This window comes from Mustelus asterias, chromosome X (genome assembly GCF_964213995.1).
Source record: "Mustelus asterias chromosome X, sMusAst1.hap1.1, whole genome shotgun sequence".
Classification (NCBI taxonomy): Eukaryota; Metazoa; Chordata; class Chondrichthyes; order Carcharhiniformes; family Triakidae; genus Mustelus; species Mustelus asterias.
Genome location: NC_135834.1, coordinates 17,859,644 through 17,927,906, shown reverse-complemented (window position 1 = coordinate 17,927,906; position 68,263 = coordinate 17,859,644). Strand labels below are relative to the sequence as shown.

The 68,263-nt window shown below is 45.8% G+C and overlaps 10 non-coding genes across 10 annotated transcripts; 7 read left to right on the top strand and 3 right to left on the bottom strand.

Annotated features, from left to right (window-relative positions):
- The first annotated feature begins 15,438 nt into the window (after positions 1–15,438).
- Positions 15,439–15,510, top strand: trnaq-uug (transfer RNA glutamine (anticodon UUG)). The gene has a single exon. It is a non-coding gene; the product is annotated as a tRNA-Gln (tRNA).
- Positions 15,511–20,926: 5,416 nt separating this feature from the next.
- On the top strand, positions 20,927–21,000 carry trnai-aau (transfer RNA isoleucine (anticodon AAU)). The gene has a single exon. It is a non-coding gene; the product is annotated as a tRNA-Ile (tRNA).
- Positions 21,001–21,760: 760 nt separating this feature from the next.
- trnas-aga (transfer RNA serine (anticodon AGA)) lies at positions 21,761–21,842 on the bottom strand. The gene has a single exon. It is a non-coding gene; the product is annotated as a tRNA-Ser (tRNA).
- Positions 21,843–23,799: 1,957 nt separating this feature from the next.
- trnai-aau (transfer RNA isoleucine (anticodon AAU)) lies at positions 23,800–23,873 on the top strand. Its single transcript has one exon. It is a non-coding gene; the product is annotated as a tRNA-Ile (tRNA).
- A 2,816-nt stretch (positions 23,874–26,689) lies between these two features.
- Positions 26,690–26,763, top strand: trnai-aau (transfer RNA isoleucine (anticodon AAU)). The gene has a single exon. It is a non-coding gene; the product is annotated as a tRNA-Ile (tRNA).
- Positions 26,764–27,540: 777 nt separating this feature from the next.
- trnas-aga (transfer RNA serine (anticodon AGA)) lies at positions 27,541–27,622 on the bottom strand. The gene has a single exon. It is a non-coding gene; the product is annotated as a tRNA-Ser (tRNA).
- A 1,957-nt stretch (positions 27,623–29,579) lies between these two features.
- trnai-aau (transfer RNA isoleucine (anticodon AAU)) lies at positions 29,580–29,653 on the top strand. The gene has a single exon. It is a non-coding gene; the product is annotated as a tRNA-Ile (tRNA).
- A 777-nt stretch (positions 29,654–30,430) lies between these two features.
- On the bottom strand, positions 30,431–30,512 carry trnas-aga (transfer RNA serine (anticodon AGA)). The gene has a single exon. It is a non-coding gene; the product is annotated as a tRNA-Ser (tRNA).
- A 1,957-nt stretch (positions 30,513–32,469) lies between these two features.
- trnai-aau (transfer RNA isoleucine (anticodon AAU)) lies at positions 32,470–32,543 on the top strand. The gene has a single exon. It is a non-coding gene; the product is annotated as a tRNA-Ile (tRNA).
- A 2,788-nt stretch (positions 32,544–35,331) lies between these two features.
- Positions 35,332–35,405, top strand: trnai-aau (transfer RNA isoleucine (anticodon AAU)). Its single transcript has one exon. It is a non-coding gene; the product is annotated as a tRNA-Ile (tRNA).
- The last annotated feature ends 32,858 nt before the right edge of the window (positions 35,406–68,263 follow it).

Genomic DNA, 68,263 nt, shown 5'->3' with positions numbered 1-68,263 from the left:
AGAGAAACGCAGAGACGAGAGAGAGGAGACATACGCAGAGAGAGAGAGACCACTCACAGGCACAAGAGACACGCACAGAGACACACACACACAGAGAGAGAGACACAGACGCACACACACACACAGACACACAGGCACAGGGAGAGAGAGAGACAGAGAGAGAGACACGCATAGAGAGAGCGAAAGACAGAGCGGGAGAGAGAGACACACAGAGAGAGGAGAGAGACACACAGACGCAGACACACACACACACAGAGACACACAGGCACAGGGAGAGAGAGAGAGACAGAGAGAGATAGAGAGAAAAACATGCAGAGAGAGAGAGAGACACGCAGAGAGAGAGACACACAGAGAGAGAGAGGGACACGCAGAGAGAGAGAGACACGCAGAGAGAGAGACACACACAGAGAGAGAGAGAGAGAGAGTCACAGAGAGAGAGAGAGAGCGAGAGTCACAGAGAGAGAGAGACACACGCAGACAGAGACACGCAAAAGAGAGAGAGAGAAAGAGAGATACAGAGAGAAAGACACGCACAGAGAGAGAGAGAGACAGGCACAGAGAGAGAGACAGAGAGAGAGAGAGAGAGAGAGAGAGACACAAACGCAGAGACAGAGAGAGAGAGAGAGAGAGAGACGCAGAGAGAGAGAGAGGGAGACGCAGAGAGAGAGAGAGGGTGACACGCAGAGAGACAGAGAGAGAGAGAGAGACTCGCAGAGAGAGAGAGGGGGAGACAGAGAGAGAAGAGAGAGAGACACGCAGAGGGAGAGAGCGAGACACGCAGAGAGAGAGAGAGACAGAGAGAGAGAGAGAGAGAGGCACAGAGAGAGAGAGACACGCAGAGAGAGAGACACAGAGAGAGAGAGGGAGACGCAGTGAGAGAGGGAGACACGCAGAGAGAGAGAGACACAGAGAGAGAGAGAGAGAGTCACAGAGAGAGAGAGAGACACACGCAGAGAGAGCGAGAGAGACACGCACAGAGAGAGAAAAAGAGAGATACAGAGAGAGACACGCACAGAGAGAGAGAGACACGCACAGAGAGAGAGAGAGAGAGAGACGCAGAGAGAGAGAGAGACATACGCAGAGAGAGAGAGAGAGAGAGAGAGACAGGCACAGAGAACACGCACAGACACACACACACACACACAGAAAGAGAGAGACACACGCAGAGGAGAGAGAGAGAAACACGGGCGCAGAGACCACACACACACACAGACACACAGGCACAGGGAGAGAGAGAGACAGACAGACAGACAGTGATAGAGAGAGACACAGAGAGAGAGAGAAAGAGAGAGAGAGAGACACATAGAGAGAGAGAGACACAGGCACAGCGAGACAGCGAAAGAGAGAGAGACGAGAGAGAGAGAGAGAGAGAGACGCACAGAGAGAGAGACACGCAGAGAGAGAGAGAGAGACAGGCACAGAGACACGCACAGAGACACACACACACACACACACACACACAGAAACAAGCAGTGAGAGAGAGAGAAACACACAGGCGCAGACACACACACACACACCACACAGACACACAGGCACAGGGGGAGAGAGAGAGAGACAGAGGAGAGAGAAGACAGACACGCAGCGACAGAGAGAGATAGAGAGAGAGACAAAGAGAGACAGAGAGAGACAGGCACAGAGAGAGAGACACAGTCACAGAGAACACAGAACAAAGAACAATTACAGCACAGGAACAGGCCCTTCGGCCCTCCAAGCCCGCGCCGCTCCCCGGTCCAGGATTGAATCCTGAATCCAGGATCCCCGCCCAATTTTCCAGCCTAATTTTTCCAGAGAGAGAGAGACAGGCACAAAGAGAGAGAGAGAGTGACAGAGAGAAGAGAGAGAGACAGGCATCGAGAGAGAGAGACAGAGAGAGAGAGACAGAGAGGCCGAGAGAGAGAGAGAGAGACACACACACGCAGCGGGAGAGAGAGAGAAAGATAGACAGAGAGAGAGAGAGACAGGCACAGAGAGAGAGAGAGAGACAGAGAGACAGAGAGACGCAGAGAGAGAGAGACACGCAAAAGAAAGAGAGACATACGCAGAGAGAGAGAGAGACACACACACAGACGCAGACACGCACACACACAGACACACGGGGAGAGAGAGAGACAGAGAGAGAGAGAGAGAGACTGGCACAGACAGACAGACAGAGAGAAAGACAGAGAGAGAGAGAGAGACGCAGAGAGAGAGACAGGGCACAGAGACACGCACAGAGACACACACACACACACACACACACACACAGAGAGACACACAGACGCAGACACACACACACTCACAGAAACACAGAGGCACAGAGAGAGAGAGAGAGAAACAGGCACACAGAGAGAGAGAGAGAGAGAGACAGACAGAGAGAAGACAGACAGAGAGAGAGAAAGACAGAGAGAGAGAGACACGCAGGGAGAGAGAGTGAGAGAAAGACACACAGAGAGAGCGAGAGAGAGAGACACGCAGAGAGAGAGAGATGCAGATGCAGAGATACACATAGAGAGAGAGAGAGACGCAGAGAGAGAGGGAGACGCAGAGAGAGAGAGAGAGACGCAGAGAGAGAGAGAGACACGCAGAGCGAGAGAGAGGCACAGAGAATGCGTTTGGGTGCGTCTGTTGATGGCAGCCATTGTTTCAATATACAGTACTTTGCATTTTTATTGTCTCTTCCTGTGATAGTTGCAAGTTTTGGTGGGTTTGTGGATTATAGGAAATGCCTCTCCATTCGCACTCCCTTGAGGGTGATTTCTTAGTTTCTCTCCTTCAACTTGGAATGTAGCTTTGCATTTTTCAGCAGTTTGCTTTGTCTCAGTTCAAACTGCAAGATTTCCAGCTGAAAAATCATATTTTCAAAAATAAAGAGGCATAGCCTCGTAACACTGCTTTGACATCAAAGGAATCAAAGGTAGGGGTGCCTGCAAATTAAATGGAGTATTGGACAAGCATACTCCCCTACAGTGGAAATGCAGTCCCTTTGAATCACCTTGTGAAGATCAAAGTTTCACAGAACTTGAAGATGTTGGGACTAGACATTCAAGAAACTGGTTATTTTTCTTCACCAAGCATCACTTTATTTTCTCCACATCCACTGATTTCCGCTGTGGTGATACCACACTCCGCAAATATTCAGCAACATCTATTTCAAACATTTTCCCCATAGACAGGAAATACCCAAATAGGATAAAAACATCTGAGAAGTTTTTTTTTAAAATTCAGTACACGCTCCAGGGCTCCAAATTCAAGTATGTTATTTGGTCATTCATCTCATTTGCTGTTTATGGGATCTAGTTATATGCTCATTTTCTGCTCTGGTAGCCTATCAGCTGTAATGCATTGATTATGAAGCACTTTGAGATGTCTGGAGGATACAAGATATTCTGTCTTTCTTTTCTTCCTTCTCCACTTTTCATGCCAGTAAGTTTTGCCTTCAATTTGAGGGGCAGGGTCACACTTGATTAACATTACTCAAAACGTCGATGGAGACGGGAGAGGTGCTGGAGGATTGCGGATGTGGTTCCTATTTTCAAGGGGTATAGGGATAGCCCAGGAAATTACCGGCCGGTGAGTCGAAACTCAGTGGTTGGTGAGCTGATGGAGACGATCCTGAGGGACAAGATTTATGAGCATTTAGAGAGGTTTAGTATGCTGAAGAAACCTCAGCATGGCTTTGTCAAAGGCAGATCGTGCCTTACGAGCCTGGTGGAGTTCTTCGAAAATGTGACTAAACACATTGACGAAGGGAAAGCGGTAGATGTGGTTTATATGGATTTTAGCAAGGCGTTCGATAAGGTCCCCCATGCAAGGCTTCTAGAAAAAGAGAGAGGGCATGGGATCCAAGGGGCTGCTGCCCTGTGGATCCAGAACTGGCTTGCCCAAAAGGAGGCAGAGAGTGGGTACAGATGGGTCTTTTTCTAAATGGAGGTCGGTCACCAGTGGTGTGCCCCAGGGATCTGTTCTGGGACCCTTGCTGTTTGTCATTTTCATAAATGACCTGGATGAAGAAGTGGAGGGATGGGTTGGTAAGTTTGCCGACGACACGAAGGTTGGTGAGGTTGTGGATAGTCTGCAGGGATGTCAGAGGTTGCAGAGGGACAGAGATAGGATGCAAGACTGGGCGGAGAAGTGGCAGATAGACTTCAACCCAGATAAATGCGTTGTGGTCCATTTTGGTAGGTCAAATGGGATGAAGGAGTACAATATAAAGGGAAAGACTCTTAGTACTGTAGAGGATCAGAAGGACCTTGGGGTCCAGGTCCATAGGACTCTAAAATCGGCCCCGCAGGTGGAGGAGGTGGTTAAGAAGGCGTATGGTGTGCTGGCCTTTATCAATCGAGGGATTGAGTTTAGGAGTCAGGGGATAATGATGCAGCTATATAAGACCCTTGTCAGGCCCCACTTGGAGTACTGTGCTCAGTTCTGGTCGCCTCATTACAGGAAGGATGTGGAAAAGATTGAAAGGGTGCAGAGGAGATTTACAAGGATGTTGCCTGGATTGAGTGGCATGCCTTATGAGGATAGGCTGAGGGAGCTCGATCTTTTCTCTTTGGAGAGACGTAGGATGAGAGGAGATCTAATAGAGGTATATAAGATGTTGAGAGGCATAGATCGGGTGGACTCTCAGAGGCTTTTTCCCAGGGTGGAAATGGCTGCTACGAGAGGACACAGGTTTAAGTAGCTGGGGTGTAGGTACAGGGGAAATGTTAGGGGGAAGTTTTTCACACAGAGGGTGGTGGGCGAATGGAATCGGCTGCCATCAGTGGTGGTGGAGGCAAACTCAATAGGGTCTTTTAAGAGACTCCTGGATGAGTACATGGGTCTTAATAGGATGGAGGGTTATAGGTAGGCCGAGAAGGTAGGGATATGTTCGGCACAACTTGTGGGGCCTGTTTTTTGCTGTAGTTTTCTATGTTTCTAAAATCAGACAACACAAACTGCTAAAAGTCAGGTTCTGCTTTCCCCTTCTCAACCCCCGCCAAAAAAGTTAAACATAACTGTGACACTAATTGTAACCGGAGGTATTAAGCTGTTATTTTAAGGTGCCAAAAATTTTAGACTGAGTTTCAAAATCACACTTCAGAATTATAACTCAAATGTGCATTTTGTGGTCACTCAACTAATGCCAAATTCTGTTGTGCAATTGCATCTATATTAGATCTTACGCTCATCAAAATCTGGTACCACAACACTATTTTCAGCCCAGGAAGGAAAGAGTTATTATATTAATAATGTTCTCCTATTCAGAATCTCCGTCCTTTACAATAATAGAGACCATTACACAGTGCGCTTTTCAACTGGCTCCAGTTCAATCTGTCACAACTTAACATGCTGCCTATTATTAGATTAGTCATCAAACATACTGTGAGGCAAGTGAAAAGAACAAATTCTATTAATTACAAACAATTATCCAGGTTGGAAAAATTGAAGCTATTTTATCAATTCACACAACATTTTTCAAATCCATATTTATGGCAACACTACTGAAGTGCTGATTTGCAATAAATACCATCATAATAAATCACATTAATGAGTATGTAAACGCTTGTCATACATTGTATCTGCAGACTGTTGTCATGGCAATAAAAACCGATCATTGTAAAAAGGCACAGTCACATTATCTTATCACTGAATATGTAGAAAACAGAAGATTTGACTCTTACATCTTGGAAACGTGTGTAGACGATCTACTCCTTGAGCCATCAGCCCTTCTACAATATGTATTTCTATCCGAGAGTTTCTCCAGCTGCACTCATTGGTCTTTTTAAACTTGAAAATTCCAGAGTATCTCTTTCCCAAGGCTGGATTTGTCCCCAAGGGTGAAAAATCCAGCATTAACGACTTAATTATTTCAATATATTACTCTTATGCAAGCATGTCGAGGCAGATAAATATCAAATTTAAAATTGATGCAACATTCATAATCAAATGCAAACCAGAATAATAGCATTCTTGATTCAACTAATGTTGAAACTTTTCATGACTGTATTGACGAGGCAAGAATTTTTACTTGAGGATTTTGAGAGAATCTGTCAGATATTTGTACTCTGTGACACCATAATGTCGTATCTCAAATAGTTCCAATAAATAATGTAGTTTTTCTGATTCTTGGAAGCAAAGATCAGTTGATTCATAGTTCCCAATGTGCAACTTCCTGCAGTCACCTGCCAGTTTTCCATTCCTTGCTAGCTGGAGCTGGTGTGAATATCGTAAAGAAAAAGACCAGACTCTCTTATTTTAATCCAGCCACATAGAACATCGCAGCCACTTTTATTCATTAAAACTTCTTTGACAAGAAAAATTGGATTTCAACATACTTCTATAAGAACTCCCTCGGAGTGGCAATTAACATCAGACTGGGGAGACGGTGAATAGGTAAGGGAGGCGGGAGGGATTACAGGTCAGAGAGGCCAGAGGCCGAAAGATTGGGCCTCAGCCAAGTCAGACCTACGCTGGAGACGGTCGGGTTTTTTGGTCAGGTCAAGGCAGTTCGTCAGAATCATCTAAAGTTTGCTAATTAAATGGCATTTTCGGAAGGTTCTCAGGGTAAGTTTGCACTTCTAGGCAATTGCCACGCAAATCCTCTCTCTCTCTCTCTCTCTCCCCCCTATTTCTACCCCCCCCCCAACACCTCCCCCCCCCCCCCCCCCCCACACACACACACAACAAAAAAGGGTAAAGAGGCATATTCACTCATGTAATGCTCGGCAAAGACCCAACTTAAAAGGCTGAGATTTTATTTTTTGGGATTCAGTCATTCCCAGATATAGAGTATTGCTATCGACTCCATTCAGGATGCAACAGGAGAATAGATAGGCTGTTAAGAGACAGAATTGAAAAGATTCTCTGGTGTTGTGAATACACACCCAAGCACAAGATTCTATTCAATGCTCCCTTAACATTACATTGCTTTTGACTGTTAAAGATTCTCTGTCCTGCTATAAAGTGAAAAACAAAATACAAATGGAAGTTAAATCTTGGACCAAGCTAGACTCCCAGACGAGCCACACAGACTCTTGCCGACTATGGCAACATCTGCAAGACGTAACAGGCTACATGATGAAGACATGATGAAGGGGCGGCACGGTAGCACAGTGGTTAGCACTGCTACTTCACAGCTCCAGGGTCCCGGGTTCGATTCCCGACTCGGGTCACTGTCTGTGTGGAGTCTGCACATTCTCCTCGTGTCTGCGTGGGTTTCCTCCGGGTGCTCCGGTTTCCTCCCACAGTCCAAAGATGTGCGGGTTAGGTTGATTGGCCAGGTTAAAAATTGTCCATTAGAGTCCTGGGATGCGTAGGTTAGAGGGATTAGCGGGTAAAATATGTGGGGGGAGGGCCTGGGTGGGATTGTGGTCGGTGCAGACTCGATGGGCCGAATGGCCTCCTTCTGCACTGTAGGGTTTCTATGTTTCTATGTAAAATCACCGGCTCCAACGCATTCCTCCCTGATGAGCTCAATGCATTCTACGTCCGTTTTGAGCAAGAGGTCAGCGAGAGTATGCCCTCCATCCTGGAAGCCCTGGATGAACCTGTATCTGGAGGCCAGCATTGCAGATATCAGAGCAGCTTTCTCGAAGGTCAACCCACAGAAAGTGACTGGCCCACTTGGGGTACCCGGACGAGCACTCAGATACTGCGCAGATCAGCTGGCAGGGGTATTCGCAGACATCTTCAACCTTTCGATACAACAATCTGAGGTCCCAATCTGCTTCAAGAAGATGACCAAGTAAAGCCAAGCAGCGTGCCTTAATGACTATCATCCGGTGGCTCTGACATCCAACATTACGAAGCGCTTCGAAAGGCTAGTCATGGCACAAATCAATTCCAGCCTCCCGGACTGCCTGGATCCACTACAGTTTGCCAACCACCGCAACAGGTGCACAGTAGATGCCATCTCCCCGGCCCTGCACTCAACCCTGGAACACCTAGATAACATGGACACCGATGTCTGACTCCTATTTATTGACTACAACTCAGCCCTCAACACCATTATTCCGACGAAACTCATCTCCAAACTCCGTGGACGAGACCTCAGCTCCTCCCTCTGCAACTGGATCCTGAACTTCCTAACCCACCGGGAATAATCACTAAGGATTGGCAACAACACCTCCACGATCATCCTCAACGCTGGTGCCCCACAAGGCTATGTTCTCAGCCCCCTACTATTATCCTTATACACCAATGACTGTGGCCAAATTCCCTTCCAACTCGATTTTCAAGTTTGTTGACAACATCACTGTGGTAGGTTGGATCTCAAACAATGACAAGGCAGAGTACGGAAGGAGATGGGGGACCGAGGGGGCCCAAGGGGGACCGAGGCGCCGAAAGAGACAACGATGGGAGCGGGCGAGGGAGAAAGAGAGGTGCGACTGGGAGAAAGAAACACAGCGAAGGGAGTGGGAGAGACAGAAAAAAAGAGATGGGAGAGAGAGACATGGCACAGGCAGAGATGGGAGAGTGATGGCAGTAGGAGAAATGGAAGCAATCCTGGGCCAGGATTTTTCTTTTTCTCCTACTGCCATTACTCTCACATCTCTGGACGCGATGAGGGCAGCCGAGGCAGAGGCTGCTCTCACTTTAGCGCAGCTTTACTTCACAGTTCGTGATAGGTATTTATATTCACATAAATATATAATATACACACACATCCGGCGTCTGCTGTCACTCACCGTTGAGTCAAGTCTCTTTGGTTTGGACCTGTTCTGCAGCCGCCTTTGCGGCGGGGCGGGGGTTGGGGGGTTCCGTTTCTTCCCACCGCCCCGCCCGCCAACAAGCAGTGCGCATGCGCTGCTGCTCATGAGTCGCCAGGCCGCTCCACCCACCTCTCATCCCCCCGCCGGCCAATCACAAACCAGTTGTCAGGCACCCTGACCAATCACGGTCAGCCTTACATCCCAGGACCTGACATCACGCCGCCGGCCAGTTTGAAAGGGTGCGAAATGGCAACGTGTGAGACAGACACGGCACAGCGAGACACGGCACAGCGAGACACGCTGTGTCTCGAGCACTTTCCCTTTTTGATTCAGGTTCCAGCATCGTCAGTGGTTTCCCTTTGCAGAAACATTTCCAAACGTTTTTAACTTCAGAGCGATTCGGATTTGAGAATAATTTGCGTGTTTGTCACTGAACATTAGCTAACCTGCTGAGTATTCCCAGCATTCTGATTGTAAAGTCGGGAATCACTCTGTGTAACGAACAAAAAGGGAGGCCTGTGATAGAGAACAATGCAGAATGCATTAACTGACATAAGGAATGATGGACAAGGTTACATTAATCAGGTGATAGTGAAGCCTGGATGGGATAATGGTTAAGAGACAATGCTTTCACATTCAGGGGGCGGGATAAACTGTTAACCAAATAGAGCATTTCCTTAGCAACTACTCAATCTCTGGAGGTGAAAGTATCTGGGCACAATGGGGGTAGATATAATTTGCTGCAGTTGGTTACAAGATGCTAGAATGGCTGTGTGACTATGCAGCGAAAGTTACATGGGATGAAGAAACGGAGACAGAGACGGTCATCAAGGAATGACAAATCTCTGATATTAGCTTCCCTGTGCGTCTCGGGGACAGGTTTCGGCGCCGTGGCCCGGGTTTGAGTTTAAACCACGTAGCGAATAACTTTTTAAATTATTCATTAAATGAAGACACGCCTCACAGCATCAGTGAAGGGAGAAACAAGATTAATCTTCCAGCTGGATGACCTTGTATCAGAGCTGGAAAAGTCAGAGATGTAACATCAGCAATAAACTCTGAGAAAGAATCGCAAGTAATACACACGGCAGATATTTATCACAAAACGAACGGACACACATGTCAAATTCTTCCCCTTCCAAGTCCCATCGATTAGCCCCTTGTTCTCCATCTCACACATGTCCTCATCCGCCATGCATCACCCACCTGAAAATTCAGCCTGTTCCTCGTTCTGCTCACGATGAGGCACGAACTCCGCGCTGGGCACAGCAATTGGTTCCATCGCTCAGAGATTAGAACAGACCGGGGTAATGTTGGAAAGTGAGGAGATATTCTCTTGTTCAAGAACATAGAAAGAGCTGAAAATGTTTGAAACCGCGAACTAGTTATAAGTGTTGATTTTCAAAAAGACTTGGGTGTGTCTGTACAAGGAACGCAGAAGTTAGCTTGGAGCCGCAGCAAATATTAGGAACGCAAATGGCATTGTGGCCTTTATTCTAAGCGGATTGGAGTACATTAATAAAATAGCCTTGTTGCAGTTGTACAGGGCTTCTTTCGGACGACGTGTGGAATATTCTGTACAGTTTTGATATCCACAATTTTTAAAAGGATATCTTTGCAATGGAGACGGGACAGTAAAAGTTCACTTGATAGGTCCCTGGGATGAGAGAGTTCTCCTGGGATAAGAGACTGTGTAAATTGGTTTGAAATTCCCTGGAGTTGAAAAAGCATGTGAGGAAACCCCATTGCAACTCACAAAATACAGACATATTCTTTCCACTTGTCGGGAAACCTAAAATACGACGGCCCAGTCTCAGATGCGGACCCCTCGGAGAACTGACACAGAAACACATGCAGACAAGACTCTTATTTGACTCTAATTCTGAACTGTAAAAGCATATTTGAAATAAACATATATTCGCATGTAATATATGTGAAAAGAATATTCATCAACGAAATAATTTTTGTAACAGCGGGTTACAGTAGAGCCGGCAACACTTGAGAAAAGTGTTTATTTCTGCCGAGCGTCAAAAGCCAGAACTGTGTGACCATGAGTGCTGAAGGGGGAAAAATACGAAAACTCCACCTCTGGATGGTTTAGCTCCACGAACCTTGCAGTTCAGCACCGAATTGTACCATAGAAACTGATGCAGCCAGCGGCCACACTACGTCAAAAAGTCGGCGAGTGCTGGATATATCCAATCCCTATTCTCTATTTTTTGAAACCTAATTCTAAACTCCGACATAATCACGCCGTTTATAACTCTAAACAAGCCCCTTTACCCATTTTACACACCAAACATGGAAAAGGGGCGTTTTGATACAGGACAAAGGGAGAAACTGTTCCCACTCAGCTTTGATTCGCACTTTCTGAGGAACTTAAACGAAATATCCTTCAGCAAATCTGGCATCAGAATTGGCGAAGCAAAGGAAGCAACGGCCGTGATTTGAACTTGAATCGCGCGATTCACAGTCCAACGTGCTCACCATGACACCACTGACCAAACAAGCGGCTGCCAGCCGTTACTCAAAGAATTTGAGCTCTTTCATTCAATGTGGCAGCAACAGCAAGTGTGACAACAATGTGTCGCTGCGCGCCTCCATTGATGAGATCCAAGGAAATTTGGGAAAATGGACCCAGAATTTTCTGAGTGGCAATTTTTTTAAACAGGAGGTTTAGAGGGGACGTGAGAAAAAAAATATTTCACAGAGTGGCTGGTGGGTGTCTGGAACTCACTGCCTTGCCTGGTAGGATAGTGCAGGCAGAGACTTCTTAATATTGAAGAGGTATTTCGATGAGGTTTTGTGATGTCAAGGCACATAAGGCTGTGGGCTAAGGAGATCAGGATAGAGAGGTGGTTGCTTGACTGGTGGAGACGCGATGGGCCGAAGGGCCGCTTCTCTGCTGTCGCCATCTGTGACTCTATGACTGGGCAGTTGCCCCTGTAAAACATGGCTACCTCTGTTGTTATCTCCCGATACATTTTGGGATGAAATGATTTGCTGTACATTAGGGGTGCTGTGTCTTGTCAGTTTTTTCGCATATCAGTGGTGGCTCACAACGACGCATTGTTGTCGCACTTGCTGTTGCTGCCACTTTGAATGAAAGAGGTCAAATGCTTTGAGCGACCATTTGCAGCTGGCTGCTGTGTTCTGGAGTGTAATGGTGAGCACTCTGATCCTGTGATCGAATTTCAAATATTGGTGGAACATTGCTTCTCTTTGCGAAAGCCAGTGATTGGTTTACTGAAGGGCATTTCATTTAAAATTCTCAGAAAGTGGAATATTAAAAACTGAGGAAATTTCAGCAAAGTCCAACGCAATCAGATTGCAGCTTATGCGGCGAACGACTCTGCTGGCATCATTGCATCAGGCCCGGAGGACGGTTGCTTGAGAATAGAAAGAAGTCAGTGGGCAGAGCTGCAGGTGTCACTCACGTGGCCCAATGTGAGCAAGAGGTGAGACGTGAACAGCGGTGCCAGCGTGATTCGAACTCGGATTGGTGGATTGACAGTTCAGAGTGCTGACCGTTACACCATGGAACCGATATAATCCTGGCTTGAGGCGCAAGGCATTTCTCCCAAAACATACGCACCCACACGCGCGTGCGCACCCCCTCCCATTCCCCCCTCTCCCTCCTCCGCCCCCCTCCTCCTCCCGCCTCCCCCTCCCGCCTCCCCCTCCCCGCCACGCCCTCCCCCTCCCCCCACCCCTTCCCCTCTAGCCTCCCCATTCCCCCATCCCCCTCCCCCATCCCCCTCCCCCTCCTCCTCCCCCCTCCCCTCCCCCCTCGCCCTCCCCACCAACCCCTACCCCCCTCCCACCCCCTCCCCCTTCCCCCTCCCCACTCCCCCTCCCCCTCCCCCTCCTCTTCCCCCTCCCCCTCCCCGCCACCCCCTCCCCCTGCCCCCACCCCTTCCCCTTTCCCCCCCACCCCCTCCCCCACCACCCTCTCCCCTCCCCCGTCCCCTTCCCCCTCCCCCTCCGACTCCCCCCTCCCCCCCGCCACCCGCTACCCCCTCCCCCACCCCCTCCCCTCTCCCCCTACCCCCTCCCCCTTCCCCCCTACCCCCTCGCCCCTCGCTCCTCCCCCTCCCATCTCCCCCTCTCCCTTCCCCCTCCCCATCCACCCTCCCCTCCCCCCTCCCCCTCCCCTACCCCCTCCCCCCTCCCCTCTCCCCACACACACCTGCTCAATAATTGCCAGACTCCAGTTGAATCGTTGTTCTTGTGTGACACCAACTGCTCCTTTCTTTCATCAGAAAATTTAAAGAGTATCGAAAAGACGAAAAACCACTGATGTTGCAGGCATCTGGCGGTAGAGGCTCAGCAATGTGCATTGTCATCGCTGTTGAACTGACTGACAACTTGTCCTTTCGATTCGTACTTTGTGAGACATTTAAACGAAATGTCCCTCATCAAATCATTCATCGACATTGGCAAATAAACTTTCCCCCGAGGTTTGAACTCAGATAGCAGACTGCTCACCATTTGGCAACTAAACCCAGAACATAGAAGCTCGCTGCAAATGGGCCCTCAAAGCATTTTACCTCGTTCATTCAATGTGGCGGCAACAGCAAGTGTGACAACAATGTGTCGTGACGCACCACTATTGATGGGATCCAATATTTTGACAATTTTGACAAGCTGCATCCAGAATGTTCTGAATGACAGGGAGCAGAGAGTAATTGTCAATGTCTGTTCTTCAGACTGGAAACCTGTGTCCAGTGGGGTCCCGAAGGGATCAATTTGGGGCCCTTGCCTCTGTGATTTATATTAATGATTTGAATGTGGGAGGCGTGATCAGTAAGATCGCGGATAATGGAAACATTGGCGAGGTGGTAGATAGGGCGGAGGATAGCCTTCGTTCACAAAGGAGATAAAGTTTATTTTTTAGTCAGAAGTAAGGCTTACATTAACACTGCAATGAAGTTACTGTCAAATTCCCCAAGTCGCCACACTCTGGCGCCTCTTCGGGTTGAGCAACCTAACCAGCATGTCTTTCGGAGTGTGGGAGTGTGAGGGAATAGTTTCAGAATTCAGTGTCAGAGTAAACGGTAAAATCTGACGAAATACCATCCAGATTTTAACTTGCTTCACCATCTCTATCGACACGGTTTTTCAGCCTCTCACTGTCCTTCTCTTTCTGAGCTTGGACTTGAACTGTTGCCAATGCGACATTTCCAGCTCTGTTGTAAACTTGCAAACCTCACGCGGCTGATTCGAGTGGATCTGCTTTCGATCAGAGAGTAAATCAGGTTATTTTTAATAGTTTGCCGAGAGGAATAAATCTTCTTTTCTTGAGCTGGAATTGAAACCAAACCTTACTGGGGAATACTGAAGACAAACCACTGGACTCCCAGGGTAATTGGTGAGCTGTGTTTTTCAAACTTACTCATCCTTTATCCCTTTGCTCATTATTTTCATCTATGATCGTTTTCACCAGGGACAAGATTCCCCTTCAAAATGTCCTGATTGGATGGAGCATAAGTGCCTCCTTCAGCCAATGACAACACCGATTGAGTTCGTTGGGACATGAAATCGACAGTGAGGTGAAATCGTCCCACAAGATGCTGAAGTTTAGAAGGATGAGAGGGGATCTGATCGAGGTATAGAAAATTCTAAAAGGGATTGACAGAGTAAACGTCGACCAAATGCTTCCTCTTATGGGGCAATCTCGAACAAGAAGTCACAGGTATATGTGAAGCGACGGGAGATTGAAAACTGAGATAAGCAGGAAGTACTCTCGCAGAGGGTGGTGAATTTGTGCAACTCGCTGCCCCAGAGCGCGGTGGAGTCTGCATTATTAAATGGTTTCTGGAAGGAGATCAATATATTTCGAATAAAGAAAGGATAAGGGGATATGGGGAACAGTGTGGAGGTGGATTTGAGACCAGGGAGAAATCGGCCATTATCTGACTGAATGGCGGAGCAGCTTTGAACGGCTGAATTTGCCTACTTCTGCTCCTAATTCCTATGGTGCTAAGCGTAACTTTCAATTTTCAAAATTCACCAACCACAGCACTGTGGCTCCAGTGTAATCTATGTGCAGCAGATTCATGTGTTTTCCTTTATCCACAGCACATGTGAGTCCTGCAAAGAAGTTCAGAATTGCCTCATTCTGTGGTGTTATCATTCTGTGACTGTTTGTTTGCCTCATTTAATCTCTGCTGATCTCCACCCTATCAGAATTTGTTATGTTTCCTCCGTCCTGGGGTTCACTTATTTAAAAGTTCTTACATTTCTAACGTTTCCCAGTTTTAATGAAAGTTCATGGAGATGAAGGATGAGCTTTCTTTCCCTGTGCACACACGCTGCCTGACTTCCTGAGTTTTTCCGACATTCACACCGCACACCGCCACTGATCAGCCCATCTGGCCAACCTGTCGATATCCTCGTGTGAACGAAGGCTATCCTCCTCCCTACCTACCACCTCACTAATGTTTGTATCATCCGCGAACTTCCTGTTCAAGCCTTCTACATTCAAATCGAAATGATTGAAATAAAGGACAGATGCAAGGACCCCGACACGGGTCCCTTCGGCAGTCCACTGGACAGGCTTCCAGTCTGAAAACCAGCCCTCAACCATCACCCTCTGCTCCCTGCCACTAAGACAATTTTGGATTCATTTTGCCAATTTTCCTTGGATCCCATTCATGGTGGCGCTGAACGACACACTACTGTCACACTTGGGGTTTCTGCCGCATTAATGAAAGAAGTCAAATGCATTGAGCGACCATTGGGAAGATGCTGGTGTGTTCGGGGTCCTGTGGTGTAATGGTGCGCACTCTGGACTTTGAATCCAGCGATCTGAGTTCAAATCTCAGCAGAACCTTGAATTTCTTTGCCGATGCTGATGATTGGTTTGCTGAAGGGCATTTCGCTTAAAGTTCTCACAAAGTGCGAATCGAATGAACAATTTATCAGCAAATTCAACTGCGATTACAATCGCATGAGTGAAATGTAATAACTCCAGATGCCTGCAACTTCAGTGTTTTTCATCTTTTTGCTGCTCTTTACCTCCTCTGTTCTGAAAGAAAGGAACAGTTGGTGTCACGCAACAACAATCATTCGACAGGAAGCTGGCAATTATTGAGCAAATGTGTGTGCGCGTGTGCGTGTGTGTGTGCGCGCGTGTGTGTGCCTGGATGTGTGTGTTTTGGGAGAAAGGCCTCTTGCTGGTCCCATGATGTTACGGTTAGCATTCTGGACTTTAAATCCAACATTCCCAGTTCGAATCTATTCTCGCCGTCCCACCTCTTGCTTAATTTGGGACAGATGACTGTGTGAATGTCACCTGCAGGAGGACCCTCTGCCCTCTGCGGCTTCTCTGCATCTGAGCGCTTTGTATTCTTGAGCAACGACTCTCTGTGGCTGATGCAATGACGCCTGGCGAGTCATTCGCTGCATCAGCTGCAATATGATTGCGGTGGAATTTGCTGAAATTTCCTCAGTGTTTAAAGTTCCACTTTCTAAGAATTGTAAATAAAATGCCCTTCAGCAAATCAGTCATCAGCTGAAGCAAAGAAAAGCAAAGTTCTGCCGAGATTTGAACTCAGATCGCTGTATTCAGAGTGCAGAGTGAACACCACAAAACCCAGAACACAGCCTTTGATCTCTTTCCTTGAATGTGTCAACAACAGCTAGCGCGACAAAAATGTATCGATATGCGCCACGATTGATAAGCGAGAACAACTCAGAGGACACTGCCCCCTAATCTGCAGCAAATCATTTCACCCGAAGCTGTTTTGGGAGATATCAGCAGAAATAGTCATGTTTCACAGGGGCAATTGCCCAGCCATCGAGTCACACAGAAAGGGTCCCGCGGCCCATCGCGTCTGCACGTGTCAAACGACCACCTCTCCATTCTACTCCCATTTCCCATTATTATTTGACTAATATTCATCTCAAACATATTACATGCAATGATTTAAACACTATTAAAATTAATAACTGGACTCGAACCCTTAATTCATGGCTGATCTTGGGTTTCAGTTCCATTTTCCCACCCCTTCCCCTTCATCGCCGGATAGATCAAAAATCTGTCGACCCCACCTTGGAATGGGTTCAATGGAATCGCCAGTCTCATTAAAATTCTCCTGCTCGAGACACTGCAGTATAGATGCATGCGAGGGGATCTCATTGAAACGTGTACAATTCTGAGAAGGCATCAGAGAATGGATGCAGGAATGTGGTTTGTTCTGGATGGCGGGGGAGTGAAGGGGAGTGAAGGCAGGTAGTGAGGGCGTTCTGGAACGAGGGTTCAAAGTCACAGTATCGGGGCCCGCATTTCGGACAGCGATACGGAGAAATATCTTGAATTCGAGCGTGGTGAACATCTGCAATTCTCGACCACATGAGGCTCTGGATGCCTTGTTTGGGCACAGACATACTCGTGAGGTTCCAAAACTTACTAACTTCTAAATGTTGATGCTGATTTGGGTGTGTCTGTACTCGAAATGCAGATTTGTTCCATTTCCGGCTAGAAATTTGTACGTAGTGTTGTCCAGCGATCCAAGACACTAAATTCAGGTTGGCATAAGAAAAAAATAAGAACAGAAGAACTAGGACGAGGAGTCGGCCATCTGGCCCCTCGAGCCTGCTCCGCCATTCAATGAGATCATGGCTGATCTTGGAGTCAGCTCCCCGTACCCATCCGCTCACCATAGCCCTTAATTCCTTTCCTGTTCAAAAATGTATCGATCCTTGCCGGAAAAATATTTAATGAGGGAGCCTCAATTGCTTCACTGGGCAGGGAATTCCACAGATTGCTGAGGAAGTTCCTCCTCAACTCAGTCCTAAATCTGCTCCCCCTCATTTTGAGGCCATGCCCCTCGTTCTAGTTTCACCTGCCAGTGGAAACAACTTCCCTGCTTCTGTCTTATCTATTCCCTTCAGAATCTTATATGTTTCTGTAAGATCGCTCCTCATTCTTCTCAATTCCAATGAGCATAGTCCCAGTCTACTCAGTCTCTCCTCATAAGCCAACCCTCTCTACTCCGGAATGAACCTAGTGAATCTCCTCTGCAACCCCTCCAGTGCCATTTTCTCCTTTCTCAAGTCAGGAGACCAAAACTGTCCACAGAATCCAAGGTGAGGCCTAACCAGCTCCTTATGCAGCTGCAACATAACCGCGCTGTTTTTAAACTCAATCCCTCAAGCAATGAAGGACAACATTCCATTTGCCTTCTTAATTTCCCGCTGCACGTGCAAGCCAACTTTTTGTGATTCACAAAATTGGCAGCTTTTGTGTAGATGTGGGATCGTTTGTTAAACCCTTCGATTCAGTTTCACCTGCTTTGGTCGAACAACGTTTAGTTTAGATATAATGCAGCAGAATCTTTCATTATTCGTTTTGATCGGAGGAACTAGCAAAGACAATGTAAATATAAATCGCCGTGATTGTGGAATGGGATGGATCTTTCTCCTGGTGAATCAAACCGGCACAATTATCACTCCTGCTTTCGATCAGTAAGTAATTCAAAGTTCTTCAAATTGATTTACTCCAGGAGAGTAAAAAGTTTCGATTGCTTGACATAGGAATCGAAGACCGGGCCACCGCCAGGAGCGCGCCGAATCTTATCCACTTGACCACCAGGAAAAACGGCAGCACCGACTTGGACCTGATCGATCCACTTCAATACCGGAGAAACGTTTGTCGGACAGAAATCATGTTTCGATTGAACACGAGTGACTCCTTCAAGCAATGAAACACCAATTGCTGTTGTCTGGAACATGAAATCGGCAGTGAGGTGAAATAGTACCAGAGGACACTGCCCCCAAATCTGCAGCAAATCATTTAACCCCAAGCCGTATTCTGAAAAGATATTAGAAAGGGGACAGATGACCCTTCATGGGAGGTTTACAATGATAAAATAATTCCGGTATGAGGCGGTGTTGGAGACGTTCGGGTAGTGATACGTCGAACATAGAAAATTCAAAGATGACACAACTGTGATTTTCCAGCTGATACGGGATTTCGACAGAGTAAACCGGCAAAATATTTACTCTACGCGCAGGTGAATAACTGAAGTTGTCAGATGCAAATTTGTTAAGAAAACATCTCGAGAGGACGCGCGGATCGGCATCAACTTAACGCAAAGTTGGTGGGATCTGTAATCATTCCACATGGAAAAGTGATCGAAGGTGCCATCCTTTCCAACGAGACGCATTGAAACTTAAATGAGGAATACGCAGTCAGCAAGATTCGAACCAGCGCGAAAAAAACACAACGAATTCCTAGTCCATCGCCTTAACCACCCGACCACGACGACACCAGCCGACTTGCCAAAAATCATACTAATACCTACTCAATATTTCTGAGAGCCGGCCTCCTTGATGTGATGCTGACCACTTGTGCTGGACACAAATGCGGTTCATTTCTCTGCTGATATCATGCGTCTGTGTTCTTTCCCCATGTCGGCTCAATTTCATCTGTCGGCTAACGTCCTTTTCATTCGGATACAGCAGATGGATGTGTTGCAACAAACATTTGCAAGCACTCTATATACATCCATACACTCAGAACGAGATGCAACACAAACGTGACATCCGAAAAAAGCTCAGTTAAAGGTGCTTCAGGAAAATAAGCTTTTGAATGCGCAAAACTAATGCAGACATATTAGAGTCTGTGCGGATTCGGAATCCAATCCGGCTCTCCCACATGGTGGCGACATTTGGTATTTCTGAATCACCAATGTACACGTTTGAATTGAGCCCTTCGGGAATATCTTTCTGTTCACTGAAGATGCAACTCCCGAAATCATTGAGCCAAATTTCAGATGAGCTGGGGCCGGTTACTTTATCCCGTTAGAGCGTGTGGCTCATAGCGCTACGACTGAGGGTTCAATCTTCGTACTGTCCAAATCCGATTACCTCAGTCTGTGGAGTCCGGGGTTTCGTTATGCTCAGTGGAAATGTCTTTTTCGAACAGGCTGAGTCGCTTCGTGTAGTTCTGGACAGTCACGATGCCGTTGACAATTTTTAAACTGGGCAAAGGTCTGCCTCCCATCCTGACAAATTGCCCATCTTTTCACACTTCTGTGCCACAAATCTGTCGGTAACATTTGAGCAAACCTTGGCCGCTCGACAGGGAAACACATACGGACGACCAGTCACCTGGACGGCAACTGTGAACATTCCTCTCATTCGCTGCAATGTTTTCTCAATATTCACGTCAGCCAACCTTGTTGCAACAAATCATACAAGCTTACTTTGAAGGACTGCATTCAACCGATCAACACATCACTTCACACGAATTAATAATCCGCTTCACATCTAATCTATGCAAATACTGAGTTTTTTCAGAAGAACAGCTATTCGTCTGGAATTTCGAAACTGGCAGTTCGCTGGTCGTCACGCTCAACACATTAACCGCTCAAAATTGTCTTTAAGGTGTGGCAGAAGGGTCTCTAATGTGTTGCTGATTGCAGCGAAACGCGCCTGGATCGGAAGAAAATTCCTTCAGCAAGCATGGATGGAAACTTCATTGAGGAGCCGCCGTGAGGCAACGTATAATATCCCTGGCAACGAGCACAATGCTTTCTCCAACTTTTTATCTGATTCCAATTCCCACAGGATGCCGCGTTATGAAGTGTCGCACGAGAGAGTAAGCAAAAGATAAAAGAACAATTCGCTCTCCCCAGTGTTAACCGGGACCTGTGACATGGGGCTGCTGTGTGACTGTTACTGATAGAAAGAGTTGGATCACACGGGCAGTTGGGCTGTGTTTTGTTCAGCCTTTCAAAACTTGATGAATTACTCGAACCGTTAAATCGTGTTGAATGACATCCTTTCGGGAATATATTTCAGTTCACTGAAGGTGCAACTCACGGAATCATTGATCCAAATTTCAAGTTGAACAGATTCCGGTTAATTCTGCGCTTGAACACACGCCCCGATTTTGCAGCCCTGGCTGCCAGACTTCCAGATGGAGCAAATGTTCCACAAATGGCAAATGCATCCAGTCTGCAAAATGGCAACATGTTGAAAATATTCCGACTGAATTTCGGAACATATCTCTTTCTATTTTAGCCGAAAAAAATATTTCAAATAAAACCGGGGGGTGAACACCAAATGCAGGTTGTGTGTGCCCGAGCCAAATGCCATGAAAGTCATTTAAAACGAAAATGCCATTCCATCAGGTCAGAGATGCGCGATCAGCCAGCAGTGAAAAATGTCAACTTCTGCATTTGATGATGCAACTCAATAGAAAAAAACAGTTGCTCATCGTGGGCTTAATTTACAGCGTTGGCCGATTAGCTCAGTTGGTTAGAGCGTGGTGCGAATAACGCCAAGGTCGCGGGTTCAATCCCCGTACCGGCCACTTTCGTTTCTCGGGTCGGTTGTTTCCGCTGTCTTTTCGTCGGCACAGGCTGATTTGCTTCCAAGCCGTCGCGGCTTTTTTCCTCCGTCATAACTTTTAAACTGGGAAAATTTCTTCGAACCATCTTCTGACAAATTGCCCATCTTTTCAAACTTCTGTGCCAAAAACCGGGAGGAAGGTTACTCGGCGGGAAAGGCGTATTGTTTGGAAAGAGTGGACTGGAGGAGAAAGATTGAGCTTCATCTAATTACATTCACAACGGAGTGCTGACGTAATGTTGTTCATTTGGCTACGAAATCGTTTCTGAAAGCACGAGATCATGTTCAGGTGGTAACATCTGCACTTTGACCTCAGTACGGAGCCTTCCGGCTGATGCTGACTGGTCACCACTCTTCAGAAAAGACATTAGAAAGGGGACAGCTGATACTTCATGGGAGGTATACAATGATAAAATAATTCCGGTGTGAAGCGATGTTGGAGAAGTTCGGGTAGTTCCACGTCGAACATAGAAAATTCGAAGATGTGCCAACTGTGATTTTCCAGCTGATACGGGATTTCGACAGAGTAAACAGTCAAAATGCTCACTCTCCGCACAGGTGAAAAACTGTAGTTGTCAGATGCAAATTTGTTGAGAAAGAATCTCGAGAGGATCGGCGTCAACTTCACGCAAAGTTGGTGGGACTGCAACCATTCAACATGGAAAAGTGATGAAAGGTGCCATCCTTTCCAACGAGGCGCAGTGAAACTTAAATGAGAAATACGTAATCAGCAGGATTCGAACCTGCGCGGGGAAACCCCAATGGATTTCTAGTCCATCGCCTTAACCACTCGGCCATGACTACACTGCAAGCCCCTACGAATCATACTGATATCCACTCAATAATTCTTAGAGCCGGCCTCCTTGATGTGATGCTGACCTCTTGTGATGGATGCAAATGCGATTAATTTCTCTGCTCATGTCATGCGTCTGTGTCCTTTCCCCATGTCGGCTCAATTTCATCTGTCGTCTAACGCCCTTTTCATTCGGATACAGCAGATGGGTGGATTGAAACAAACATTTGCAAGCATTCTATATCGATATCCATACACTCAGAACGAGATGTGACACAAACTTTACATCCCAAAACAGCTCCCTGAAAGGCGCCTGAGGAAAACAAGCTTGTGAATGCGCAAAACTAATGCAGATATATTCGAGTATGTGCGGATTCGGAATACAATCCGGCTCTCCCACATGGTGGCGACATTTGGCGTTTCTGAATCACCAACGGACAAATTTGAATTGAGCCCTTCGGGAATATCTTTCTGTTCACCGAAGATGCAACTCGCGGAATCATTGATCCAAATTTCTGATGAGCTGGGGCCGGTTCGTTCATTCGGCGAGAACGTGTTGCTAATAACGCTGCGACTGAGGCTTCAATCCTCGGACTGTCTGTGGAGTCCGGGCTTTCGTTATGCTCAGTGGAAATGTCTTTTTCGAACAGGCTGAGTCGCTTCGTGTAGTTCTGGACAGTCACGATGCCGTTGACAATTTTTAAACTGGGCAAAGGTCTGCCTCCCATCTTGACAAATTGCCCATATTTTCACACTTCTGTGCCACAAATCTGTCGGTAACATTTGAGCAAACCTCGGCCGCTCGACAGCGAAAAAGTTACGGACGACCAGTCACCTGGACGGCAACTGTGAACATTCCTCTCATTCGCTGCAATGTTTTCTCAATATTCACGTCAGCCAACCTTGTTGCAACAAATCATACAAGCTTACTTTGAAGGACTGCATTCAACCGATCAACACATCGCTTCACACGAATTAATAATCCGCTTCACATCTAATTTATGCAAATACTGAGTTTTTTCAGAAGAACAGCTATTCGTCTGGAATTTCGAAACTGGCAGTTAGCTGGTCGTCACTCTCAACACATTAACCGCTCAACATTGTCTTTAAGGTGTGGCAGAAGGGTATCTAATGTGTTGCTGATTCCAGCGAAACACGCCTGGATCGGAAGAAAATTCCTTCAGCAAGCATGGATGGAAACTTCATTGAGGAGCCGCCGTGAGGCAACGTATAATATCCCTGGCAACGAGCACAATGCTTTCTCCAACTTTTTATCTCATTCCAATTCCCACAGGATGCCGCGTTATGAAGTCTCGCACGAGACAGTAAGCAAAAGATAAAATAACAATTCGCTCTCCCCACTGTTAACCGGGACCTGTGACATGGGGCTGCTGTGTGACTGTTACTGATAGAAAGAGTTGGATCACAAGGGCAGTTGGGCTGTGTTTTGTTCAGCCTTTCATAACTTGATGAATTACTCGAACCGTTAAATCGTGTTGAATGACAGCCTTTCGGGAATATATTTCAGTTCACTGAAGGTGCAACTCACGGAATCATTGATCCAAATTTCAAGTTGAACAGATTCCGGTTAATTCTGCGCTTGAACACACGCCCCGATTTTGCAGCCCTGGCTGCCAGACTTCCAGATGGAGCAAATGTTCCACAAATGGCAAATGCATCCAGTCTGCAAAATGGCAACATGTTGAAAATATTCCGACTGAATTTCGGAACATATCTCTTTCTATTTTAGCCGAAAAAAATATTTCAAATAAAACCGGGGGGTGAACACCAAATGCAGGTTGTGTGTGCCCGAGCCAAATGCCATGAAAGTCATTTAAAAAGAAAATGCCATTCCATCAGGTCAGAGATGCGCGATCAGCCAGCAGTGAAAAATGGAAACTTCTGCATTTGATGATGCAACTCAATAGAAAAAAACAGCTGCTCATCGTGGGCTTAATCTACAGCGTTGGCCGGTTAGCTCAGTTGGTTAGAGCGTGGTGCTAATAACGCCAAGGTCGCGGGTTCAATCCCCGTACTGGCCACTTTCATTTCCCGGGTCGGTTGTATCCGCTGTCTTTTCGTCGGCACAGGCTGATTTGCTTCGCGTGCTTCCAAGCCGTCGCGGCTTTTTTCCTCCGTCAGAACTTGTAAACTGGGAAAATTTCTTCGGACCATTCTGACAAATTGCCCATCTTTTCAAACTTCTGTGCCAAAAACCGGGAGGACGAATATGGAAGGTTACTCGGCGGGAAAGGCGTATTGTTTGGAAAGAGTGGACTGGAGGAGAAAGATTGAGCTTCATCGAATTACATTCACAACGGAGTGCTGACGTAATATTGTTCATTTGGCTACGAAATCGTTTATGAAAGCACTAGATCATGTTCAGGTGGTAACATCTGCAGTTTGACCTCAGTACGGAGCCTTACGGCTGATGCTGACTGGTCACCACTCTTCAGAAAAGACATTAGAAAGGGGACAGCTGATACTTCATGGGAGGTATAAAATGATAAAATAATTCCGGTGTGAGGCGATGTTGGAGAAGTTCGGGAAGTTCCACGTCGAACATAGAAAATTCGAAGATGTGCCAACTGTGATTTTCCAGCTGATACGGGATTTCGACAGAGTAAACAGTCAAAATGCTCACTCTCCGCACAGGTGAAAAACTGTAGTTGTCAGATGCAAATTTGTTGAGAAAGAATCTCGAGAGGATCAGCGTCAACTTCACGCAAAGTTGGTGGGACGGCAACCATTCAACCTGGAAAAGTGATGAAAGGTGCCATCCTTTCCAACGAGGCGCAGTGAAACCTAAATGAGAAATACGTAATCAGCAGGATTCGAACAAGCGGGAGGAAACCCCAATGGATTTCTAGTCCATCGCCTTAAGCACTCGGCCATGACTACACTGCAGGCCCCTACGAATCATACTGATATCCACTCAATAATTCTTAGAGCCGGCCTCCTTGATGTGATGCTGACCTCTTGTGATGGATGCAACTGCGATTAATTTCTCTGCTCATGTCATGCGTCTGTGTCCTTTCCCCATGTCGGCTCAATTTCATCTGTCGTCTAACGCCCTTTTCATTCGGATACAGCAGATGGGTGGATTGAAACAAACATTTGCAAGCATTCTATATCGATATCCATACACTCAGAACGAGATGTGACACAAACTTTACATCCCAAAATAGCTCCCTGAAAGGCGCCTTCGGGAAACAAGCTTTTCAATGCGCAAAACTAATGCAGATATATTAGAGTATGTGCGGATTCCGAATCAAATCCGGCTCTCCCACATGGTGGCGACATTTGGCGTTTCTGAATCACCAACGTACAAATTTGAATTGAGCCCATCGGGAATATCTTTCTGTTCACCGAAGATGCAACTCCCGGAATCATTGATCCAAATTTCTGATGAGCTGGGGCCGGTTCGTTCATACGGCGAGAGCGTGTTGCTAATAACGCTGTGACTGAGGCTTCAATCCTCGTACTCTCTGTGGAGTCCGGGGTTTCGTTATGCTCAGTGGAAATGTCTTTTTCGAACAGGCTGAGTCGCTTCGTGTAGTTCTGGACAGTCACGATGCCGTTGACAATTTTTAAACTGGGCAAAGGTCTGCCTCCCATCCTGACAAATTGCCCATCTTTTCACACTTCTGTGCCACAAATCTGTCGGTAACATTTGAGCAAACCTCGGCCGCTCGACAGCGAAAAAGTTACGGACGACCAGTCACCTGGACGGCAACTGTGAACATTCCTCTCATTCGCTGCAATGTTTTCTCAATATTCACGTCAGCCAACCTTGTTGCAACAAATCATACAAGCTTACTTTGAAGGACTGCATTCAACCGATCAACACATCGCTTCACACGAATTAATAATCCGCTTCACATCTAATTTATGCAAATACTGAGTTTTTTCAGAAGAACAGCTATTCGTCTGGAATTTCGAAACTGGCAGTTAGCTGGTCGTCACTCTCAACACATTAACCGCTCAACATTGTCTTTAAGGTGTGGCAGAAGGGTATCGAATGTGTTGCTGATTCCAGCGAAACACGCCTGGATCGGAAGAAAATTCCTTCAGCAAGCATGGATGGAAACTTCATTGAGGAGCCGCCGGGAGGCAACGTATAATATCCCTGGCAACGAGCACAATGCTTTCTCCAACTTTTTATCTCATTCCAATTCCCACAGGATGCCGCGTTATGAAGTCTCGCACGAGAGAGGAAGCAAAAGGTAAAATAACAATTCGCTCTCCCCACTGTTAACCGGGACCTGTGACATGGGGCTGCTGTGTGACTGTTACTGATGGAAAGAGTTGGATCACAAGGGCAGTTGGGCTGTGTTTTGTTCAGCCTTTCATAACTTGATGAATTACTCGAACCGTTAAATCGTGTTGAATAACAGCCTTTCGGGAATATAGTTCAGTTCACTGAAGGTGCAACTCACGGAATCATTGATCCAAATTTCAAGTTGAACAGATTCCGGTTAATTCTGCGCTTGAACACACGCCCCGATTTTGCAGCCCTGGCTGCCAGACTTCCAGATGGAGCAAATGTTCCACAAATGGCAAATGCATCCAGTCTGCAAAATGGCAACATGTTGACAATATTCCGACTGAATTTCGGAACATATCTCTTTCTATTTTAGCCGAAAAAAATATTTCAAATAAAACCGGGGGGTGAACACCAAATGCAGGTTGTGTGTGCCCGAGCCAAATGCCATGAAAGTCATTTAAAAAGAAAATGCCATTCCATCAGGTCAGAGATGCGCGATCAGCCAGCAGTGAAAAATGTCAACTTCTGCATTTGATGATGCAACTCAATAGAAAAAAACAGCTGCTCATCGTGGGCTCAATCTACAGCGTTGGCCGGTTAGCTCAGTTGGTTAGAGCGTGGTGCTAATAACGCCAAGGTCGCGTGTTCAATCCCCGTACTGGCCACTTTCATTTCCCGGGTCGGTTGTATCCGCTGTCTTTTCGTCGGCACAGGCTGATTTGCTTCGCGTGCTTCCAAGCCGTCGCGGCTTTTTTCCTCCGTCATAACTTGTAAACTGGGAAAATTTCTTCGAACCATTCTGACAAATTGCCCATCTTTTCAAACTTCTGTGCCAAAAACCGGGAGGACGAATATGGAAGGTTACTCGGCGGGAAAGGCGTATTGTTTGGAAAGAGTGGACTGGAGGAGAAAGATTGAGCTTCATCTAATTACATTCGCAACGGAGTGCTGACGTAATATTGTTCATTTGGCTACGAAATCGTTTCTGAAAGCACTCGATCATGTTCAGGTGGTAACATCTGCAGTTTGACCTCAGTACGGAGCCTTGCGGCTGATGCTGACTGGTCACCACTCTTCAGAAAAGACATTAGAAAGGGGACAGCTGATACTTCATGGGAGGTATACAATGATAAAATAATTCCGGTGTGAGGCGATGTTGGAGAAGTTCGGGAAGTTCCACGTCGAACATAGAAAATTCGAAGATGTGCCAACTGTGATTTTCCAGCTGATACGGGATTTCGACAGAGTAAACAGTCAAAATGCTCACTCTCCGCACAGGTGAAAAACTGTAGTTGTCAGATGCAAATTTGTTGAGAAAGAATCTCGAGAGGATCGGCGTCAACTTCACGCAAAGTTGGTGGGACGGCAACCATTCAACATGGAAAAGTGATGAAAGGTGCCATCCTTTCCAACGAGGCGCAGTGAAACTTAAATCAGAAATACGTAACGAGCAGGATTCGAACCTGCGCGGGGAAACCCCAATGGATTTCTAGTCCATCGCCTTAAGCACTCGGCCATGACTACACTGCAGGCCCCTACGAATCATACTGATATCCACTCAATAATTCTTAGAGCCGGCCTCCTTGATGTGATGCTGACCTCTTGTGATGGATGCAAATGCGATTAATTTCTCTGCTCATGTCATGCGTCTGTGTCCTTTCCCCATGTCGGCTCAATTTCATCTGTCGTCTAACGCCCTTTTCATTCGGATACAGCAGATGGGTGGATTGAAACAAACATTTGCAAGCATTCTATATCGATATCCATACACTCAGAACGAGATGTGACACAAACTTTACATCCCAAAATAGCTCCCTTAAAGGCGCCTTCGGGAAACAAGCTTTTCAATGCGCAAAACTAATGCAGATATATTAGAGCATGTGCGGATTCCGAATCAAATCCGGCTCTCCCACATGGTGGCGACATTTGGCGTTTCTGAATCACCAACGGACAAATTTGAATTGAGCCCATCGGGAATATCTTTCTGTTCACCGAAGATGCAACTCGCGGAATCATTGATCCAAATTTCTGATGAGCTGGGGCCGGTTCGTTCATACGGCGAGAGCGTGTTGCTAATAACGCTGCGACTGAGGCTTCAATCCTCATACTGTCTGTGGAGTCCGGGGTTTCGTTCTGCTCAGTGGAAATGTCTTTTTCGAACAGGCTGAGTCGCTTCGTGTAGTTCTGGACAGTCACGATGCCGTTGACAATTTTTAAACTGGGCAAAGGTCTGCCTCCCATCCTGACAAATTGCCCATCTTTTCACACTTCTGTGCCACAAATCTGTCGGTAACATTTGAGCAAACCTTGGCCGCTCGACAGCGAAAAACATACGGACGACCAGGCACCTGGACGGCAACTGTGAACATTCCTCTCATTCGCTGCAATGTTTTCTCAATATTCACGTCAGCCAACCTTGTTGCAACAAATCATACAAGCTTACTTTGAAGGACTGCATTCAACCGATCAACACATCGCTTCACACGAATTAATAATCCGCTTCACATCTAATTTATGCAAATACTGAGTTTTTTCAGAAGAACAGCTATTCGTCTGGAATTTCGAAACTGGCAGTTAGCTGGTCGTCACTCTCAACACATTAACCGCTCAACATTGTCTTTAAGGTGTGGCAGAAGGGTCTCTAATGTGTTGCTGATTCCAGCGAAACACGCCTGGATCGGAAGAAAATTCCTTCAGCAAGCATGGATGGAAACTTCATTGAGGAGCCGCCGTGAGGCAACGTATAATATCCCTGGCAACGAGCACAATGCTTTCTCCAACTTTTTATCTCATACCAATTCCCACATGATGCCGCGTTATGAAGTCTCGCACGAGAGAGTAAGCAAAAGATAAAATAACAATTCGCTCTCCCCACTGTTAACCGGGACCTGTGACATGGGGCTGCTGTGTGACTGTTACTGATAGAAAGAGTTGGATCACAAGGGCAGTTGGGCTGTGTTTTGTTCAGCCTTTCATAACTTGATGAATTACTCGAACCGTTAAATCGTGTTGAATGACAGCCTTTCGGGAATATATTTCAGTTCACTGAAGGTGCAACTCACGGAATCATTGATCCAAATTTCAAGTTGAACAGATTCCGGTTAATTCTGCGCTTGAACACACGCCCCGATTTTGCAGCCCTGGCTGCCAGACTTCCAGATGGAGCAAATGTTCCACAAATGGCAAATGCATCCAGTCTGCAAAATGGCAACATGTTGAAAATATTCCGACTGAATTTCGGAACATATCTCTTTCTATTTTAGCCGAAAAAAATATTTCAAATAAAACCGGGGGGTGAACACCAAATGCAGGTTGTGTGTGCCCGAGCCAAATGCCATGAAAGTCATTTAAAAAGAAAATGCCATTCCATCAGGTCAGAGATGCGCGATCAGCCAGCAGTGAAAAATGGAAACTTCTGCATTTGATGATGCAACTCAATAGAAAAAAACAGCTGCTCATCGTGGGCTCAATCTACAGCGTTGGCCGGTTAGCTCAGTTGGTTAGAGCGTGGTGCTAATAACGCCAAGGTCGCGGGTTCAATCCCCGTACTGGCCACTTTCATTTCCCGGGTCGGTTGTATCCGCTGTCCTTTCGTCGGCACAGGCTGATTTGCTTCGCGTGCTTCCAAGCCGTCGCGGCTTTTTTCCTCCGTCATAACTTGTAAACTGGGAAAATTTCTTCGAACCATTCTGACAAATTGCCCATCTTTTCAAACTTCTGTGCCAAAAACCGGGAGGACGAATATGGAAGGTTACTCGGCGGGAAAGGCGTATTGTTTGGAAAGAGTGGACTGGAGGAGAAAGATTGAGCTTCATCTAATTACATTCGCAACGGAGTGCTGACGTAATATTGTTCATTTGGCTACGAAATCGTTTCTGAAAGCACTCGATCATGTTCAGGTGGTAACATCTGCAGTTTGACCTCAGTACGGAGCCTTGCGGCTGATGCTGACTGGTCACCACTCTTCAGAAAAGACATTAGAAAGGGGACAGCTGATACTTCATGGGAGGTATACAATGATAAAATAATTCCGGTGTGAGGCGATGTTGGAGAAGTTCGGGAAGTTCCACGTCGAACATAGAAAATTCGAAGATGTGCCAACTGTGATTTTCCAGCTGATACGGGATTTCGACAGAGTAAACAGTCAAAATGCTCACTCTCCGCACAGGTGAAAAACTGTAGTTGTCAGATGCAAATTTGTTGAGAAAGAATCTCGAGAGGATCGGCGTCAACTTCACGCAAAGTTGGTGGGACGGCAACCATTCAACATGGAAAAGTGATGAAAGGTGCCATCCTTTCCAACGAGGCGCAGTGAAACTTAAATCAGAAATACGTAACGAGCAGGATTCGAACCTGCGCGGGGAAACCCCAATGGATTTCTAGTCCATCGCCTTAAGCACTCGGCCATGACTACACTGCAGGCCCCTACGAATCATACTGATATCCACACAATAATTCTTAGAGCCGGCCTCCTTGATGTGATGCTGACCTCTTGTGATGGATGCAAATGCGATTAATTTCTCTGCTCATGTCATGCGTCTGTGTCCTTTCCCCATGTCGGCTCAATTTCATCTGTCGTCTAACGCCCTTTTCATTCGGATACAGCAGATGGGTGGATTGAAACAAACATTTGCAAGCATTCTATATCGATATCCATACACTCAGAACGAGATGTGACACAAACTTTACATCCCAAAATAGCTCCCTTAAAGGCGCCTTCGGGAAACAAGCTTTTCAATGCGCAAAACTAATGCAGATATATTAGAGCATGTGCGGATTCCGAATCAAATCCGGCTCTCCCACATGGTGGCGACATTTGGCGTTTCTGAATCACCAACGGACAAATTTGAATTGAGCCCATCGGGAATATCTTTCTGTTCACCGAAGATGCAACTCGCGGAATCATTGATCCAAATTTCTGATGAGCTGGGGCCGGTTCGTTCATACGGCGAGAGCGTGTTGCTAATAACGCTGCGACTGAGGCTTCAATCCTCATACTGTCTGTGGAGTCCGGGGTTTCGTTCTGCTCAGTGGAAATGTCTTTTTCGAACAGGCTGAGTCGCTTCGTGTAGTTCTGGACAGTCACGATGCCGTTGACAATTTTTAAACTGGGCAAAGGTCTGCCTCCCATCCTGACAAATTGCCCATCTTTTCACACTTCTGTGCCACAAATCTGTCGGTAACATTTGAGCAAACCTTGGCCGCTCGACAGCGAAAAACATACGGACGACCAGGCACCTGGACGGCAACTGTGAACATTCCTCTCATTCGCTGCAATGTTTTCTCAATATTCACGTCAGCCAACCTTGTTGCAACAAATCATACAAGCTTACTTTGAAGGACTGCATTCAACCGATCAACACATCGCTTCACACGAATTAATAATCCGCTTCACATCTAATTTATGCAAATACTGAGTTTTTTCAGAAGAACAGCTATTCGTCTGGAATTTCGAAACTGGCAGTTAGCTGGTCGTCACTCTCAACACATTAACCGCTCAACATTGTCTTTAAGGTGTGGCAGAAGGGTCTCTAATGTGTTGCTGATTCCAGCGAAACACGCCTGGATCGGAAGAAAATTCCTTCAGCAAGCATGGATGGAAACTTCATTGAGGAGCCGCCGTGAGGCAACGTATAATATCCCTGGCAACGAGCACAATGCTTTCTCCAACTTTTTATCTCATACCAATTCCCACATGATGCCGCGTTATGAAGTCTCGCACGAGAGAGTAAGCAAAAGATAAAATAACAATTCGCTCTCCCCACTGTTAACCGGGACCTGTGACATGGGGCTGCTGTGTGACTGTTACTGATAGAAAGAGTTGGATCACAAGGGCAGTTGGGCTGTGTTTTGTTCAGCCTTTCATAACTTGATGAATTACTCGAACCGTTAAATCGTGTTGAATGACAGCCTTTCGGGAATATATTTCAGTTCACTGAAGGTGCAACTCACGGAATCATTGATCCAAATTTCAAGTTGAACAGATTCCGGTTAATTCTGCGCTTGAACACACGCCCCGATTTTGCAGCCCTGGCTGCCAGACTTCCAGATGGAGCAAATGTTCCACAAATGGCAAATGCATCCAGTCTGCAAAATGGCAACATGTTGAAAATATTCCGACTGAATTTCGGAACATATCTCTTTCTATTTTAGCCGAAAAAAATATTTCAAATAAAACCGGGGGGTGAACACCAAATGCAGGTTGTGTGTGCCCGAGCCAAATGCCATGAAAGTCATTTAAAAAGAAAATGCCATTCCATCAGGTCAGAGATGCGCGATCAGCCAGCAGTGAAAAATGTCAACTTCTGCATTTGATGATGCAACTCAATAGAAAAAAACAGCTGCTCATCGTGGGCTCCACCGGCAGCGTTGGCCGGTTAGCTCAGTTGGTTAGAGCGTGGTGCTAATAACGCCAAGGTCGCGGGTTCAATCCCCGTACTGGCCACTTTCGTTTCCCGGGTCGGTTGTTTCCGCTGTCTTTTCGTCGGCACAGGCTGATTTGCTTCGCGTGCTTCCAAGCCGTCGCGGCTTTTTTCCCTCCGTCATAACTTTTAAACTGGGAAAATTTCTTCGAACCATTCTGACAAATTGCCCATCTTTTCAAACTTCTGTGCCAAAAACCGGGAGGACGAATATGGAAGGTTACTCGGCGGGAAAGGCGTATTGTTTGGAACGAGTGGACTGGAGGAGAAAGATTGAGCTTCATCTCATTACATTCACAACGGAGTGCTGACGTAATGTTGTTCATTTGGCTACGAAATCGTTTCTGAAAGCACTCGATCATGTTCAGGTGGTAACATCTGCACTTTGACCTCAGTACGGAGCCTTACGGCTGATGCTGACTGGTCACCACTCTTCAGAAAAGACATTAGAAAGGGGACAGCTGATACTTCATGGGAGGTATACAATGATAAAATAATTCCGGTGTGAGGCTATGTTGGAGAAGTTCGGGTAGTTCCATGTCGAACATAGAAAATTCGAAGATGTGCCAACTGTGATTTTCCAGCTGATACGGGATTTCGACAGAGTAAACAGTCAAAATGCTCACTCTCCGCACAGGTGAAAAACTGTAGTTGTCAGATGCAAATTTGTTGAGAAAGAATCTCGAGAGGATCGGCGTCAACTTCACGCAAAGTTGGTGGGACTGCAACCATTCAACATGGAAAAGTGATGAAAGGTGACATCCTTTCCAACGAGACGCAGTGAAACTTAAATGAGAAATACGTAATCAGCAGGATTCGAACCCGCGCGGGGAAACCCCAATGGATTTCTCGTCCACCGCCTTAACACTGCAGGCCCCTACGAATCATACTGATATCCACTCAATAATTCTTAGAGCCGGCCTCCTTGATGTGATGCTGACCTCTTGTGATGGATGCAAATGCGATTAATTTCTCTGCTCATGTCATGCGTCTGTGTCCTTTCCCCATGTCGGCTCAATTTCATCTGTCGTCTAACGCCCTTTTCATTCGGATACAGCAGATGGGTGGATTGAAACAAACATTTGCAAGCATTCTATATCGATATCCATACACTCAGAACGAGATGTGACACAAACTTTACATCCCAAAATAGCTCCCTTAAAGGCGCCTTCGGGAAACAAGCTTTTCAATGCGCAAAACTAATGCAGATATATTAGAGTATGTGCGGATTCGGAATACAATCCGGCTCTCCCACATGGTGGCGACATTTGGCGTTTCTGAATCACCAACGTACAAATTTGAATTGAGCCCATCGGGAATATCTTTCTGTTCACCGAAGATGCAACTCCCGGAATCATTGATCCAAATTTCTGATGAGCTGGGGCCGGTTCGTTCATACGGCGAGAGCGTGTTGCTAATAACGCTGCGACTGAGGCTTCAATCCTCGTACTGTCTGTGGAGTCCGGGGTTTCGTTATGCTCAGTGGAAATGTCTTTTTCGAACAGGCTGAGTCGCTTCGTGTAGTTCTGGAAAGTCACGATGCCGTTGACAATTTTTAAACTGGGCAAAGGTCTGCCTCCCATCCTGACAAATTGCCCATCTTTTCACACTTCTGTGCCACAAATCTGTCGGGAACATTTGAGCAAACCTCGGCCGCTCGACAGCGAAAAACATACGGACGACCAGTCACCTGGACGGCAACTGTGAACATTCCTCTCATTCGCTGCAATGTTTTCTCAATATTCACGTCAGCCAACCTTGTTGCAACAAATCATACAAGCTTACTTTGAAGGACTGCATTCAACCGATCAACACATCGCTTCACACGAATTAATAATCCGCTTCACATCTAATTTATGCAAATACTGAGTTTTTTCAGAAGAACAGCTATTCGTCTGGAATTTCGAAACTGGCAGTTAGCTGGTCGTCACTCTCAACACATTAACCGCTCAACATTGTCTTTAAGGTGTGGCAGAAGGGTCTCGAATGTGTTGCTGATTCCAGCGAAACACGCCTGGATCGGAAGAAAATTCCTTCAGCAAGCATGGATGGAAACTTCATTGAGGAGCCGCCGTGAGGCAACGTATAATATCCCTGGCAACGAGCACAATGCTTTCTCCAACTTTTTATCTCATTCCAATTCCCACAGGATGCCGCGTTATGAAGTCTCGCACGAGAGAGGAAGCAAAAGATAAAATAACAATTCGCTCTCCCCACTGTTAACCGGGACCTGTGACATGGGGCTGCTGTGTGACTGTTACTGATAGAAAGAGTTGGATCACAAGGGCAGTTGGGCTGTGTTTTGTTCAGCCTTTCGTTACTCGAACCGTTAAATCGTGTTGAATGACAGCCTTTCGGGAATATATTTCAGTTCACTGAAGGTGCAACTCACGGAATCATTGATCCAAATTTCAAGTTGAACAGATTCCGGTTAATTCTGCCCTTGAACACACGCCCCGATTTTGCAGCCCTGGCTGCCAGACTTCCAGATAGAGCAAATGTTCCACAAATGGCAAATGCATCCAGTCTGCAAAATGGCAACATGTTGACAATATTCCGACTGAATTTCGGAACATATCTCTTTCTATTTTAGCCGAAAAAAATATTTCAAATAAAACCGGGGGGTGAACACCAAATGCAGGTTGTGTGTGCCCGAGCCAAATGCCATGAAAGTCATTTAAAAAGAAAATGCCATTCCATCAGGTCAGAGATGCGCGATCAGCCAGCAGTGAAAAATGTCAACTTCTGCATTTGATGATGCAACTCAATAGAAAAAAACAGCTGCTCATCGTGGGCTCAGTGGACAGTATTTGCCGGTTAGCTCAGGTGGTTAGAGCGTGGTGCTAATAACGCCAAGGTCGCGGGTTCAATCCCCGTACTGGCCACTTTCGTTTCCCGGGTCGGTGGTACCCGCTGTCTTTTCGTCGGCACAGGCTGATTTGCTTCGCGTGCTTCCAAGCCGTCGCGGCTTTTTTTCCTCCGTCATAACTTTTAAACTGGGAAAATTTCTTCGAACCATTCTGACAAATTGCCCATCTTTTCAAACTTCTGTGCCAAAAACCGGGAGGACGAATATGGAACGTTACTCGGCGGGAAAGGCGTATTGTTTGGAAAGAGTGGACTGGAGGAGAAAGATTGAGCTTCATCTCATTCCATTCACAACGGAGTGCTGACGTAATGTTGTTCATTTGGCTACGAAATCGTTTATGAAAGCACTCGATCATGTTCAGGTGGTAACATCTGCACTTTGACCTCAGTACGGAGCAAGCGAACCAGCCTGTGCCGACGAAAAGACTTATACTGAGAGCATCAGAAATCGCCGACACGGGTAAACGCACGTGGCCAATACGGGGATGGAACCCGTGACCTGACTGGTATAACCACCACGCTCTAACCACCTGAGCTTAGCGGCCCACGTTGCGAAGCGACTCAGCCTTTTCGAAAAAGGCATTTCCACTGAGCATAACGGAACCCCAGACTCCACAGACAGTGGTAACCACATTTGTACAGTACGAGGATGGAACCCGCAGTCTTAGCGTTATTAGCAACACGCTCCAGCCATCTAAACTAATCGGCCCCAGCTCATCTGAAATTTGGATCAATGATTCTGGGTGTTGCATCTTCAGTGAACAGAAAGATATTCCCGAAGGGCTCAATTCAAATCTGTACATTGGTGATTCAGAAACACCAAATGTCGCCACCATGTGGGAGAGCCGGATTGGATTCCGAATCCGCACTTACTCTAATGTATCTGCATTAGTTTTGCGCATTCAAAAGCTTGTTTTCCCACGCGCCTTTAAGGGAGCTATTTTGGGATGTGAAGTTTGTGTTATATCTCGTTCTGAGTGGATGGACATAGATATAGAATGCTTGCAAAGTTTTGTTTCAATGCACCCATCTGCTGCACCCGAATGAAAACGAGGTTCGACGACAGATGAAATTGAGCCGACATGGGGAAAGAACACAGACGTTTGACATCAGCAGTGAAATGAACCGCATTTGTGTCCAGCACAAGTGGTCAGCATCACATCAAGGAGGCCGGCTCAAAGAATTATTGAGTGGATATCAGTATGATTTCTGACACAGCTTTTCGCGCCGTCACGGCCGCGTGGTAAAGGCGATGGACTAGAAATCCATTGGGTTTTTTTCTCGCAGGTTCGAATCCTGCTGACTACATATTCCTCACTTCATCTTCACGACGTCTCGGCGGAAAGGATGGCACCTTCAGTCATTTCTCCACGTTGAATGGTTACAGATCCCACCAACTTCGCGTGAAGTTGATGCCGATCCTCTCGAAATGTTTTCTCAACGAATTTGCATCTGTTAACTTCAGTTATTCACCTGCGCGTCGAGTGAATGCTTTGCCAGTTTACTCTGTCGAAATCCCGTATCAGCTGGAAAATCACAGTTGGCACATCTTACAATTTTCTATGTTCGACGTGGAACTACCCGAACTTCGCCAACACCGCCTCAGACCGGAATGATTTTATCATTGTCAGCCTCCCATGAAGTGTCATCTGTCCCCTTTCTAATGTATTTTCTGAAGAGTGGTGACCAGCCAGCATCAGCCGTAAGGCTCCGTACTGAGGTCAAACTGCAGATGTTACCACCTGAGCGTGATCCCAGTGCTTTAATAAACGAGTTCGGAGCCAAATGAACAACATCATGTCAGCACTCCGTTGTGAATGTAATTAGATGAAGCTCAATCTTTCTCCGCCAGTCCACTCTTTCCAAAGAAAACGCCTTTCCCGCCGAGTAACCTTCCATATTCGTCCTCCCGGTTTTTGGCACAGAAGTTTGAAAAGATGGGCAATTTGTCAGAATGGTTCGAAGAAATTTTCCCAGTTTCAAAGGAGAAAGACAAGCTGCACCGTCGCGGTATGGGAGCAGGCGAATCGAATCATTCTGTGTCCACGAAATGACAGCGGAAACTGGCGACACGGGTTCAGACATCCGGCCAGCACGGAGATTGAACTCGCGACGTTGGCGTTATTAGCGACAGGCTCTAACCACCTGAGCTAACCGGCCGACGTTGCAAACTACCCCCACGAAGAGCAATTGCTTTTTTCTGTTGAGTTGCATCATGAAGTGCAGAAGTGCTTTTTTCACTGCTGGCTGATCGCGCATCTTCGACCTGATGGAATGGCATTTTCTTTTTAAATGACTTTCATGGCATTTGGCTCGGGCACACACAACCTGCATTTGGTGTTCACCCCCCGGTTTTATTTGAAATATTTTTTTCGGCTAAAATAGAAAGAGATATGTTCCGAAGTTCAGTCGGAATATTGTCAACATGTTGCCATTTTGCAGACTGGATGCATTTGCCATTTGTGGAACATTTGCTCCATCTGGAAGTCTGGCAGCCAGGGCTGCAAAATCGGGGCGTGTGTTCAAGCGCAGAATTAACCGGAATCTGTTCAACTTGAAATTTGGATCAATGATTCCGTGAGTTGCACCTTCAGTGAACTGAAATATATTCCCGAAAGGCTGTCATTCAACACGATTTAACGGTTCGAGTAATTCATCAAGTTATGAAAGGCTGAACAAAACACAACCCAACTGCCCTTGTGATCCAACTCTTTCTATCAGTAACAGTCACACAGCAGCCCCATGTCACAGGTCCCGGTTAACAGTGGGGAGAGCGAATTGTTATTTTATCTTTTGCTTACTCTCTCGTGCGAGGCAATCTGTGGGAATTGGAATGAGACAAAAAGTTGGAGAAAGAATTGTGCTCGTTGCCAGGGATATTCTACGTTGCCCCACGGCGGCTTCTCAATGAAGTTTCCATCCATGCTTGCTGAAGGAATTTTCTTCCGATGCAGACGTGTTTCGCTGTAATCAGCAACACATTAGAGACCCTTCTGCCACATCTTCAAGACAATGTTTAGCAGTTAATGTGTTGAGCGTGACGACCAGCTTACTGCCAATTTCAAAATTTCCAGACGAATAGCTGGAATCAATGATAGCTCTGTTCGACGTGTAACTACCCGAACTTCTCCAACACTGCCTGATAACGGAATTATTTTATCATTGTAAACCTCCCATGAAGTGTAATCTGTCCCCTTTCTAACATCTTTTCAGAATACGGGTTGGGGTGAAATGATTTGCTGCAGGTTTGGGGGCAGTGTCCTCTGAGTTATTCTCGCTTATCAATCGTGGCGCATTACGACACATTTTTGTCGCACTTGCTGTTGTTGACACAGTCAAGGAAAGAGATCAAAGGCTGTGTTCGAGGTTCTGTGGTGTTCACTCTGCACTCTGAATACAGCGATCTGAGTTCAAATCTCCGCAGAACTTTGCTTTTCTTTGCTTCAGCTGATGAGTGATTTGCTGAAGGGCATTTGATTTACAATTCTTAGAAAGTGGAACTTGAAACACTGAGGAAATTTCAGCAAATTCCACCGCAATCATATTGCAGCTGATGCAGCGAATGACTCGCCAGGCGTCATTGCATCAGCCCCAGAGAGTCGTTGCTCAAGAATACAAAGCGCTCAGATGCAGAGAAGCCGCAGAGGGCAGGGGGTCCTCCTGCAGGTGTCATTCACTCACTTATCTGTCCCAAATTAAGCAAGAGGTGGGACGACGAGAATAGATTCGAACTGGGAATGTTGGATTTAAAGTCCAGAATGCTAACCGTAACATCATGGGACCAGCAAGAGGCCTTTCTCCCAAAACACACATGCACACACACGCGCACACACATTTGCTCAATAATTGCCAGCCTCCTGTCGAATGATTGTTGTTGCGTGACACCAACTGTTCCTTTCTTTCAGAACAGAGGAGGTAAAGAGCAGCAGAAAGATGAACGCCACTGATCTTGCAGGCATCTGGAGCTATTACAATTCACTCATGCGATTGTCATCGGAGTTGAACTGGCTGACAAATTGTCCATTCGATTGGCACTTTGTGAGAAATTTAAACGAAATGCCCTTCAGCAAACCAATCATCAGCATTGGCAAAGAAATTGAAGGTTTTGCCGAAATTTGAACGCGGCTCGCTGGATTCAAAGTCCAGAGTGCTCACCATTACACCACCGGACCCCGAACACACGAAGGCGTTACCATTGGTCGCTCAAAGCATTTAACGTCTTTCATTAATGTGGCAGAAACGGCAAGTGTGACAGCAGTGTGCCGTTAAGCGCCACCATGGATGGGATCCAAGGAAAATTGGCAAAATGAATCCAGAATTGTCTGAGTGGCAGGGACCAGAGGGCGATAGTTGAGGGCTGAATTTCAGACTGGAAGCCTATGTCCAGTGGAGTGCCGAAGGGACCCGTGTCGGGGTCCTTGCATCTGTCCTTTATTTCAATCATTTTGATTTGAATGTAGAAGGCTTGAACAGTAAGTTCGCGGATGATACAAACATTAGTGAGGTGGTAGGTAGGGAGGAGGATAGCCTTCGTTCACACGAGGAGATCTCCAGGCTGGCCAGATGGGCTGATCAGTGGCAAATGGAATTCGACCAGGATCAGCGTGGGGTGAAGTGCGCAGCCAGGGCAAAGGAGGCAATTGAATACATCATGCCCGGCAGGATCCTGGGAAGCTCCGAGGGACCTCGGTGTGCATATGCAGTGGCCTTTTAACGTAGCAGGACAGGTGCATAAAGTGGTTAATAAGGAATATGGTATACTTGCCTTTTTTAGCCGAGGGATAGAGCTTAAGAGAGCAGGGAGTTGATGATGTCACTCCATAATCCTTTGGTTGTTCAATAACTGCTGTATTGTGTGCAGTTCTGAAATTCACGTTATATGAGTCTTGCGATAGCACTGGAAAAGCTGCAGAGGAGATGATGCTACCTGGGTTGCAGAATTTTAGTTGTGAAGTGAGATTGGATAGACTGGGGAATCCGCTGTCCTTACCTGGGTCTGGCCTACACGTGACTACAAATCGCCAGAAATGTGCTTGATTCTTACCTGCCCTCTGAAAGGGCTGAGCAAGCCACTGAGTTAACTGCAATTCGCTACAAATGCTGGCCCGGCCAGCGACACCCGCATCCCATGAACGAATGAAGAACAAAAAAATCCTAATTCACATTTTGTTTGATTTCTTGTCGAACAGGGTGACATATCCTGGTGTCTTATTATTTAAAATCTCTGTCGTTTACCTATGAATGATGTGGAGATGCCGGCATTGGACTGGGGTAAACACAGTAAGAAGTTTAACAACACCAGGTTAAAGTACAACAGGTTTATTTGGTAGCAAAAGCCACACAAGCTTTCGGAGCTCCAAGTCCCTTCTTCAGGTGAGTGGGAATTCTGTTCACAAACACGGCATATAAAGACACACTATTTGTCACACTATTTGTAACCCCCACGACCTGCAGAGTTTTACTGGCTGTCTTGTCTGGAGACAATACACATCCTTTTAGCCTGTCTTGATGCTCTCTCCACTCACGTTGTTTTGTTTCTTAAAGACTTGATTAGTTGTAAGTATTCGCATTCCAACCATTATTCATGAAAATTGAGTTTGTGTCTTTATATGCCCTGTTTGTGAACAGAATTCCCACTCACCTGAAGAAGGGGCTTGGAGCTCCGAAAGCTTGTGTGGCTTTTGCGACCAAATAAACCTGTTGGACTTTAACCTGGTGTTGTTAAACTTCTTACTGTGTTCACCTATGAAGGCAGCTGAGGTTAAGACAGAGAAAACTGATCCACCTGAAACAAGACACTGCGGATGCTACAAATCCCACCTCACGACGGAAAATGTTTGAAAAACAGCGTTCAAGAAGCTTTTATGGAGAGGGATATAGAGAGAATACTTCAGGTCGGAGATCTTACATCGGGAAAATTTTAGAGATTTAATTGTTTAAACAACAAGTACAGAGTCCGGGAAAAGATAGAGGGAGAGGAGGAAAGAACAAAATGTCTTGTGATAGGATGGAAGGCGACAGTGATTATATGACAAAGGGAATTATGCTAAGAAACACAATAGCCACGTTCTGTTAGGGCGGCACAGTAGTTGGCACAGGGATCTGGGTTCGATTTCCGGCTTGGATCACTGTCTGTGTGGTATTTGCATATTCTCCCCGTGTCTGCGTGGGTTTCCTCTAGGTGCTCCGGTTTCCTCCCACAGTCCAAAGATGTGTGGATTAGGTGGATTGGCCAGGTTAAAATTCCCCTTAGTGTCAGGGGGACTAGTGAGAGTAAATGCATGGGGCTACGGGGACAGGGTCTAGGTGGGGTTGTAGTCGGTGCAGACTCGATGGGCTGAATGTCCCCCTTCCGCACTGTACGATTCCATGAATGGGAGGGGGTATGGCTCGGTGGTACAGCATTTGACTGCAGATCAAAGGTCCGCGGTTTACCCGTTGCACAGTCTTCGGTTTCTGGTTTTACATTATACAAAATTCTGCACGACAGAAAGCACGTGATTGGCTGAAAAGGGCTTTGCGCATCCTTTTCATCTCAGAGTGAGGAAACGATCAATAACTCACGTTAATTTCAGAGAATCATAATGCCTACAGTGCAGAACATTGTTGAGTCTTAATTGAATGCAATATCCTACTCTGTGTTACATTTACCCTTCCCCTCCACAGTTCTGTACACACAGAATATATTTCACTGACTCTTCTTTCCAGCACTGATGTTTCAGAAAGCTTCTCTCAAACCGGCATATTCCAGCTGATTGCTGTTGATTTGTGTCAGATTATTAAAGCACCACCTCTGTTAATAGCACTTGCTCAAAGCCACATTTCAGATGGGGAAACAAACCCATCAATAATTCTCTCTTCCCCGGCTGCACAGTGAGTAAGACAGGGATAAGCAGCAGGATTTTACCCCGCACTTTCCAATCACCCGCTGCCAGCAGAAAGCGGCGACTCCAGCTTCAATAACAGTGGGTTAGTCCCCATCCCTCGGAATCAATACACTCCAACCCGGGTCAAACCTCCCAATACACCGAGCTCAGGCTCAGGAAAAAGCAGGTAGATTACCTCCCGCTCACTAAAGCTCCAAGCAACATTTATATAATACTCGAGTGAGAGAATCACAAATAAAAGTCACACCAACTTTCTTTTTTTCAGTGTAAAATTCCTTCATTTGATTGAAAAGCTGAGTGTTGTGAATCTGAAAATGAGCGCCATGGGGTTTGTGTTACCCAGTCATTTGTTTCCCATCGTTTGTCCGTCAGGTTTGGAATTCAATTTGAGCTCGATATTGAGGCGAATCTCATTTCAAAATGTAAACACAAAGCAAGAAAATATTAAATCCAGGAACAGATCCTGAGGAAAATGGTTCACAATGTTTGGAAGGAGGTACAGCTGTGAATGATGTTATTGATGACTGAGTGGAAAGTATTGGCGATTTGGGCTTCTGGTGGTTATTTCCCTTCCCTCCCTTCCCATTCCTCCCTACGATAAGATACATGGATTCATTTACCTGCATGCTCGTAGGAGAAAGGGAATCGCCACCACACCACAGCAACACTGTGGGAGCAAAATAACCAAAAGGACTTGTAGAGAATTCTAAATGGTGCGGCAGTGTTGTCGTTCTGGATCATGTATTGCGGAAAGAGAATTGTGTCAGATCTGTACAGAACTCAGTGGAGTCCTGCTTTCGGATACCTTTTTGCAGCTGCTGTCTTTTGGCGCAATTGGTCAACACATTCAACTGTTATCCGAAACGTTGGTGGTTCGAAACCATGCGAGGATGGAGTTTTTACTGTTTTCTCCCCATCAGCAATCATTGGCAAACAGTTGCTGGTTGGCAATAGGCCTGTGGGCGTCAATAAGGATATCTCTCAAGTGTCACCGGCTGCACTGTTATTCAGTGTTACCAAAATTATTTATTTAATGAATATTCATTTCATACATATTACACATAAATGTATATATGCTTCCATTATGCTATTAAGTTTAACAAACAGAGTCGAAACATTAATTCGTGGCTAAGCATCGGTTTCAATTCTATTTTCCCGCCCGCTCCCCTTCATTCCCGGATAGATCAGAGAACTGTCAATCCCAGAGTGAAATGTGTTCAATGATGAAGCCTCCACAACCCTCTGGAATAGAGAATTCCAACGATTCACCACAATTTCAGTGGAATAATTTATCTTCATCGCAGTCCGAAATGATCAGGCTCGTACCCTGAGACTGTGTCCCCGCGTTTTAGATTCTCCGAGAGTGGAAATGACAGCTCAGAATCCATCCGATTTAGTCCATTCAGCATTGTGCTGGTTTCACTGAGAACGTCTTTCATTGTGCTAACCTCCCGAGAATTTCAGCCCAATTTACCCAGCCTCTCATCATAGGACAACCTCCTCATCCCAGAGAATAATCTAGTGAAGCTTTGCTGTCCCGTCTCCAATAGAAGTACATCCTGTCTTAAATGTGGAACCCCTAACCTGCATATAGCATTCCAAATGAGGTCTCAACAAAACCTGAGTAACAGCAGCAAGGCTTCAAAGATGACAAAGTTTAATTCCGTGTTCAAGACTGGAAAGAGTGTGTGATTGTGGATAATTGGCAGTGTGTACATTACTGTAATCAGTGTCTAGGAGAATCAGGAAGATGGTGTCTCTTTGCCCTGTCATCACTGAACTCCATCTCTTCTCAATACCTTGTGTCCTGCACTCCCTGTTCCTGTTGTCCAGACAAAGCTCTGGTTCACCAACTGTCCGCGTCTACATCAAGCAGCTAATTGATCCTGGGAGCTGGACGGCCATCGGGAGCTTGAGGGAAGATAGCTACCGAAACAGAAAGAGATGTGACATGAAAGTGTTTTCAAAAGGTATTGTGTCAACTGCTCTCAGTGATGGGTGTCTGCTTTATGTTGCCGCGCACGAGTTGCAGTGATGAGTTTGCTGAGGTTTGGAAAATGAACGTTGCACATCAGCAGCTTGTGGGACCATTTAACCTCACTGGCAATTTCATGTCCCAGTTAACAGCATAGGTGTTTCCATTGGCTATGGAGTAAATTTTGCTCAATCTCAACATGGCAATTTTAAGAAGCAACTTGTTTCTGATGAAAAAAGTTCTGAAATGAAAATAAAAGGAAAAGGTTTCATGTATTAATTAGATTTTTGAAAACGTTTGCAGTAACTTCCCTGGTGGTCTCGTGGTGAGCTCTTGGTGCTTTCACCGCTGTGGCCCGCGTTCGGTTCCCGGTTATGCAATAGGCATTAGAACATAGAACATTACAGCGCAGTACAGGCCCTTCGGCCCTCGATGTTGCGCCGACCAGTGGTACCAATCTAAAGCCCCTCTAATCTACACTATTCCAATATCATCCATATGTTTATCCAATAACCATTTGAATGCCCTTAATGTTGACGAGTCCACTACTGCTGCAGGCAGGGCATTCCACGCCCTTACTACTCTCTGAGTAAAGAACCTACCTCTAACATCTGTCCTATATCTCTCACCCCTCAATTTAAAGCTATGTCCCCTCGTGCTAGCCAACACCATCCGAGGAAAAAGGCTCTCACTATCCACCCTATCTAATCCTCTGATCATCTTGTATGCCTCTATTAAGTCACCTCTTAACCTTCTTCTCTCCAACGAAAACAACCTCAAGCCCCTCAGCCTTTCCTCATACGATATTCCCACCATACCAGGCAACATCCTGGTAAATCTCCTCTGCACCCTTTCCAACACTTCCACATCTTTCCAATAATACGGCGACCAGAACTGTACGCAATACTCCAAATGCGGCCGCACCAGAGTTTTGTACAGTTGCAGCATGACCTCCTGGCTCCGAAACTCAATCCCTCTACCAATAAAAGCTAACCGTACACCTTCTTAACAACCCTATCAACCTGGGTGCCAACTTTCAGGGATCTATGCACATGGACACCCAGATCCCTCTGTTCATCCACACTACCAAGTATCTTACCATTAGCCCAGTACTCTGTATTCCTGTTACTCCTTCCAAAGTGAATCACCTCACACCTTTCCGCATTAAACTCCATTTGCCACCTCTCAACCCAGCTCTGCAGCTTATCTATGTCCCTCTGTAACCTGCCACTTCCCTCCGCACTGTCTACAACTCCACCGACTATAGTGTCATCCGCAAATTTACTAATCCATCCTTCTACGCCCTCATCCAGGTCATTAATAAAAATGACAAACAGCAGTGGCCCCAAAACAGATCCTTGCTGTACACCACGAGTAACTGAACTCCAGGATGAATATTTCCCATCAACCACCACCCTTTGTTTTCTTACAGCTAGCCAATTCCTGATCCAAACCACTAAATCACCCTCAATTCCATGTGTCCGTGTGTTCTGCAAAAGCTTACCATGGGGAACCTTATCAAACGCTTTGCTGAAATCCATCTACACCACATCAACCGCTTTACCCTCATCCACCTCTTTGGTCACCTTCTCAAAGAACTCAATAAGGTTTGTGAGGCACGACCTACCCTTCACAAAACCGTGCTGACTATCCCTAATCAAATTATTCCTTTCTAGGTGATTATAAATCCTATCTCTTATAATCCTTTCCAATACTTTGCCCACAACAGAAGTAAGGCTCACCGGTCTATAATTACCAGGGTTGTCCCTACTCCCCTTCTTGAACAAGGGGACGACATTTGCTATCCTCCAGTCTTCTGACACTGTTCCTGTAGACAATTACGACACAAAGATCAAAGCCAAAGTCTCTGCAATCTCCTCTCTAGCCTCCCAGAGAATCCTAGGATAAATCCCATCCGGCCCAGGGGACTTATCTATTTTTACCCTTTCCAGAATTGCTAACACCTCTTCCTTATGAACATCAATCCCATCCAGTCCAACAGCTTGCATCTCAGTACTCCCCTCGACAACACTGTCCCTCTCCAGTGTGAATAGCAACGAAGAATATTCATTTAGAGCCTCTCTTATCTCTTAAGACTCCACGCACAACTTCCCACTCCTGTCCTTGACTGGCCCTAATCTTACCCTAGTCATTCTTTTACTCCTGACATACCTAGAGAAAGCTTTAGGGTTTTCCTTGATCCTACCTGCCAAAGACTTCTCATGAGCCCTTCTGGCTCTTCTTAAATCATAGAAATCATAGAAATCATAGAAACCCTACAGGGCGGAAGGAGGCCATTCGGCCCATCGAGTCTGCACCGACCACAATCCCACCCAGGCCCTACCCCCACATAACTCTTTCTTTAGGTCCTTCCTGGCTAACTTGTAACTCTCAAGCGCCCAAACTGAGCCTTCACGTCTCAATTTGGTCGTTCTGCAATAGCCATGAATTAATTTGTGGAAAGTACCAGTAAGGGACATGCGCTCTTTTGCGTTTGAGTTGGAAATGTTATGTCCAGCAGATCAAGAACAGAAAAAAGGTAGTGACACACTGCAAAGCGCTGACGATAGAGATGGCGATGCAAGGTAAAATCCGGCTAATAATGGGTAGATTTTATTGTTTCCACTGACATAAGTATTTCCCAGATCTGGGTCCAAATCAGGTGCTAAATGATAAGAAAAGACTTCTCGTTGAGTTAAGCAGTAACATCTCCGATTTCCAGTGGAGCGGAAGCAGTTTTCATTCAGAAACCAGCAACTGTGCGACGAACAAAGCAGGATGGAGAAACACTCAGTTTGAGCAGTGAATGGAGAGTTGGAATTCACCTAGAAAAGTGGCAAAGGTTAAAAGACCGAAGACGCCCAACTTGGGACTCGACCCCACGACCCTGAGATTAAGAGTCGCATGCTTTACCGACTGAGCTGGTCGTACACGCTGACGCGGTTTTAAGTCCTAAAATACGTGGAGACAAATGTGGTTTTCCACCAGGGCTCTCAGATTGTTCTGATTTCAAAATGTCGAAGATACTCGACGGACAGAATGCCCAAGGTTACAATACATTCCTCTCAATCATAATTGACATCGTTTGCATCTTCCTCTTCTTAGCTGCAAAACATTAAAGACTCCTCTTACATCGTTAACCTTAATATTTTTTGTCGGAAACATTTTGGCATGAACTTCGAAACGAACGTGAGTCAAGTTTGTGTTGGAAGAAATGAACTTGTTCAAATCGTTGAGCGGAATCACATTGACGCACATACAGAGTGACAAAGGCCTCAGGGGAAACAAGCACGCCTCAAAGAGCAAACCAGCAGGAGGCTTAGCAGAGGCAGGAACTGAGCCCGAATCAGCACAGACACTAGAAGTTGAAATAATACATTAGCGTGTCCAGCCACACTGATACATTTACATCACTATGTAAATGTATTAGTTGAGTTGAGATGGCCGCACTGATTAGAATATGGGAAATATGGTCAAACGTGGGCCATTCGACCGCTCAGCTACTTAATAAAAAATGTCCTCAACTTTTAAACTGGTCCGTTTCCCTTTCTGTAGCATCTCAATCTGAAGCCACACAACTAAGGCGAATATCCCAGGAGGAAGAGGATTTCGATCTGTAACGTTAACTCTGTTTCTCTCCAGAACTGCTGAGTTGATCCAGCATTTTCTGTTTTTGTTTCAGGTTCCAGCCGCAGTATTTTGCCTTCACAGAAACATGTCCAAGGGCTTTCAATTTCAGAGGGATTCGGCTTTCAGAATTACTTGCGCGTTTTTTCACGAAACATTAACTGACCTGCGTGTTTTTCCAATATTTTCCATGGCGATGTCCTGAAACAGCCTATGAAAAGAACAAAAGGGAAGGCCTGTGACAGAGAGCAAGAGAGGATGATTAAGTGACATAAGGAATGATGGATAAGACAACATTGAGCTGGTGATGGTGGAGACCGGGTGAACGAGTCATTCAGAGTCAATGCTTTCACCGCCAGGGCCCGGGATTGACGATGAACTGGGAACTAAATCGATCATTTTACTCAGCACGTACTCAGTTTCTGGAGGTGAACGTATCTGAAAACAATGGAAGAAAACATCATTTGCTGCAGATGATAGAATGACTGTGTGACTATGTCTGAAAGTGACCTAGAATAAAGCGATGGAGACAGAAGCGATGCTCAATGTAATACAAACCTCTGATATTAGCTTCCTTCTGAGTCTCTTGGTCAGGATTCGGCACCGTAGCCCGGGTTTGATTCCCAGCCACGGAGTGAAAAATGTTTAATTTAATTCTTCATTAAATGGAAGCACGCCTCGCAGCGTCTGTGAAGGGAGAAACAAAGATTAATCTACGAGCCGGATGAACTTGTATCAGAGCTGGGAAAGCCAGACTTGTAACATCAGCAATAAGCTCTGAGGAAGAATCACACGGCAGATACGCGGCAGATATTTATCACAAAAGGAACTGACACACATGTCAAATTCTTCCCCTTCCAAGTTGCATCGATTAACCCCTTGTTCTCCATCTCAGACATTTCCACATCCGTTAAATATCACCCACCTGAAAATTCAGCCTGGTCCTCGCTCCGCTGATGATGAGACACTAACTCCGCGCTGGGCACAGCAATTGGTTCCATAGCTCAGTGGTTAGAGCAAATCGGGATAATATTGGGAAGTGAGAGGATATTCCCTTGTTCACAAACGGAGAGAGAGCAGATCATGTTTGAAAATGTGAGCTAGTTATACGTGTTGATTTTCAAAATGACTTGGGTGTGTCTGTACAAGGAACGCAGAAGTTAGCTTGTCGCTGCAGCAAACAATTAGGAAGGCAAATTCCATTTTGTCTTTATTCTAAGCGGATTGGAGTGCAAAAATAAAACAGACTTACTGCAGCTGTACAAGGTTTTGTTGGGACCACATGTGGAATATTCTGTGCAGTTTTGATATCCACATTTTTAAAAGGATATCCTTGCAATGGAAACGGTGCAGTAAATGTTCACTGGATAGATCCCTGGGCTGAGAGGTTGTGTAAATTGGGCTGAAATTTCCTGGAGTTCAGAACAATGGGAGGATATCTCATTGTAACCCACAGAATAGTGAGACATTGGTCGGAAATCTGCCACGTCGCCGGCCACGGAATCTGTGCGGGCGATGGTCCGACAACAGAAATCTCCGTTGACCTCGGGCGGGAATTTTCGGTCTCGTCCATTTTTTCCATTGGTCGGGAAATCTAAAACAAGGGGGGCGATTCCAGGAAGAAGACCCATTGGGGGACTGATACAGAAACGCACACAGACAAGACTCTTATTTGGAATACTGTGTCCAATTCTGGTCACCACACTACCAGAACGACGTGGAGGCTTCGGAGAGAGTACGGAAAAGGTTTACCAGGATGTTGCCTGGTAGAGAGGGCATTAGCTATGAGGAGAAATTGAATAAACTGGGATAGTTCTCCCTGGAAAGACGGAGACTGAGGAGCGACCTGATAGACGTTTATAAAATTATGAGAGGTAAAGAGAGGGTGAACAGTTGGAAGCTTTTTCCCAGGACAGAAATGACAATTACAATGGGGCACAAGTTCAAGATAAGGGGGGAAAGGTTCAGTGGAGATGTGCAGGCGAAGTTTTTTTACACAGAGAGTGGCGGGGGCCTGGAATGCACTGCCAAGTGAAGTGGCTGAGGCAGTTACGTCAGCCACTTTTAAGACTTATCTTGATAGACATATGAACAAAAGGACGTCTTGACAAATACATGGATAGGATGGGAATAGAGGGATATGGCCCCCAGCAGGGGGCTTTCGTTCAGTCGGGCAGCATGGTCCGTGCAGGCTTGGAGGGCCGTGAGGCCTGTTCCTGTGCTGTAATTGTCTGTGTTCGTTGTTCAAACGGGGAATAGAAGGATATAAGCTGTTGGTCCAGATAGGTAAGCGTGATCGGCGCAGGCTTTGAGGGCCGAAGGACTGTTCCTGTGTTCTTTGTTCTTTGTTTTGTTGACTCTAATTCTTAACTTTAATAACATATTTGAAGTTAATGTATTATTAGATATAATATGTATGAAATGAATATTCATGAACTAACCAACGTTGGTAACAGCGGATGACAGCAGAGCCGGCAACTAGTAACAAATATATATCTTGTGGCCCAAGGAGCCAAGTCAGAATTGTGTGAGAATGAATGCTGATGGGAAAAAGAGAAAACGCCACCTCTGGATGGGCAAGAACCACTAACCTTGCAGTTAATAGGCGAATGGTCCCAATTCGATAGAGCCCACACTACATCAAGTCGTCAGCGAGTGTTGTATATATCCAATTCCAATTCTCTTTTTGTGAAACATAATCCAGAACTTCCGCATAACCACATCGTTTACAATTCTAAACAAACCTGGCTATTTTGGCTATTTTACACCCACGGTGTTGCTGTGGTGCAATGGTATTCCCATTCTTCTAACTTGGGAAAAGGGCGGTTTGATAGAACAGATGGGGACTAATTGTTTCCACTGACAGGGGTCCGCAACAAGAGGACTTGGATTGAAGATTATTGAGGAAAGACTTGCGTTTTTGTAGCGCCTTTCCCAATTATTGAGTGGCACAACTCGCTTTCCAGCCAATGGAAGGCAGTTATAATTGAAAACAAAGATGTCAAGTAAGCACTGAAGAGGGCACTCGGATTTGAGCCGAGGATCACTTAATCAGCAGTCAAACGCTGGACCACTGAGCTATATATACCCTCTTAGTTAGCGGTCGACGCTTAGATCCACCATGTTCTTATTCAGTCGTGGAGGAGGCTTGAAGGGACAGTCTTCATCCTGCTTTCTCTCACAATTACTGGGTTCTGAGTGAAGTCGCAGAATTTATTTTTTAATGCAGCGAGTTTTCTTGTCATTTGGCTGAGATTTGGATAAAGATCTTGGAGGTATTTGTGTCAGTTTAAACGACAAAACCCACCCCATGACTTCCCAGATTTTACCTTGTGTCACTATCTTTACCATCAGCGCTTTGCAGCCTATCACTGCCCTTCTCTTTCTGTCCTTGTTCTTGAGATTTTGCTCATGTGACACTTCCAACTCGGACGCGAAACTAGAATCTCACTCCACTGATTCTGACAGAGCTGTTTTCGACCAGGAAATAATTCAGGTTTGTTAAACGGATGATCAAAAACAAAATTTCACATATTGAAGCCGGGCTGCGGAGGTAAAGCGTCGAATCCTAACCACGTATCTTCCCGATTCTCCAGACACTGAATACAGGAATGTGCACAGTGCCAGATAGCCATAGTTATACTATCCTTCCACTCCTGTGCACTTTAGCAGTTACAATTGTTCGCATTTTCACACTGGATTCTAGTGGACTAAAGCAGAGCTGTGATGAGCTCATGATTTTAAACAGACTTATCATAATAAGGTTTATGACACTGGATAAAAGATGCTGCCAGACTTGCTGAGATTTTCCTGCATTTTCTCTTAAGGTTCATGACAGATTGATGCTAACACTGCTCTTTGAATGTGATGAGTGGCAGTTAAAATCAGTGGAGTCGAATGTATTGTTGTTCATTTTGACAGGAGGAACCAGCACAAGCAATGTCAATGTAAATTGTCTGGGGCAATTGATGCCATTGTCAAATGGGCTGATGTTGTTCCACCCGGTTCGAGGCAGCAGCATTCATGGGGGAAAGTGATCGAACGCGGCAACTTTCAGCTATTCAGTTGATTTGCTTTAAACATCATGAATACCTTTTTCGAACATGTTATCAGGAAACTTTAATGCAGTAGGAAGTTTCATTATTCTTTTTAACAGGAGGAACCAGTAGAAACAATGACATATCAATTACTGTGGGCACCAGATGGGCTTCTGGAGCCTCGGGATGGTACATCGGCGAGACCATGCAGACGCTGCGACAACGGATGGACGGACACCGCTCGACAATCACCAGGCAGGCGATTCCTGCCGGGGAACACTTCAGCAGTCAAGGGCACTCAGCCTCCGATCTTCGGGTAAGCGTTCTCCAAGGCAGCCTTTAAGACACACAACCACGCAGAATCGCCGAGCAGAAACTGGTAGACAAGTTTGGCACGCATGGGGAAGGCCTCAACCGGGACCTTGGGTTCATGTCACACGACGTGTAACCCCCACCATTTTGTCTGGGCTTGCAAAATCCTACCAACTGTCCTGGCTTGAGGCAATTCACACCTCTTTAACCTGTGGTTATCCCTCTCTCCACTCGCATTGTCTGTACTTGTAAAGACTTGATTCCATATAAAGACCCGCATTCCAACCATTATCTTGCAATTGAGTCTTTGTCAATATAAGCTGTGTTTGTGAACCCACCTCTCCACTCACCTGATGAAGGAGCAGCGCTGCGAAAGCTCGTGATACCAAATAAACCTGCTGGACTTTAACCTGGTGTTGTGAGACTTCTTATTGTGCCTACCCTAGTCCGACGCCGGCATCTCCACATCATGGTAGGATTTGAAGTTCAGCTCGAAAATTTCAGTCCATCACCTTAACCCCTGGGCCGGGAATACAGTCTCAATGTTTGCAATCCTGTTGTTCATATCAACAGACATACAGTCATTCAGCTTGTGTCCCCGTGTGTGCTCTCAATCGAAGCAACTCCACTCCCACACGCTCCTTTACCCAAACAACTATTTACGTTGCTAATGTCGCTCCTCGTTGATCCTGCCAAAAACAGCACCGTATACACGCCTGCATTGAAATCTGAAACATTAGACTTCAAAAGCAAGGGCCAAAACTCAAATCAACTCTGAGATTCGAACGCGCGCAGCCGCTTTAACCCACCGTCTTCTACCGCCCCGCCACGCTGAAAGGCATGCTAAGTAAGTCATTTTGTTGTATTAATACTAAAATACATCAGAATCGGTGGAGTTGGGATGGGTCATCGGGAAATCATCACTGAATCAGATGATCCCAAACACAAATCATCTCCAGTCAGAAACACAATGAGCTGCAGTGAAGGGCCGGCACCATTTCAACTGTCCTTAACCTCGGCTGCTTCCCAATCTCTTGCGAGAAAGGACAATAAAGCTTCCTGTTGAATCTACTCAGGGTCTTCACTTCAGAAAGGACAGGACTTGTGTGAGACTGAGATTTCTGTGTTGTACGGGGAAACAACGAATATTTGTTTTCATGATTTGCAGGAGAGTAATAAATCTTCACTTTCTAACCTGCAATCAAAACAGCAGTGAAAATGTCAAAATCTAAGCACCAGATCAGCAAATTATACGTGTTTAACAATTTGCTTTGTCCGCGATCCTTCTGTTATTTTAATTTTCACACCAGACCTCATTCACCTCAGATTTCACCTGCAAAATGTCACCTTCTGGGTCAACACCAGTGATGTGTTCAGCCAATGACAGCAAACATTCCGATACATTTATCGCGTTCACCTCCCACGGCCCGAAACTGGGCAGAAATATTTCCAAATCATTTTCATTGCGGAGTGAGGGGAAAACTCTATTATTCATATTTCTGATAAATATTAACTAATCTGCTGAGTTTTCCCAGCATTTTCTGATTGTAAAGTCAGGGGCCACTCCTTACAGAGGACAGAAGGTAAGGTTCGTGATAGAGAACAAGGTAGGATGTATTAACTGACACATGGAATGATGGACAAGGCAACATAGAGCTGGTGATTTTGGAGCCCGGGTGGTCCAATGGTTCAGAGTCATTGTTTCACGACCATGAACTCAATGGCAGGTGACAAATGTGGAATTAAACAGAGTTTGGTTTTTAATGAGAAGCCTGCCTGTTGTGTGACGGAGCAGAAGGAACACAGTGGCTGAAATGACGATGGTCAGCCGATTGGAAAATTCACTGTCAGCTTCCGTGCTGGTCCAGTGGTTAGGATTCGGCACGTTCATCACTGTGGCCTGGATTCAATCCCCAGTCAAAGAATAACTCGTTTGTATTGCTGTGTGAACTGACACCATGAAAATTAATTCCTCGTTGAATGAAACCAGATCTGGCAGCGTCTGTGGAGTGAGAAACAGAGTTATTCTTCCAGCTGGATGATCTTTCATCATTGCTGGAAAAGTCAGAGCTGTAACAGATGGAAAACAAGGGCATGGCTATGATTGCAAAATATTGTGAGAGGCTCGAGGGGTGAAATATTCCATCGCAAATCCCAATTATATTCTAACTCGGTGCCGATACCACTGCGAGCGTTAGTTATCGGCTGGCACCCAGTGGTAGTGTAACTGAGCGTTTTGAAGTGCTGAATTTAGACTCCAGTCTCTGTGGCGGCGTGGATTCAAATCCCACCAAAACGAAAAGATGCAGCTGCTTTGTCTGTTCAGTGAGTGGTACTGTGTTAAGAAGAAAAATGAGAGGGATAGAAGTTGCAGGTTGATCTCCGAGGACCGGGTGTTTCCTTTTGTTGCTGTAACTAGTCAATAATTTTATATGAGTAACACTGATACATTAACACCGGTTGTGGTGGCGGCCAAGTGGTTAAGGTGGTGGATTTGAAATTCATTGCTGTTTATTCAAGAAGATTTTGACCTCACCCATTAAGTTGCTCAGCATTCATTCCTTTAGGTGACACCGGAATTAATAATTCACTCAATGGAGATGGGAGAGACAGGGATCAAGAAGAGGGATCTTATACAACAACTCAACCAGACTTATGCCCACATAAATATGGCGGCATTCAAAAATTAAAACAAAGCTGATGTATTTAATGGTCACCCAGAATATTAACATCTAAAACTCCACCTCTGTGGTGGGAAGTTGCTGGAAACTATCATTAAGGGGGAGATGACTGAGCCTTTGGAAAGACAAAGCTCAATCCACCATTGTCAGCATGGTTTTATGAAGGGTAAGTCATGCTTGACAAACTTGCTTGAGTTCTTTGAGGACGTAACCAGCGAGGTGAATCATGGGGAACCTGTGGATGTGGTACATCTAGACTTCCAGAAGGCGTTTGACAAGGTACCACGTAAAAGATTGATCCAAAAGATGAGATCACAGGGGATTGGGGGTAGAGTACTGGAATGGACTGAGGATTGGCTGACTGACAGAAAGCAGAGGATGAAGGACAAGTATGGCAAGTTTTGGGAACCTTGGATAACGAGAGATATTGTGAGCTGAGTCAAACAGAAATAGGAAGCATTTGTCAAAGCTAGGAGGCTGGGAACACACGAAGCAAGTGTGGAATACAAGGAAAGTAGAAAGAAACTTAAGCAAGGAGTAAGAAGGACTAAAAGGGGTCATAACAAAGCATTGGCCAGCAGGATTAAGGAAAATCGCAAGGCTTTTTATACATATATAAAGAGCAAGAGGGTCGCCATGGAAAGGGCTGGCCCACTCAAGGACAGGGGAGGGAATCTATGCGTGGAGCCAGAGGAAATGGGCGAGCTATTGAATGAGTACTTTGCGTCAGTATTCAAAAAAGAGAAGGACTTGGTGGACGATGAGTCTGGGAAAGGATGTGTAGATAGTTTGAATCATGTTGAGATAAAAAAGAAGGTATTGGGGTTCTTGAGAAACATTAAGGTAGACAAGTCCCCAGGGCCTGATGGGATATACCCCAGAATACTGAGAGAGGCAAGGAAGGAAATTGCTGGAGCCTTGAGAGAAATCTTTGTATCCTCACTGGCTACAGGGGAGGTCCCAGAGGATTGGAGAATAGCCAGTGTTGTTCCTTTGTTTAAGAAGGGAAGCAAGAATAACCCACGTAATTACAGGCCAATGAGCCTTACATCAGCGGTAGGGAAATTATTGGAGAGGATTCTTCGAGACAGGTTTTATTCCCACTTGGAAATAAGTGGACGTATTAGTGAGAGGCAACATGGTTTTGTGAAGGGGAGGTCGTGTCTCACGAACTTGATCGAATTTTTCGAGGAAGTGACGAAGATGATTGATGAGGGTAGGGCAGTGGATGTTGTCTACATGGACTTCAGGAAGGCCTTTGACAAGGTCCCTCGTGGCAGACTGGTGCATAAGGTGAAGTCGCATGGGACCAGAGGTGAGCTGGCAAGGTGAATACAAAACTGGCTCGGTCAAAGAAGACAGAGGGTAGCAGTGGAAGGGTGCGTTTCTGAATGGATGGCTGTGACAAGTGGTGTCCCTCAGGGATCAGTGCTGGGACCTCTGCTGTTTGTAATATAATAAATGATTTGGAGGAAAATGTAACTGGATTGATTAGTACGTTTGCGGACGGCACAAAGGTTGGTGGATCTGCGGATAGCGATGAGGACCATCAGAGCATACAGCAGGATATAGATCAGTTGGAGACTTGGGCGGAGAGATGGCAGATGGGGTTTAATCCAGACAAATGTGAGGTAATGCATTTTGCAAGATCTAATACAGATAGGAAATGTACAGTAAATGGCAGAAACCTTCAGAGTATTGATAGGCAAAGGAATCTGGGTGTACAGGTACACAGGTCACTGACAGTGACAATGCAGGTGGAGAAGGTAGTCAAGAAGGCATATGGCATGCTTGCCTTCATCGGCCGGGGTATTGAGTTTAAAAATTGGTAAGTCATGTTGCAGCTTTATAGAACCTTAATTAGGCCACACTTGGAATATAGTGTTCAATTCTGGTCGCCACACTACCAGAAGGATGTGGAGGCTTTGGAGAGGGTACAGACGAGATTTACCAGGATGTTGCCTTGTATGGAGGGCATTAGCAATGAAGAGAGCTTGGAGAAACTTGGTTTGTTCTCACTGGAACGACGGAGGTTGAGGGGAGACCTGATAGAAGTCTATAAGATTATGAAAGGCATGGAAAGAGTGGATAGTCAGAAGCTTTTTCCCAGGGTGGAAGAGTCAATTACTGGAGGGCACAGTTGTAAGGTGCGGAGGGCAAAGTTTAAAGGCAATGTCCGAGTCAGATTTTTTACACAGAGGGTAGTGGGTGCCTGGAACTCGTTGCCGGGGGAGGTAGTGGAAGCGGATCCGGACTTTTAAGGGGCGTCTTGACAAGGACATGAATAGGATGGGAATCGAGGGATATGGTCCCCGGAAGGGTAGGGGATTTTAGTTCAGTCGGACAGCATTGTCGGTGCAGGCTTGGAGGGCCGGAGGGCCTGTTTCTGTGCTGTATTTTTCTTTGTTCTTTGTTCAGAGGGTCGGGATAAATGGGTCCCTCTTCAGCTGGCGAAATGTAACTAGTGGGGTGCCGCAGTAGTCAGTCTTCCGACCTCAACTGTTTACAATCTATATGAATGATCTGCAAATAGGGACAGAGTGTGACATTGCAAATTTGCGGATGATACTAAAATAGGTGGGAAAGCAGGCAGTGAAGAGAATATAAAGATTTTACAGATGGATATAGATAGGCTCGGAGAATGGGCCAAAATTTGGCAAATGGAGGTTAATGTGGATAAGTGTGAGGTCATCGATTTGGGCAGAAAAAGTAGAAAGGCAAACTATTACCTGAATGGAAAGCAGATTCAAAATGTGTCCGGGCAGAGGGATCTGGGTGTCTATGTTCATGAATCGCAGAAAGTCAGTCTGCAGGTGCAGCATGTAATAAAAAAACCAAATTGGATGTTGGCATTTATTGCAAAATGACTGGGGTATAAAAATAGAGAGGTGTTATCGCAATTGTATAAGATGTTAGTGAGGCCGCATCTGGAGTATTGTGTCCAGTTTTGGTCTCCTTATTTGATGAAGGATGTGGTGGCATTGGAGACAGTTCAGAGGAAGTTCACCAGATCGATTCCAGGGATGAAAGGGTTGACGTATGAGGAGAGATCAAACAGCTTGGGCTTGTACTCGCTGAAGTTTCGAAGGATGAAAGGGGACCTCATCAAGGTATATAAAATTTTAAGAGATGGATAAAATAAACGTAGCCCAAATGTTTCCTCTTATGGGACAATCTAGAACAAGAGGTCACAGGTACAGGTTGCGAGGCGGTAGATTTAAAACTCAGATGAGGAGGAACTACTTCTCGCAGAGGGTGGTGAATTTGTGGAACTCGCTGCCCCATAGCGCAGTGGAGTCTGAATCATTAAATGGTTTAACGAGAGAGATAGGCATATTTATAACAAAATAAGGGAAAGAGGGATATGGGAATCACTTGGGGAGTTGGATTTGAGACCAGGATGGGATCAGCCATGATTGGATTGAATGGCGGAGCAGGCTCGATGGGCTGAATTTGCCTACTTCTGCTCGTAATTCCTATGTTCCTAGCACTATGGAGATTAACATTGGCAGAAACAAACTTCAATAAACATAGGTCAGTCATGGATGTTGTAACAGCAAAATCCAAATGATGCACTTACTTATGAACTCGCTGGTGTCTCACCAGGTTGGATGACCGAGTGAAACTCTTCCCACACTCGGAGCAGATGAATTGTGTCTCCCTAGTGTGAATTCGCTGGTGTGCCGTGAGACTAGATGAGGACCTGAACCCAGTCCCACAGTGAAAGCATCTGAAACGTCTTTTGTCAGTGCGAATACGTTGATGGGACGTGAGTTCCCAGAACTTTTGAAGCACTTCCCACTGTCTGGGCATTTAAAAGGTCTGTCATCGGTCAGAACTCGCTGGCGATTCAGCAGGGTGGATGACCGAGTGAATCTCGACCCACATTTGGAGCAGGTGAACGGGTTCTCTCCAGTGTAAACTCGCTGGTGTGTCAGAAAGCGAAATAACCGGATGAATTTGTTCCCACACAGAGAGCAGGTGAACGGTCTCTCCCCAGTGTGAACTCGCTGGTGTCTCAGCAGGTCAGATGATCGAGGGAATACCTTCCCACGATTGGAGCAGGGGAACGGTTTTTCCCCAGTGAGATCCCAGGTGCAGAGTGAGATTAGACGAATTCTTCAACCCAGTCCCACAGTGAGAGCACCTGAATGGTCTCCCATCAGTGTGAACACATTGATGGTACATGAATTCACTGGAACTTTTCAAGCACTTCCCTCAGTCCGGGCATTTACAAGGTCTCTCGTCATTGTGAACTCGCCGGAGTCTCCGAAGATTGGATGACTCAGTGAATCCCTTCCCACGCTCGGAGCAAGTGAATAGCGTCTCCCCAGTGTGAGTGCGCTGGTGTATCACCAGGGTGGATAACAGAGCGAATCCCATCCCACACATGGAGCAGGTGAATGTTCTCTCCTCTGTGTGAACTCGCTGGTGTATCAGCAGGTCAGATGACCGTGTGTATCCATTCCATACTCGGAGCAGGTGAATGGGCTACCTCCAATGTGACACCATCGTTGGGGTCCAGCTCAGACGGGTGTCTGAATTCTTTACCGCAATCGCCGTATTTCCAGGGTTTCTTCCTGCTGTGACTACATTTATGTCCTGACAACCCAGATGATTGACTGAAGCCTCGTCCACACACAACATGTGTACGGCTTCTCCTCACTGCGAACAATGTTTTTTCCTTCCATGTTCAAAATATAATTATATTCAGGTTACGGTAAATTGGCCGACTCTGTCGGGGGAATGGGAGAGGGGGGAGGAAGGGGAGGGGGGAGACGGGAAGGGGGAGAGGAAAAGGGACAGGGGTAGGTTTGGGGAAGGGGCGGAGGGTGGGGAGGGGTGGGGTTGATAAAGGGAGGGTGGGGGGAGAGGAGGGGAGGGGGAGAGAGGAGGTGTGGGGTTAATAGAGGGGTGGAGAGATTAGAGGAGGGGTGGGGAGAGAGGAGGAGGAGGGGAGAGGAGGGTTGGGGGAGAGAGAACAGAGGTGGAGTGGGGAGAGAGGGGGGGGTGGGGGAGCGAGGAGGGGTGGGGGAGGGTGCAGGTAGGAGAGGGGCCGTGGGAGGATGGGGAGGCAGGAGGAGGTATAGGGGAGGTGTTGGGATGGAGGGATGGGGTGGAGGGGAAGAGTGTAGTGGAGTGTTAGAGGTGAGGTGGCCGAAGGATCGGGGAGGGGTAGGTGAGGTGCAAACACGGTGAGATGAAGGGCCTCTTACTGTGCTGTGAGGGTATATAACTCTATTATTCCATTTGTTCAAATGCAATGCAGTCACACTGGGGCAAAGGGTTACGCCCCTGTTACCATGCCAATTTCAAAGGTTTTGATCCACAATCAAAGTCTTGCATGTGTTTAGTGAGCCCGGAGCTCAATCGGCTGGGCTCACTTGCCTTTATCGCCTCGCCAGAAGAGGTTCTCTCCGGCGAGGGAAGCACGTGCTCCCCATGCCCAGTCAGCATTACCAAGGTGCGACGCTGTTATTACACAATCCCCACCCCCCCCCGCCCCCCACCCCACCCCCCACCCCGCACCCCCGCACCCCCGTACCCCCACCACAACCCTTACAGTATAAATCTCGTCCTATTTTATTCATGTTTAGCTCTGAAGAAGCATCATTCAGACTTGAAACGTCGGCTCTGTTCTCTCTCCACAGCCACTGCCAGAATTGTTGGTTTTCCAGGATCTTCTGCTTTCGTTTCAGGTTCCAGCATCCGCGGTATTTTGCCTTTCAACAAAATTTGTTTAAATCAGAGTAAGCAAGATATCCAACAAATATTAAAGCAATATTTCCTTAATCCCTGAGCATGTGGCGTTCACTCAATTCAGAACAATTCTGAAGTCAAACTACGAGAATCACGTGACTCCCCCTAACAAAACTGAAGAATATTAGCCAATAGAAATACAACAAGTTTTCGGTTGTTCAGCTAATTATAGCATGGAAGATGCTTATCGATCAGTGGCAGAACACACTTGATTAGTATCCGATATTTGGTGAAAGTACCTGTCATAAGAATGCCTGCTCACTTTCCCGAAAATATTAAATTAAATTTATTCCTGAAACATTGACTTCCTCAACAGTCTTGTTGTCAATATTGCTTTAATAACCTATTGTGTCTAATAAGCTGATAAATCTTGGCTTATACACTGCCTGATACGCTGCAGGAAACGATGTCCCAAGGCGTGGTAAATCGGCGAGACCATGCAGACGCCACAACAATGGATGAACGCACACCGCTCGACCATCACCAGGCAGGACTGTTCCCTTTCTGATGGGGAACTCGTCTGATGGGGAACACGTCAGCAGTCAAGGGCATTCAGCCTCCGATCTTCGGGTAAGCGTCCAAGGCGGCCTTCAAGACGCACGACACTGTAAGAATCGCCGAGCAGAAGCTGATAGCCAAGTTCCGCACACATGAGGATGGCCTCAACCAGGATCTTGGGTTCATGTCACACTACATGCAACCCCCACCATTTGGCCAGGGCTTGCAAAATCTTACGAACTGTCCTGGCTTGAGACAATTCACACCTCTTTAACCTTTGCTTATCCCTCTCCCCGCTCACATTACCTGTACCTGTAAAGACTTGATTACCTGTAAAGACTCGCATTCCAACCATTATCTTGTAATTGAGTCTCTGTCCATATATACCCTGTTTGTGAACCCACCTCTCCACTCAGCTGATGAAGGAGTAGCGCTCCGAAAGCTCGTGGTACCAAATAAACCTGTTGAACTTTAACCTGGTGTTGTAAGACTTCTCAATAAATCTTGGAGCAGAGTATTTTATTTATTTTTGCCATTTCACTTAACAGAGTGGGTATTGTGGCTTACATTCTCGTGTCAGGGAAAGCATGGTATCTTTTATCAGTGCATTTATCAGTAGATTCATCTTGTTGTGAAGGAAGTTAACCTTGCTGCATTTGCAAGCTTGTTTTGCCCCTGGTGAAATATGTTTTCCTGTAAATAACTTTTCAATGAATATGCCTGTACTAATTCCATATTATTTGGCCTTTATTCCTTCCCAGAATGACATCAGTGAGTTAGTTGGGTTTTTATAACAAATTGAGGTAGTTTCATGCTCACCTTTTCCTAGTGCCGGCCACACAAATAACCAGATTCATTCAGCTCAATTTCGCAACCTGCCGTTGTGTTTTTGTGAGTTCTCTCTCACTCTCTTTTTTTTCCTGTTTTAAATCAATTTCACAGGGCTGTAGAACGGGTGGATCTGCAGACTGGAAACTGACGCCACACATCACGTTAGCATCTGGCAGAGTTTCTTAGTTTATTGCAACCTGAATATCATAATATTCTGAACAGGGATAGAAAAAGCACCGTTCACAATGGGGAAATGCCGTACGTGTTGTGTGTGTGCTCAAGGCTTTAGCCAATCATCTGACCTGTCAGAACATAATTGGCGCCATAATGAGGAGAAAACTTGGAACTGCGAGGATTGTAGGATGTTATTCAATTACACATCAGTGCTAGAAAGTCATCTACGATGTCACGCTGGAGATCGACCGTTCAGCTGCTCGCAGTGTGGGAAGAGATTCACTCAGTCATGTTACCTGCTGCGACACCAGCGACTTCACACAGGAAACAGACCGTTTATCTGCTCCAAGCGTGGGAAGGGATTAACTCAGTCATCTCACCTGCTGAGACACCAGCGAGTTCACACTGGGGAGAGACCTTTCAACTGCTCCGATTGTGGGAAGGGATTCAGTCAGTCGTTTGACCTATTGACGCACCAGCGAGTTTACACTGGGGAGAGACCATTCAGCTGCTCTGTGTGGAAAGAGATTCAATCAGTCAAATGACTTGATGAGACACCAGCGAGTTCACACTAAGGAAAAACCATTCATTTGCTCCAAATGTGGGAACGGATTCACTCGGTCATCCAACCTGTGGACACACCAGCAAGTTCACACTGAGTAGAAACCGTTCATCTGTTCCCAGTATAGGAAGAGATGCGCTACCTCATCCAACTTATGGTCACACCATCTAGTTCACAAGCCACTGCAATGATTAGATTATGATGTTAACCACATGCAGAATTGAACCACGTTTATTGGGATCTTTCTCTACTGATGCTAATAATCTCAGTGCAAATTTAGGTGTTAACATTCTTGGTGAAATAAAATTTCTTTTGTGTTTTAAATGTCCCATCAAAGGAATGGATGAATTTCAGAAGAAGATGAGCTGACTCTTAGTGATATGTAGTCAGAAGCTCAGCTTGGGGTGAAATATGACATCAAGTTTGTGAACAGTCTGGTTCAGCTGCAAAACCGTCAGAGAAATGAATGGTATTGATGGTTAGAGAGTGGAGTTTGTTTACCTGATCCCAGTGTGCGAAGGGATTCACTTGGTTATTCACACTGCTGACAACCAGCGAATTCACACAGGGGAGACCGTTCTCCTGCTGTGTGCATGAAGGGATTTGCTGATTTATTCACCCGACTGAAACACCAGTGAATTTGCACTGAAGAGACGGTGCTCACCTACACTGTAAGCGACTGCCGGAGTCATCCCACCTACCGAAACATTAGCGATTTCATAAGTTACTGTGACAGCTATTTTTGGACTGTATCAATTGTATTTAGTGTAGGAAAGTAACATGCACACAAACCATTTTGAACTGACTTCGAAGACATTTTGTATCACTAAACCATTACAACATTATTGGAACCCAGCTAGATAAGTCAAATAAAGAGCTTTAATTGTGAGACAACAAAATAATAAGAATTTAAGCGATAGATGTATTGGTAAGGCTGGTAATGTATCTTCTAACACAATCTGTAATGTTCAATATTTAACAATTACACATGATTAAGTACATTCAGCATAAATCATGGGAATTGTAAAATGATGTCTTCCCAGCCAGCCTGGACAGAAACGATGTATCTCTGGAACGTTTATGGCCTTGACAAGCTGCCTTAAGTTGGGTAATGAATAAACTTTTATTCGAGCTTCCTGGTCTTTCATTAAGACTCTATTAAAGCATCAGGAGATACTAGCAGGTGTCAGGGATCAATTATAAATCGACAGACAGTTACATGTAGAAGTTGTTGTTCAACACTCAAGATAAGAGATAATATGCTAAAACAAATAGGACATACATTCCATGCGTTGTGGGCATTGTAGGCTGGGTCAGCATTTCTCAGCCATCCCTGCGGGCAGTCAACCACTTTGCTGTCAATCCGGAGTCCCAAGTAGACCAGAGCAGGATGACAAATTTTCTTCCCTGAGGGAGATCAGTGAACCAGATGGGTTTCACATTAATGGCTTCATGTTTATTAGATTACTGGCATGACACTGTTATTGATATATTTTATGTTTAAGGGGCCCGTTTTAAGATTCACTTTTTTCTACTGGGTCTGGAAAACAGAGCTTCGATGCTGAACGGCAGGATAATTAGACATTTTTAGCCATGCAGTGTTTATTCAGGAGAAGCCTGAAGAGTTTTGTTTTGCTTAATGGAATGGCTGCTGGGGTTCTTTCTAAAGAAATGGGAGGAGTGAGGTTTGCAGTGGAGAAACAGTTTAGAGTTGAGAGGTCAGTTGCTGACTGGGGCTTTTCAAAGATTGATGCCTGCTCGCTTTCTCTGTAAATTCTCTGACAACTTCAAGGCTTTCTATTATTTAGAATAGTATGTCTGGGCTTGACAACTGTTTTTAAACGTGGCATTAAGTCTATAAAAAGAATGTTGGTTATTTGGAACTGAAACAGTGATAAGTTAGAAATTATACTTGTTTCTTTTCATGTCTAAAAATTGCTCAACTGTTCACAGTTAAATTGAATTATTTTGTTAACGTTATGCTTAACCTTATGAAAAAAAATTGTTTTCATAAAAGGTCCCCAATTCGTCAGTGAAGTTATGCCTGGAACTAAGCATTTTCTGACGTTAATGTCAAAACAGAAATAAAATGTTGGGGTCTAGGCTGGCTTCAAAATATGCCTTGGGGTTCTGTTCTGGGACCTGAACACTTAGTTCCAGATTTTTGAGGTTAAATTTCACCATGTTCCATGATAGGATTTGAGCACAGCTGCAGTGTCAATCCTACTGCTTCCCCTATTTCCAAAACCCTGGCAAACGAGGGCTTGTAATATCATTTATTAAAAGGATTTGGAAAGCAATTTTAGTGAACTGCTCATCCACGTTTTGATCACGATTTCACTTTCCAAACCTAATTCAAGGAAATTGATAAGTGTTCAATTATAAAAGTTACTTTCTCCTCTATTAATTTTCAATTACTGTTAGTTGACAGAGCTTCAAGTTTTTAGGTGTCCAGATCGCCAACAACCTGTCCTGGCCCCTCAATGCCAAAGCTATAGTTAAGAAAGCCCACAAACGCCTTTACTTTCTCAGGAGGCTAAGGAAATTTGGCATGTCCACTACCACTCTCTCAGATGCACCAGAGAGAGCATTCTTTCTGGTTGTATCACAGCTTCGTCCGGTTCCAGCTCTGTCCAAGACCACAATGAAGTACAAAGTGTCGTGAATGAAGTCCAGTCCATCACTCAAATTAGCCTCCCATCCACTGACTGTCTACACTTCCCACTGCCTCGAAAAAGCAGCCAGCATAATCAATGGCATGCCCCAGACATACTCTCTTCCCTTGGGAAAAGGGACAAAAAAGTCTGAGGTCACGTACCAACTGACTCAAGAAAAGCTTTCTCCCTGCAGCCAAATTTTTGAATAGAAATACCTCGCACTAAGCTGATCTTAACCTAAACCCTAGCTATGACTATAACATTACATTCTGCACTTTCCCTCTATGTACAGTATGCTTTATCTGTACAACATGCAAGAAAATACTTTTCACTGTATACTAATACATGTGGCAATCAAATCAAAATGTCACTATGATGGTCGAACAGCTTTCTCCACATGTTTGATATGACTTTATTTTTTTGAAAATGAGCACAAGGAAGTCATTGGGCAAGATCTGAGTTTTGAAATTTGGGGGGATACTCATAGCAAACGCTGCCAACCCTATACAGTGTCTAATTCTGGGCCGCAAGCTATTGTTGGTTCAGAAGCTAGAGTGGAATTAGTTTCCTTTAAAACTTCACCAATCATTAGACGCCAGGCTGCACTGACAACTATGTCACTTCGCACTCCCCCATAAGGCAGAGAGTTTTCACTCAAACCAGTAACTGGGATGAACAAAGCAGGATGGACAATTAAATTTTCACCCTCGGAACGCGTTATCCGTCCAATTGCCCGGCCTTTTAATATATAGAAAGCAATTGCTCTTCTTGCTCCCAAATATTCCTGGAGGACAAGTTGGATTTGGACCCTTTTCTCCCAAAAACTCGAGTTTCAATCAAGTGCGAGACTAATGGACCAGGTAGCCACAGTTAAATGCAGCCACAGTCTTGGCAGCATTGGGAACACACCACAATTTAAGGGATTCCCTCTTGCTCAGTGTCTGGAACCAGGGATCATATTCTCAGTATATATATTTGAAGGCTGGGGAATATCTTTGCTGCTGTGTTGAAAAGACTTTGCTGGGAACAATGACTTTCATCTTGCGGCTTAAACCACAGTATAAAAATCCCTTATTTTACAATAAGGGAGCTCAGGGAGGATACAAAACCAAGTAGTTTTACAAATACCTTTATTATATAAAACAGATTATACTGGCTTGTGAAACCTCTTGTCACTCAATGCCCAGCTCTCTGGGACTGAATTTCCGAATGGTGAACAGCATGTCCCATCAATGAGCAGCAGGCAGTTTGGCAGAAGAGCAAACCTTGCCCAAAGCACAACTAACTGACAAGGAACAGGTGTCCATGACAAGTCAAACATGAGCACTACATTAAAATCTCACTTGTGGATTGACAGACAGACATAGGAAACTCCAATGCAACACGAGCTGTGATAATCTGCCAAGTGCTCACACCAAAAGAAACAGTGACAACGAGAAAATGGAGGCTGTGAGTATTGCTGCCAGCTTCACATTCTGTACCGAACGATGGTTCTGTGGAAAGAAGAAAAAAAGTAGAGATCAGTACAAATGGTGACAGTTGGCCCCACACAGCATTCTCAAGCCCACAACTAAAATTAGAGGAAGCATTTCCCAAACTGACTCGCCTCACTTGAACAAGACTTGTTTTGAAGTTGCTGTTCTGATGAGGCCGCTTAGAAAGGCAGAAGGGCCATTCTGCTATTGACTGACGCTGAGCCACATCCATCTCAGTGCCCAGCCGCTGGAGTCTCGCTATAGTAACTCAGTGCTGATATCAGCTCGTATATGGGGTTATGGCCATAACTAGGCTCAGGTACCAGCCCTGCTCACTGCTGTATTTCAAGCGATAGTGGAAAGATTGTGGATTTTATTTGTGGAATGGAAGACCCGAAACCTTACCTCAAAATGTGCCACATGATTCAATTGTGTGCACTATGAATGCTACTTAGCTAAGTGCTTTTGGAGTTGGATGGAAACTGGGAGCTAGGTGAAAGAGGCTACAAGGGAGTGCGCTAATTGGCAAGTAGTGGGTCAGGTCGGAAAGTCTTTTGCAGTTTGAAAATACATTCTGGTTCATAATCATTAAGGGCTGGAATTAGTTGGGCGAGGACAAGGGAAGAAGGGCTTAGTGCTAATTTTAACAAGCATTTATTTTGGAAGTGATTGATTAATTAACACTAGAAATGTCAGCCAGCAGGATGCAGTGCTCTGAGATGAGAGAGGTCTGTGACGCTACCAGCATTCCAGATGGCTACATCTGCAGGAAGTGCATCCAATGGCAGCTCCTTACAGACCGCGGGCTGCTCCAACCGTGGGTCAGTTGGAGCAGCAGTAGGCAGAAAGCATCACAAGACAGGAATTAGAGGCGTGGTCACACCCAAGGTGCAGGCAGATACATGGGTGACCGCCAGAAAGAGCAGGCAGTCAGTCCAGGAATCCCGTGTGGCTGTCCCCCCTAACAGGAATACCGCTTTGGAGATTTTTTGAGGAGGGGAGAGACAACCATCAGGGAACACAGCAGCGGCCAGTGCAGGGGCACCACAGCTGGCTCGTTCAGCAGGGGCAGTCAAAGTTCAGAAGAGCAACAGGGGACTCCATAGTCAAGGGCACAGATGCTCGTGTAAGGAGACTCCAGGATGGCGTGTTGCCTCCCTGGTGCCAGTGTGTGGGATGTCACTGAACGGCTGCAAGTCATCCTGAAGGTGGAGGAGGGTGATAAGGCAGATACTATGGTACATGTTGGTACCAATGACGTGGTAGAAAGAGGGATGAGGTCTTGCATCGCGAATTCAGGGAGTTAGGCAATAGACTTGGGTTGTAATCTCTGGATTACTCCCAGTGCCACGAGCTTGTGAGTACAGAAATAGGAGAATAGCACTGATGAATGCGTGGT